Source organism: Fundulus heteroclitus, unplaced genomic scaffold, assembly GCF_011125445.2.
Source record: "Fundulus heteroclitus isolate FHET01 unplaced genomic scaffold, MU-UCD_Fhet_4.1 scaffold_539, whole genome shotgun sequence".
Classification (NCBI taxonomy): Eukaryota; Metazoa; Chordata; class Actinopteri; order Cyprinodontiformes; family Fundulidae; genus Fundulus; species Fundulus heteroclitus.
The window spans coordinates 22501-82782 of NW_023396966.1; the positions used below are offsets into that span (position 1 = coordinate 22501).

Below are 60282 nucleotides of genomic sequence, written 5' to 3' on the forward strand. Positions count from 1 at the left end.
GGATAGGAGACCCAGAGCAGGCTCATGCTGATGGGCAAAGACCCAGAGCGGGCTGCTGCTTCCTGGAGATCCATGCTGGCTGTGGAGGTTAGCAGACCCAGAGCAGGCTGCTGCTGCCTGGGACATCCATGCTGCACGTGGAGCATAGGAGAACCAGAGCAGGCTCATGCTGCTGCCTGGAGATCCATGCTGCATGTGGAGGTTAGCAGACCCAGAGCAGGCTGCTGCTGGTGCGGGGACATCCATGCTGCATGTGGAGGTTAGGAGAACCAGGGCAGGCTCATGCTGCTGGGACAAGACCCAGAGCAGGCTGCTCCTGTTGCGGGGACATCCATGCTAGATGTGGAGGTAAGGAGACCCACAGCAGGCTCATGCTGCTAGGCAAAGACCCAGAGCAGGCTCATGCTGCTGGGCAAAGACCCAGAGCAGGCTGTTGCTGGTGCGGGGAGCTCCATGCTTCATGTGGAGGATAGGAGACCCAGAGCAGGCTCATGCTGCTGGGACAAGACAAAGAGCGGGCTGCTGCTGCCTGGAGATCCATGCTGCATGTGGAGGGGAGAAGAAGCAGGGAAGGATGATGTGGAGAGCATGCCCACGATGGGGCCTCTTTCCTGGGTAAAACTGCACCCTGATGTAAAGATTCTGCACCCTAATGTCAAAAAACGGGGCCTGTCCCCTAAGATGGGTTACGATCTTTGGTCAGGCTCATCCCAGAGGGCTGATTTTCACAAATGTCATTCAGGGGGTGACAATGAGTGGATTCTGTGAGTTTGGTGTCGCTGGAGCGTTTCGTCTTGGCATGACAGGGGCAGGAAGGGGTGGAAAAATGACCAAAAATAAAACTTTGACACCTCATAACTCTGAGACATTTGGTTTAATCTGGCCCAAATTTGCTATGCAGCTTCCTGTGGTAAGGTGCTACAAACCTGGAAGAGCCCATCTCTCAAAGACCTTCCATCTGTTAGTTGTTTTTGGACCGGTTATCAGGTTTGACGGCACAGCGTGGCTTTCTCTCGGCCCCTGGGGCAGATAGGGACCCCAAATTACCAGGGCTTGCTCTACTCACACCCTAGAAACCATGCGGTTTGATATCTCTAAGTTAAGTAGAATCTTTACTGGTGTCTCTTTGGGCCTGCTGGGGCTCCATGAAGCCTAAATCCTTGAGCTAGGGTTAGGATCTTTGGTCAGGCTCATCCCAGAGGGCTGATTTTCACAAATGTCATTCAGGGGGTGACAATGAGTGGATTCTGTGAGTTTGGTGTCGCTGGAGCGTTTCGTCTTGGCATGACAGGGGCAGGAAGGGGTGGGAAAAATGACCAAAAATGAAACTTTGACACCTCATAACTCTGAGACGTTTGGTTTAATCTGGCCCAAATTTGCTATGCAGCTTCCTGTGGTAGGGTGCTACAAACCTGGAAGAGCCCATCTCTCAAAGACCTTCCATCTGTTAGTTGTTTTTGGACCGGTTATCAGGTTTGACGGCACAGGCGTGGCTTTCTCTCGGCCCCTGGGGCAGATAGGGACCCCAAATTACCAGGGCTTGCTCTACTCACACCCTAGAAACCATGCGGTTTGATATCTCTAAGTTAAGTAGAATCTTTACTGGTGTCTCTTTGGGCCTGCTGGGGCTCCATGAAGCCTAAATCCTTGAGCTAGGGTTAGGATCTTTGGTCAGGCTCATCCCAGAGGGCTGATTTTCACAAATGTCATTCAGGGGGTGACAATGAGTGGATTCTGTGAGTTTGGTGTCGCTGGAGCGTTTCGTCTTGGCATGACAGGGGCAGGAAGGGGTGGAAAAATGACCAAAAATGAAGCTTTGACACCTCATAACTCTGAGACGTTTGGTTTAATCTGGCCCAAATTTGCTATGCAGCTTCCTGTGGTAAGGTGCTACAAACCTGGAAGAGCCCATCTCTCAAAGACCTTCCATCTGTTAGTTGTTTTTGGACCGGTTATCAGGTTTGACGGCCCAGCGTGGCTTTCTCTCGGCCCCTGGGGCAGATAGGGACCCCAAATTACCAGGGCTTGCTCTACTCACACCCTAGAAACCATGCGGTTTGATATCTCTAAGTTAAGTAGAATCTTTACTGGTGTCTCTTTGGGCCTGCTGGGGCTCCATGAAGCCTAAATCCTTGAGCTAGGGTTAGGATCTTTGGTCAGGCTCATCCCAGAGGGCTGATGTTCACAAATGTCATTCAGGGGGTGACAATGAGTGGATTCTGTGAGTTTGGTGTCGCTGGAGCGTTTCGTCTTGGCATGACAGGGGCAGGAAGGGGTGGAAAAATGACCAAAAATGAAACTTTGACACCTCATAACTCTGAGACGTTTGGTTTAATCTGGCCCAAATTTGCTATGCAGCTTCCTGTGGTAGGGTGCTACAAACCTGGAAGAGCCCATCTCTCAAAGACCTTCCATCTGTTAGTTGTTTTTGGACCGGTTATCAGGTTTGACGGCCCAGCGTGGCTTTCTCTCGGCCCCTGGGGCAGATAGGGACCCCAAATTACCAGGGCTTGCTCTACTCACACCCTAGAAACCATGCGGTTTGATATCTCTAAGTTAAGTAGAATCTTTACTGGTGTCTCTTTGGGCCTGCTGGGGCTCCATGAAGCCTAAATCCTTGAGCTAGGGTTAGGATCTTTGGTCAGGCTCATCCCAGAGGGCTGATGTTCACAAATGTCATTCAGGGGGTGACAATGAGTGGATTCTGTGAGTTTGGTGTCGCTGGAGCGTTTCGTCTTGGCATGACAGGGGCAGGAAGGGGTGGAAAAATGACCAAAAATGAAACTTTGACACCTCATAACTCTGAGACGTTTGGTTTAATCTGGCCCAAATTTGCTATGCAGCTTCCTGTGGTAGGGTGCTACAAACCTGGAAGAGCCCATCTCTCAAAGACCTTCCATCTGTTAGTTGTTTTTGGACCGGTTATCAGGTTTGACGGCACGGCGTGGCTTTCTCTCGGCCCCTGGGGCAGATAGGGACCCCAAATTACCAGGGCTTGCTCTACTCACACCCTAGAAACCATGCGGTTTGATATCTCTAAGTTAAGTAGAATCTTTACTGGTGTCTCTTTGGGCCTGCTGGGGCTCCATGAAGCCTAAATCCTTGAGCTAGGGTTAGGATCTTTGGTCAGGCTCATCCCAGAGGGCTGATTTTCACAAATGTCATTCAGGGGGTGACAATGAGTGGATTCTGTGAGTTTGGTGTCGCTGGAGCGTTTCGTCTTGGCATGACAGGGGCAGGAAGGGGTGGAAAAATGACCAAAAATGAAACTTTGACACCTCATAACTCTGAGACGTTTGGTTTAATCTGGCCCAAATTTGCTATGCAGCTTCCTGTGGTAAGGGTGCTACAAACCTGGAAGAGCCCATCTCTCAAAGACCTTCCATCTGTTAGTTGTTTTTGGACCGGTTATCAGGTTTGACGGCACAGCGTGGCTTTCTCTCGGCCCCTGGGGCAGATAGGGACCCCAAATTACCAGGGCTTGCTCTACTCACACCCTAGAAACCATGCGGTTTGATATCTCTAAGTTAAGTAGAATCTTTACTGGTGTCTCTTTGGGCCTGCTGGGGCTCCATGAAGCCTAAATCCTTGAGCTAGGGTTAGGATCTTTGGTCAGGCTCATCCCAGAGGGCTGATTTTCACAAATGTCATTCAGGGGGTGACAATGAGTGGATTCTGTGAGTTTGGTGTCGCTGGAGCGTTTCGTCTTGGCATGACAGGGGCAGGAAGGGGTGGAAAAATGACCAAAAATGAAACTTTGACACCTCATAACTCTGAGACGTTTGGTTTAATCTGGCCCAAATTTGCTATGCAGCTTCCTGTGGTAAGGGTGCTACAAACCTGGAAGAGCCCATCTCTCAAAGACCTTCCATCTGTTAGTTGTTTTTGGACCGGTTATCAGGTTTGACGGCACAGCGTGGCTTTCTCTCGGCCCCTGGGGCAGATAGGGACCCCAAATTACCAGGGCTTGCTCTACTCACACCCTAGAAACCATGCGGTTTGATATCTCTAAGTTAAGTAGAATCTTTACTGGTGTCTCTTTGGGCCTGCTGGGGCTCCATGAAGCCTAAATCCTTGAGCTAGGGTTAGGATCTTTGGTCAGGCTCATCCCAGAGGGCTGATTTTCACAAATGTCATTCAGGGGGTGACAATGAGTGGATTCTGTGAGTTTGGTGTCGCTGGAGCGTTTCGTCTTGGCATGACAGGGGCAGGAAGGGGTGGAAAAATGACCAAAAATGAAACTTTGACACCTCATAACTCTGAGACGTTTGGTTTAATCTGGCCCAAATTTGCTATGCAGCTTCCTGTGGTAGGGTGCTACAAACCTGGAAGAGCCCATCTCTCAAAGACCTTCCATCTGTTAGTTGTTTTTGGACCGGTTATCAGGTTTGACGGCCCAGCGTGGCTTTCTCTCGGCCCCTGGGGCAGATAGGGACCCCAAATTACCAGGGCTTGCTCTACTCACACCCTAGAAACCATGCGGTTTGATATCTCTAAGTTAAGTAGAATCTTTACTGGTGTCTCTTTGGGCCTGCTGGGGCTCCATGAAGCCTAAATCCTTGAGCTAGGGTTAGGATCTTTGGTCAGGCTCATCCCAGAGGGCTGATTTTCACAAATGTCATTCAGGGGGTGACAATGAGTGGATTCTGTGAGTTTGGTGTCGCTGGAGCGTTTCGTCTTGGCATGACAGGGGCAGGAAGGGGTGGAAAAATGACCAAAAATGAAACTTTGACACCTCATAACTCTGAGACGTTTGGTTTAATCTGGCCCAAATTTGCTATGCAGCTTCCTGTGGTAGGGTGCTACAAACCTGGAAGAGCCCATCTCTCAAAGACCTTCCATCTGTTAGTTGTTTTTGGACCGGTTATCAGGTTTGACGGCACAGCGTGGCTTTCTCTCGGCCCCTGGGGCAGATAGGGACCCCAAATTACCAGGGCTTGCTCTACTCACACCCTAGAAACCATGCGGTTTGATATCTCTAAGTTAAGTAGAATCTTTACTGGTGTCTCTTTGGGCCTGCTGGGGCTCCATGAAGCCTAAATCCTTGAGCTAGGGTTAGGATCTTTGGTCAGGCTCATCCCAGAGGGCTGATGTTCACAAATGTCATTCAGGGGGTGACAATGAGTGGATTCTGTGAGTTTGGTGTCGCTGGAGCGTTTCGTCTTGGCATGACAGGGGCAGGAAGGGGTGGAAAAATGACCAAAAATGAAACTTTGACACCTCATAACTCTGAGACGTTTGGTTTAATCTGGCCCAAATTTGCTATGCAGCTTCCTGTGGTAGGGTGCTACAAACCTGGAAGAGCCCATCTCTCAAAGACCTTCCATCTGTTAGTTGTTTTTGGACCGGTTATCAGGTTTGACGGCCCAGCGTGGCTTTCTCTCGGCCCCTGGGGCAGATAGGGACCCCAAATTACCAGGGCTTGCTCTACTCACACCCTAGAAACCATGCGGTTTGATATCTCTAAGTTAAGTAGAATCTTTACTGGTGTCTCTTTGGGCCTGCTGGGGCTCCATGAAGCCTAAATCCTTGAGCTAGGGTTAGGATCTTTGGTCAGGCTCATCCCAGAGGGCTGATTTTCACAAATGTCATTCAGGGGGTGACAATGAGTGGATTCTGTGAGTTTGGTGTCGCTGGAGCGTTTCGTCTTGGCATGACAGGGGCAGGAAGGGGTGGAAAAATGACCAAAAATGAAACTTTGACACCTCATAACTCTGAGACGTTTGGTTTAATCTGGCCCAAATTTGCTATGCAGCTTCCTGTGGTAGGGTGCTACAAACCTGGAAGAGCCCATCTCTCAAAGACCTTCCATCTGTTAGTTGTTTTTGGACCGGTTATCAGGTTTGACGGCCCAGCGTGGCTTTCTCTCGGCCCCTGGGGCAGATAGGGACCCCAAATTACCAGGGCTTGCTCTACTCACACCCTAGAAACCATGCGGTTTGATATCTCTAAGTTAAGTAGAATCTTTACTGGTGTCTCTTTGGGCCTGCTGGGGCTCCATGAAGCCTAAATCCTTGAGCTAGGGTTAGGATCTTTGGTCAGGCTCATCCCAGAGGGCTGATTTTCACAAATGTCATTCAGGGGGTGACAATGAGTGGATTCTGTGAGTTTGGTGTCGCTGGAGCGTTTCGTCTTGGCATGACAGGGGCAGGAAGGGGTGGAAAAATGACCAAAAATGAAACTTTGACACCTCATAACTCTGAGACGTTTGGTTTAATCTGGCCCAAATTTGCTATGCAGCTTCCTGTGGTAGGGTGCTACAAACCTGGAAGAGCCCATCTCTCAAAGACCTTCCATCTGTTAGTTGTTTTTGGACCGGTTATCAGGTTTGACGGCCCAGCGTGGCTTTCTCTCGGCCCCTGGGGCAGATAGGGACCCCAAATTACCAGGGCTTGCTCTACTCACACCCTAGAAACCATGCGGTTTGATATCTCTAAGTTAAGTAGAATCTTTACTGGTGTCTCTTTGGGCCTGCTGGGGCTCCATGAAGCCTAAATCCTTGAGCTAGGGTTAGGATCTTTGGTCAGGCTCATCCCAGAGGGCTGATTTTCACAAATGTCATTCAGGGGGTGACAATGAGTGGATTCTGTGAGTTTGGTGTCGCTGGAGCGTTTCGTCTTGGCATGACAGGGGCAGGAAGGGGTGGAAAAATGACCAAAAATGAAACTTTGACACCTCATAACTCTGAGACGTTTGGTTTAATCTGGCCCAAATTTGCTATGCAGCTTCCTGTGGTAGGGTGCTACAAACCTGGAAGAGCCCATCTCTCAAAGACCTTCCATCTGTTAGTTGTTTTTGGACCGGTTATCAGGTTTGACGGCCCAGCGTGGCTTTCTCTCGGCCCCTGGGGCAGATAGGGACCCCAAATTACCAGGGCTTGCTCTACTCACACCCTAGAAACCATGCGGTTTGATATCTCTAAGTTAAGTAGAATCTTTACTGGTGTCTCTTTGGGCCTGCTGGGGCTCCATGAAGCCTAAATCCTTGAGCTAGGGTTAGGATCTTTGGTCAGGCTCATCCCAGAGGGCTGATTTTCACAAATGTCATTCAGGGGGTGACAATGAGTGGATTCTGTGAGTTTGGTGTCGCTGGAGCGTTTCGTCTTGGCATGACAGGGGCAGGAAGGGGTGGAAAAATGACCAAAAATGAAACTTTGACACCTCATAACTCTGAGACGTTTGGTTTAATCTGGCCCAAATTTGCTATGCAGCTTCCTGTGGTAGGGTGCTACAAACCTGGAAGAGCCCATCTCTCAAAGACCTTCCATCTGTTAGTTGTTTTTGGACCGGTTATCAGGTTTGACGGCCCAGCGTGGCTTTCTCTCGGCCCCTGGGGCAGATAGGGACCCCAAATTACCAGGGCTTGCTCTACTCACACCCTAGAAACCATGCGGTTTGATATCTCTAAGTTAAGTAGAATCTTTACTGGTGTCTCTTTGGGCCTGCTGGGGCTCCATGAAGCCTAAATCCTTGAGCTAGGGTTAGGATCTTTGGTCAGGCTCATCCCAGAGGGCTGATTTTCACAAATGTCATTCAGGGGGTGACAATGAGTGGATTCTGTGAGTTTGGTGTCGCTGGAGCGTTTCGTCTTGGCATGACAGGGGCAGGAAGGGGTGGAAAAATGACCAAAAATGAAACTTTGACACCTCATAACTCTGAGACGTTTGGTTTAATCTGGCCCAAATTTGCTATGCAGCTTCCTGTGGTAGGGTGCTACAAACCTGGAAGAGCCCATCTCTCAAAGACCTTCCATCTGTTAGTTGTTTTTGGACCGGTTATCAGGTTTGACGGCCCAGCGTGGCTTTCTCTCGGCCCCTGGGGCAGATAGGGACCCCAAATTACCAGGGCTTGCTCTACTCACACCCTAGAAACCATGCGGTTTGATATCTCTAAGTTAAGTAGAATCTTTACTGGTGTCTCTTTGGGCCTGCTGGGGCTCCATGAAGCCTAAATCCTTGAGCTAGGGTTAGGATCTTTGGTCAGGCTCATCCCAGAGGGCTGATTTTCACAAATGTCATTCAGGGGGTGACAATGAGTGGATTCTGTGAGTTTGGTGTCGCTGGAGCGTTTCGTCTTGGCATGACAGGGGCAGGAAGGGGTGGAAAAATGACCAAAAATGAAACTTTGACACCTCATAACTCTGAGACGTTTGGTTTAATCTGGCCCAAATTTGCTATGCAGCTTCCTGTGGTAGGGTGCTACAAACCTGGAAGAGCCCATCTCTCAAAGACCTTCCATCTGTTAGTTGTTTTTGGACCGGTTATCAGGTTTGACGGCACGGCGTGGCTTTCTCTCGGCCCCTGGGGCAGATAGGGACCCCAAATTACCAGGGCTTGCTCTACTCACACCCTAGAAACCATGCGGTTTGATATCTCTAAGTTAAGTAGAATCTTTACTGGTGTCTCTTTGGGCCTGCTGGGGCTCCATGAAGCCTAAATCCTTGAGCTAGGGTTAGGATCTTTGGTCAGGCTCATCCCAGAGGGCTGATTTTCACAAATGTCATTCAGGGGGTGACAATGAGTGGATTCTGTGAGTTTGGTGTCGCTGGAGCGTTTCGTCTTGGCATGACAGGGGCAGGAAGGGGTGGAAAAATGACCAAAAATGAAACTTTGACACCTCATAACTCTGAGACGTTTGGTTTAATCTGGCCCAAATTTGCTATGCAGCTTCCTGTGGTAAGGGTGCTACAAACCTGGAAGAGCCCATCTCTCAAAGACCTTCCATCTGTTAGTTGTTTTTGGACCGGTTATCAGGTTTGACGGCACAGGCGTGGCTTTCTCTCGGCCCCTGGGGCAGATAGGGACCCCAAATTACCAGGGCTTGCTCTACTCACACCCTAGAAACCATGCGGTTTGATATCTCTAAGTTAAGTAGAATCTTTACTGGTGTCTCTTTGGGCCTGCTGGGGCTCCATGAAGCCTAAATCCTTGAGCTAGGGTTAGGATCTTTGGTCAGGCTCATCCCAGAGGGCTGATTTTCACAAATGTCATTCAGGGGGTGACAATGAGTGGATTCTGTGAGTTTGGTGTCGCTGGAGCGTTTCGTCTTGGCATGACAGGGGCAGGAAGGGGTGGAAAAATGACCAAAAATGAAACTTTGACACCTCATAACTCTGAGACGTTTGGTTTAATCTGGCCCAAATTTGCTATGCAGCTTCCTGTGGTAAGGTGCTACAAACCTGGAAGAGCCCATCTCTCAAAGACCTTCCATCTGTTAGTTGTTTTTGGACCGGTTATCAGGTTTGACGGCACAGCGTGGCTTTCTCTCGGCCCCTGGGGCAGATAGGGACCCCAAATTACCAGGGCTTGCTCTACTCACACCCTAGAAACCATGCGGTTTGATATCTCTAAGTTAAGTAGAATCTTTACTGGTGTCTCTTTGGGCCTGCTGGGGCTCCATGAAGCCTAAATCCTTGAGCTAGGGTTAGGATCTTTGGTCAGGCTCATCCCAGAGGGCTGATTTTCACAAATGTCATTCAGGGGGTGACAATGAGTGGATTCTGTGAGTTTGGTGTCGCTGGAGCGTTTCGTCTTGGCATGACAGGGGCAGGAAGGGGTGGAAAAATGACCAAAAATGAAACTTTGACACCTCATAACTCTGAGACGTTTGGTTTAATCTGGCCCAAATTTGCTATGCAGCTTCCTGTGGTAAGGTGCTACAAACCTGGAAGAGCCCATCTCTCAAAGACCTTCCATCTGTTAGTTGTTTTTGGACCGGTTATCAGGTTTGACGGCACAGCGTGGCTTTCTCTCGGCCCCTGGGGCAGATAGGGACCCCAAATTACCAGGGCTTGCTCTACTCACACCCTAGAAACCATGCGGTTTGATATCTCTAAGTTAAGTAGAATCTTTACTGGTGTCTCTTTGGGCCTGCTGGGGCTCCATGAAGCCTAAATCCTTGAGCTAGGGTTAGGGATCTTTGGTCAGGCTCATCCCAGAGGGCTGATTTTCACAAATGTCATTCAGGGGGTGACAATGAGTGGATTCTGTGAGTTTGGTGTCGCTGGAGCGTTTCGTCTTGGCATGACAGGGGCAGGAAGGGGTGGAAAAATGACCAAAAATGAAACTTTGACACCTCATAACTCTGAGACGTTTGGTTTAATCTGGCCCAAATTTGCTATGCAGCTTCCTGTGGTAAGGTTCTACAAACCTGGAAGAGCCTATCTCTCAAAGACCTTCCATCTGTTAGTTGTTTTTGGACCGGTTATCAGGTTTGACGGCACAGCGTGGCTTTCTCTCGGCCCCTGGGGCAGATAGGGACCCCAAATTACCAGGGCCTTGCTCTACTCACACCCTAGAAACCATGCGGTTTGATATCTCTAAGTTAAGTAGAATCTTTACTGGTGTCTCTTTGGGCCTGCTGGGGCTCCATGAAGCCTAAATCCTTGAGCTAGGGTTAGGATCTTTGGTCAGGCTCATCCCAGAGGGCTGATTTTCACAAATGTCATTCAGGGGGTGACAATGAGTGGATTCTGTGAGTTTGGTGTCGCTGGAGCGTTTCGTCTTGGCATGACAGGGGCAGGAAGGGGTGGGAAAAATGAGCCAAAAATGAAACTTTGACACCTCATAACTCTGAGACGTTTGGTTTAATCTGGCCCAAATTTGCTGTGCAGCTTCCTGTGGTAAGGTGCTACAAACCTGGAAGAGCCTATCTCTCAAAGACCTTCCATCTGTTAGTTGTTTTTGGACCGGTTATTAGGTTTGACGGCACAGCACGGCTTTCTCTCGGCCCCTGGGGCAGATAGGGACCCCAAATGACCAGGGCCTGCTCTACTCACCCTAGAAACCGTGCGGTTTGATATCTCCAAGTTAAGTAGAATCTTTACTGGTGTCTCTTTGGGCCTGGTGGGGCTCCATGAAGCCTAAATCCTTGAGCTAGGGTTGGAATCTTTGGTCAGGCTCATCCCAGAGGGCTGATTTTCACAAATGTCATTCAGGGGGTGACAATGAGTGGATTCTGTGAGTTTGGTGTCGCTGGAGCGTTTCGTCTTGGCATGACAGGGGCAGGAAGGGGTGGAAAAATGAGCAAAAATGAAACTTTGACACCTCATAACTATGAGACGTTTGGTTTGATCTGGCCCAAATTTGCTGTGCAGCTTCCTGTGGTAAGGTGCTACAAACCTGGAAGAGCCTATCTCTCAAAGACCTTCCTTCTGTTAGTTGTTTTTGGACCGGTTATTAGGTTTGACGGCACAGCACGGCTTTCTCTCGGCCCCTGGGGCAGATAGGGACCCCAAATGACCAGGGCCTGCTCTACTCACCCTAGAAACCGTGCGGTTTGATATCTCCAAGTTAAGTAGAATCTTTACTGGTGTCTCTTTGGGCCTGGTGGGGCTCCATGAAGCCTAAATCCTTGAGCTAGGGTTGGAATCTTTGGTCAGGCTCATCCCAGAGGGCTGATTTTCACAAATGTCATTCAGGGGGTGACAATGAGTGGATTCTGTGAGTTTGGTGTCGCTGGAGCGTTTCGTCTTGGCATGACAGGGGCAGGAAGGGGTGGGAAAATGAGCAAAAATGAAACTTTGACACCTCATAACTCTGAGACGTTTGGTTTAATCTGGCCCAAATTTGCTGTGCAGCTTCCTGTGGTAAGGTGCTACAAACCTGGAAGAGCCTATCTCTCAAAGACCTTCCATCTGTTAGTTGTTTTTGGACCGGTTATTAGGTTTGACGGCACAGCACGGCTTTCTCTCGGCCCCTGGGGCAGATAGGGACCCCAAATGACCAGGGCCTGCTCTACTCACCCTAGAAACCGTGCGGTTTGATATCTCCAAGTTAAGTAGAATCTTTACTGGTGTCTCTTTGGGCCTGGTGGGGCTCCATGAAGCCTAAATCCTTGAGCTAGGGTTGGAATCTTTGGTCAGGCTCATCCCAGAGGGCTGATTTTCACAAATGTCATTCAGGGGGTGACAATGAGTGGATTCTGTGAGTTTGGTGTTGCTGGAGCGTTTCGTCTTGGCATGACAGGGGCAGGAAGGAGTGGTAAAATTAGCAAAAATGAAACTTTGACACCTCATAACTCTGAGACGTTTGGTTTAATCTGGCCCAAATTTGCTGTGCAGCTTCCTGTGGTAAGGTGCTACAAACCTGGAAGAGCCTATCTCTCAAAGACCTTCCATCTGTTAGTTGTTTTTGGACCGGTTATTAGGTTTGACGGCACAGCACGGCTTTCTCTCGGCCCCTGGGGCAGATAGGGACCCCAAATGACCAGGGCCTGCTCTACTCACACCCTAGAACCCGTGCGGTTTGATATCTCCAAGTTAAGTAGAATCTTTACTGGTGTCTCTTTGGGCCTGGTGGGGCTCCATGAAGCCTAAATCCTTGAGCTAGGGTTGGGATCTTTGGTCAGGCTCATCCCAGAGGGCTGATTTTCACAAATGTCATTCAGGGGGTGACAATGAGTGGATTCTGTGAGTTTGGTGTCGCTGGAGCGTTTCGTCTTGGCATGACAGGGGCAGGAAGGGGTGGGAAAATGAGCAAAAATGAAACTTTGACACCTCATAACTCTGAGACGTTTGGTTTAATCTGGCCCAAATTTGCTGTGCAGCTTCCTGTGGTAAGGTGCTACAAACCTGGAAGAGCCTATCTCTCAAAGACCTTCCATCTGTTAGTTGTTTTTGGACCGGTTATTAGGTTTGACGGCACAGCACGGCTTTCTCTCGGCCCCTGGGGCAGATAGGGACCCCAAATGACCAGGGCCTGCTCTACTCACACCCTAGAACCCGTGCGGTTTGATATCTCCAAGTTAAGTAGAATCTTTACTGGTGTCTCTTTGGGCCTGGTGGGGCTCCATGAAGCCTAAATCCTTGAGCTAGGGTTGGGATCTTTGGTCAGGCTCATCCCAGAGGGCTGATTTTCACAAATGCCATTCAGGTGGTGACAATGAGTGGATTCTGTGAGTTTGGTGTCGCTGGAGCGTTTCGTCTTGGCATGACAGGGGCAGGAAGGGGTGGAAAAATGAGCAAAAATGAAACTTTGACACCTCATAACTCTGAGACGTTTGGTTTGATCTGGCCCAAATTTGCTGTGCAGCTTCCTGTGGTAAGGTGCTACAAACCTGGAAGAGCCTATCTCTCAAAGACCTTCCATCTGTTAGTTGTTTTTGGACCGGTTATTAGGTTTGACGGCACAGCACGGCTTTCTCTCGGCCCCTGGGGCAGATAGGGACCCCAAATGACCAGGGCCTGCTCTACTCACACCCTAGAACCCGTGCGGTTTGATATCTCCAAGTTAAGTAGAATCTTTACTGGTGTCTCTTTGGGCCTGGTGGGGCTCCATGAAGCCTAAATCCTTGAGCTAGGGTTGGGATCTTTGGTCAGGCTCATCCCAGAGGGCTGATTTTCACAAATGTCATTCAGGGGTGACTATGAGTGGATTCTGTGAGTTTGGTGTCGCTGGAGCGTTTCATCTTGGCATGACAGGGGCAGGAAGGGGTGGAAAAATGAGCAAAAATGAAACTTTGACACCTCATAACTCTGAGACGTTTGGTTTAATCTGGCCCAAATTTGCTGTGCAGCTTCCTGTGGTAAGGTGCTACAAACCTGGAAGAGCCTATCTCTCAAAGACCTTCCATCTGTTAGTTGTTTTTGGACCGGTTATTAGGTTTGACGGCACAGCACGGCTTTCTCTCGGCCCCTGGGGCAGATAGGGACCCCAAATGACTAGGGCCTGCTCTACTCACACCCTAGAACCCGTGCGGTTTGATATCTCCAAGTTAAGTAGAATCTTTACTGGTGTCTCTTTGGGCCTGGTGGGGCTCCATGAAGCCTAAATCCTTGAGCTAGGGTTGGGATCTTTGGTCAGGCTCATCCCAGAGGGCTGATTTTCACAAATGTCATTCAGGGGGTGACAATGAGTGGATTCTGTGAGTTTGGTGTCGCTGGAGCGTTTCGTCTTGGCATGACAGGGGCAGGAAGGGGTGGAAAAATGAGCAAAAATGAAACTTTGACACCTCATAACTCTGAGACGTTTGGTTTAATCTGGCCCAAATTTGCTGTGCAGCTTCCTGTGGTAAGGTGCTACAAACCTGGAAGAGCCTATCTCTCAAAGACCTTCCATCTGTTAGTTGTTTTTGGACCGGTTATTAGGCTTGACGGCACAGCACGGCTTTCTCTCGGCCCCTGGGGCAGATAGGGACCCCCAAATTACCAGGGCTTGCTCTACTCACACCCTAGAAACCGTGCGGTTTGATATCTCTAAGTTAAGTAGAATCTTTACTGGTGTCTCTTTGGGCCTGGTGGGGCTCCATGAAGCCTAACTCCTTGAGCTAGGGTTAGGATCTTTGGTCAGGCTCATCCCAGAGGGCTGATTTTCACAAATGTCATTCGGGGGGTGACAACGAGTGGATTCTGTGAGTTTGGTGTCGCTGGAGTGTTTCGTCTTGGCATGACAGGGGCAGGAAGGGGTGGAAAAATGAGCAAAAATGAAACTTTGACACCTCATAACTCTGAGACGTTTGGTTTAATCTGGCCCAAATTTGCTGTGCAGCTTCCTGTGGTAAGGTGCTACAAACCTGGAAGAGCCTATCTCTCAAAGACCTTCCATCTGTTAGTTGTTTTTGGACCGGTTATTAGGCTTGACGGCACAGCACGGCTTTCTCTCGGCCCCTGGGGCAGATAGGGACCCCTGTTTCTGACTCTGTCATGAGTCAGAAACAGAGGACCCTGAATTCAGCCAGACAAGCAAAGGTTGAAATAAAAAGGTGATTTATTAACAAAGCAAAAACCAAAAGAGGGCACCAAGCCAAAAGCAAGGAGGCAGTGTCCAAAAAACTTAAACAGTCCACAGCCAACACCCTAAATAAACTGGTCAAGAGTCAGGCTGGTCTATTAACAAAAAGAGCAGAACAGGTCAAATAATCCAGGTAAAAACTAACAGAATCAGGTTGGGTACAGGCAGACAGGCAAAACAGGATCAGACTTACCCCAGGCAGGAAAAAACACAAACACAATGATCGGGCAGAGTGCAAAGGACAGAAGCAGGCATAAGTAGGGGAGTGAGCAGGTGAATGGAATCAAACTAATTAGACTAGGAGGAGCTGATCAGGGAAGTGGCTGGAGGTGGAACTGAACTACTGACATGTGAAAACAGGTTAAACTAAAAAACAGTTCAAGAACCAATCTAGAACACACAATAAATGATAAGGCCCAACCTAAGATGGAACCAAGACTGAAACAGGACACAAGCTAAAATAGAAAAGAACCCAAAAACAGAAACTAAACTAAGGCGGGAACTCAAACTATGACAGCATCGACTACTTTCAGGCTGGAAAGACAATTTTACCCGGTATAACAAAAGTGTTGCTATCCTCTCTCTGCAGGGCATTTATATGAAGAGAAAATAACACGGTTAATAACAAACATCCCTGTGGTTCACCCATATTGACAGTGATTTTATTATACACTGCGGACCTTCTGGGGTCGGGCCATCAAAAAGTCTCTGAACCAGTGGATCAACCCCCTGCAGAAAGGGTTAAGATTAAAGTCGCCACGAAATATCAACTTTATTCTCAAAATGGCGAGTTTAATCTCGTCATGGCAAAAATATTTTTTCTCTTCATGTGTGGCCCTAATACTTCATCGTAGTTTTCCTTTATAATTGCTGGAGCGTTTTATTTTTTTATTTTTTTGTTAGTCTGATGTGCTTCAGTTCTTCATAAGGCTCCATCAAAAGATGTTGCTTGTTTGGTTTAAAGATTGGCACACACATTTCATTCATTGTAGCATCAGTGAATCTGTGATCAACCTCGTGGTCTTGTGTAGACAGCCGGAGACGGCTGAATTACCTGGACTACTTACACCTGGCTTGATATAGTCGCGTTTCCTGAGCGATCGGTGGAAGCACATTGATGTGTGTGATAACAGCATTATAAAAAGACAACTGCACAGTCAAATAGCCATGGTATATATTGTATAATATGTATATACTTTATAATATGTATATAATGTAAAACAGAATCAAAATGAGGAGGTACCCCATGAGATAATGCACAAGTCTTACCTGTTTGAACAACATTTTTATATTTCATCTTCACCTGCTGAGGTGCGCTCCCCCCCGTGAGATTTCACCTAAATAAAATACATTAATACGCTACCATCCCCCGTAATGTTTCGTGGTTACAAAAGACTACATATAAATTTACCCATGAACTCGGGCAGCAAACTTCTCCCATGGTTAAATGATGCCCTCCACCACCACCCCCATCCTGATGTTGTGGTTCACCTCCCGGGTCTGGAGGCTGGATACCCCTCTGGGGTGCCGGTACCTGGACCTGGGAGTATAGGATGTGTTGGGTGAGTGCTAGTGTGTGTACCGCGTCCCTTTTTAGTGGGTAAGAGTGCATGCATGTGGGGGCACTATGGTGGTAACTTGAATAAGACTGTGTACCTGGTTATCTGTTTTTCTTTTTGCCAGGTTGGGTTTTGGACTGCCCCCTCTCCTGGGACATCTCAGGTCTCCACTAAGTGTGGAGCCCATTTACCCCGTCCTGCTCCCCTACGTTGGCTGGCGCCTGACCCGCTGGTGCGTTGGTGGTCCTCGATGTCCGGGGCTGGGTGCTCGACTCACTCCTGCCGGCTGCTATGCAGGGCCTTGGCCCCGCCGGTGGGCGGGGTGCCCCTGGGCCTTAGGTCTCTGGGCCCATGGCTGAATCTGCTCCGGCATAGCTGGCTGCAAGCGAAGCCCACGGGCTCGTCGTTGCAGCTCCCGGGGGCTTCGTCACTGTGGCTGTTGAGGCGTCTGAGGTTCTGGTTTCCCCAGTGTCTGGCTTGGGGTTCTGATGGCAGCTTTTTGGCTCCTTACAACCACTATTGAGCATTTTTCTTATGGAAAAACCTTACATACAAAAGTGCACTCTTGCAAACACTAACAGGTGCTTGGATTCAGGTGCTTACAGATTCACTTCTATACATACAGGAATCCCCCCCTATTATCATCTTCAGCTGACACTTTATACATGTCACTGTTTTTCAGTGATGGTATCGAGGCGTTGGTTGTTTGTACCTTTAATACTCTATGGGTTTGTTTTGCTGTTCTTTTTATATCTCTCTCTGTAGGTGTAGAAGGAAACTCCAAGGATGTTATCTTGTTCTCTCCTTTTCCTCTCCTCAATTTTTGTCACCTTTTCTCCCTTTAATATTTTGTCTCATCTTTTTCTTTTCGTTTTCTTCTCTTCTACCTTCCCGTTTTTATGTCCATTGAATGTGGAACAGTCCCAGAATAAAATCAAATTAAGCTAAAGAAAAATTTGTTCATACAGCGTCCCTATATACTGGTGTAAGCCTCAGGAAAGAAAAGGCTCAATTACTTTGTTGTGGTTGATCATCTTAGTGGTTCTCTGTAAGTTGAAACATTGCCTCATATAAGGCAGTTTAGCTGAAAAGCAGTTTATAATTAAACAACTTCTTATGTACATGTATTTGACAGTAGCACAAATTGATAAAAATATTCTCATCTCAGATGACATCAGACAGCTGACACTGCAGACTGCCAGCTCCTTCACGTGAAAACTGAACTATATGGTTGTCTGCAAGTTGTCTTTTTACACTTTGATAAACGTATGCCATAACAGTCCTGGGAAGTTTCACTGGTTCTAAGCTTATTTACAAAGGCATACATGTCATACAAGTCATTCATTTTTCAATTCTCCCCTCTGTCTGTCCTGAAGAGGTAGGGGTAAACATCCACAGGTCAGCAGTCCATCGCAGGGTCAAAGACCAACAACCACACACACACACACACACACACACACACACACACACACACACACACACACACACACACACACACTCATTCACACACAATTTAGAGATACCAAGTAGCTTTACATGCTGTTGGACTATGCATGAAAACCAGAGAATGCTGAGAAAATCCACACCTACGTGCGGAGAACATGCAACAGTCAGGACCTGTTGGATGTAACGTTCCATCCAACAGTGTAAACAGCTGCTAACCACTGAAACATGTGGATGCTTTATTCTATCTAAATAGAGAAATTAAATTAATCATGCCATAAAACTAATTACATCCCTTTGACTGACTGACACAGTAAAAATTAAAAAGATGCACAAAATAAAAATTCTATGAATTCAGAAAACAAATTAAATTAGGGTTAGTTTGTTATAAGCATTTAAGAATTAGAATTAACAATCTTAATACTTAATAACTGTAAATCAATATAGTTGAACCTGTGTTATGATTTGAGTAAGGATCTCTAGACAGCAAACACTTTACACAAAATAAGCACAAAACACAACATCCCCCCCCACACACACACACACAATCTTCCCGACAAACTTAATACCATGTTTATCAGGATGGCTCTTAAGACAATCTTATGAGGTATTCCTACTGTGGGTGAAGTCAGGACCAAGCCGACATCAAGCCGATATTTACCATGTTAGATTGTCTTGGCGTGTGTGGTGTTCCACCAAGGACAAATGAGTTAATGAATGTGAATACCTAGCCAGTCAGAAAGTGAGGTGACGGGAATGGACAAAAACTCCACAACGACTCATCCCTATATTATAGGGCAGCAAACAGATAGAAAAAGGGTTTCCAGAAACGCCATCCTCCCAATGAATTTGGAGCGTTTTTTTCTCAAGCAGTCAGGGTAGCGATGCTGCATTCCTTGCCTTGATTGGCCAGACCAATTATATCAGACCTGACTGTGGATTTCTGGAGGAATAACAAACTCAGAAATGAAGATAAGAACATGAACTTTCATGTGTTCGGATCTCATCCTTGCTGGTGTAGCTGTACGGAGTGTTACATGTGGGGGGCATAAAGGACAAGTAGTACAAGTCTAGATGATAAATTAGGAGTCAATCTGACATTTATCCATCCATCCATTTTCTTACTCTCTTTATCCCTCATGGGGTCGCAAGGGGTGTTGGTGCCTATCTCCAGCTGTCAATGGGCAAGAGGCAGGGTACACCCTGGACAGGTCAGCAGTCTATCGCAGGGCAATACAAAGACAAACAGGACAAACAACCATTCACTCACACCTAAGGAGAATTTAGAGAGACCAATTAACCTAACAGTCATGTTTCTGGACTGTGGGAGGAAACCAGATTACCCGGAGAGAACACACACATGCACAGGGAGAACATGCAAACTCCATGCAGAAAGACCCAGGGTTGGGGTTGAACCCAGAACCTTCTTGCTGCAAAGCAACAGGGCTACCCACTATGCAGCCCATTGGACATTTAAAATAAGTTTATTTTCTGCCATATTTAGCTTTCTTTAAAACTGACTTTAGGTTGAGGGTCAACATAACAAACAAAACAACCCTTGAACAAAATAAAACATAACTAACTTCAGGAAAACTAAATATACAGTACAAACCTAGAAATAACCTACCTAACATACGCTTAAACAGGAGAAAGCTGGAAGTCAACAAAAAGGCAGATCTCCACTACAAAGCCAATCTGACCAAGGATTTACATTGCTACAAGGGAGTTAGAAAAGGACATTTTTTTTCCTTCACAAACAGACATGGCGTTTGGCAGCGAAAAGGCCCAAAAGACCCAGAAGTGCAGCTTCAAAGTCATTCTATATGTCAGTGCTAACTTAACACCTTGGAAGCAGCACCCACAGGAGGAGGATCCAAAAGCAAAGCATAGGACGTGACTTCATACTAAAGCATCCATACTGGGGAGGTAACAAGCTTGTTTCCTTTAGACAACTCTCCCAGGTTGACACACATACCAGTCTGCCCCTGTTGCAAACATTTCCCAGACTAATAAATAAATGAACCACATTCTACACCAGGTAAATCAACCCTACTAGCACAAAAGGCACAGACACGTAAACTCCTTGTGTGCATTCCATCCTGCTGTTTGAGGTGAGCTGTGTGTCAGGTGGCCTTCAGATGCTGTTGGACAAACATCCGTTTCTCACCTCTGATTGGCCTCTTCACAGGCTCAGTGCAAAAGTATAATGGAGGTCAAATCTTCACTGAACCTTTGAAAACACATATTGATGACGTGAGGTTTCTGCAGAAAGGTTGCATTCATACAGTGCTGCTGCTGTAACCCCTCCACCACAGTCCTCTTGGAGTTTTTCTCTTTTTTTCTAACAGACAACTGGGTGCTGGGAGGTTAATCTGCTGGAGTTTGAAGTCAGGGTTTTGCCTCATCGACTCTCACCTCTCATCACTTTCTCCACCCACTATTCGTTCTCTCAGACACACACACACACACACACACGCACACACACACACACACACACACACACACACACACACACACACATATGTGCTTTGAACTGTGACTAAAGCCTCCTTGTGTCTCAGTATTTTCCTTTGATCTGTGTTAAAGGTTAGGGTAACTTCAGGGGATTTAGCAGAACATGGGAAGTTGGTGCTGGAAACTTTTAGCCAGTAGCTGGGTTTGCACTGTAAAAGCATAAGGGAACAAACATGCCTGCTGCTTCTAAACAAAGCCCCAGTAATATGAATGGAAAACCACTTTTACAGCCTTATTCTGCCCACATTAACCTCGTAAATAAACTCCTTGATTGCTTCACAGATGCCAAATATTGGTATGACTCTGTTGTTGGTTTTACTGGGTGGGACTTGGTGACTTTCATTTTCAGAAACACATCCATAATGCTGTAGATCCTAGTGTGTGTTTCATCACCTTAGAAACATATCAAAAGTCACATTATCTCTTTAATGCACTCTTTGCTGGAATATCCTCAGGGTCGTTAAATTAGCTTCAGCTGATATAACTCACTGCTGCTTGGCTTTAACCGAAACTAGAAGGTTTGAACACATTATTTATCTTAAAATCTTCACGCCAGCTTCCAGTTCAGTAGAGAATTGATTTTAAAATCCTGCTGACTTTTTCAAGGATTTAAATGATTTGGCCCCTTCATATGTTCCTGAAGTGCTTCAAGAATATTTTCCGGAAAGGCCTTTAAGATAAACGTCATGCTCAGAATCATCTCAAGATCAGCGCTTGTATCTTTTGGTCTTCTTGGTCCAGTTTTCCCACAAGACCTTGGGTCAGTTGACACACTAGGTTGCTTTTAAAGCAAATCCAGGCACAAACCTCATTTCTCCACATTTTAGACCGGCTCCTCTCCTGGTGAACTAACTGTCTTTTTTGTTCCGGGAGACAGACACCCTGTTTAGGGTTAAAACTTTCCTTTTTGACAAAGCTTCTAGTAAGGCTTATGGCCCCCTGAGCTGTCTCTGTAGTTATGTTGCTAAAGGCTTAAGCTACTCTCCATGTGGCAAAGATTTTTTTCCCCACAAACATGGAATTTAACTACAGTCCTGTCTATTAGGGTTTAATCCTGTTTCTTTCCTAGACATAGCTATTGGCTGAGCTTTCACGGCGAATAACCGTACATGCTCTTCTCTCATTCTTTTTCTAGACCTGAAAACTGGTTTGGAGTTTAGCTGTGGATCTCTCCTAAATGAACCCCCTAAAGGAGCTAGTATTGGCATTACTCTTTTAATTTTCTCTCACATAAAAAGTGCTTCTGCATCACAGCTTGTGTTCTTTTTGTGTCTCTGTTCTGTCTGCCAGTGAGTGGTGGCAGATGAGCCTGGTTCTGGTTCTGCTGGCAGTTTCTTCCTGTTAAAGGAGAAGTCCGGTCAAAATCAGAATTCAAACTGCTGAAAGTACTTTAAATATAAAACTACTACATACTGTGCAAAAAATTATACGTTTTTTTAATTATGAATAATTTTCATTTAATCATGTTTATGTGGAGGAATCCATCTTGGTCAGGAATAGTACTGTCACCTCCCATTTTTTGACGTCACTCAGCGGACCCGCAGTTGAGCAAGTTTCAACGCTCTGTTTATCACACGCACTATTTTCCAAGATGGCGACGACTGGTGTTCTGTACGAAGCAGAGAGTGATGAAGTACTTAGTGACAGTGATGAGAGTTCCGTGGAGCTTTCATCATCTGATAGCGATATGGATTTGTTTTAGAAGAGTTTCTTGACAGAAACCGGACTTTTGACGGAATCCAGCGTACCTATTTCCAGTGCAAAGTCAGTCGGGTCCTACAGTATATATGTATACACGCATGTGTGTGTGTGTGTGTGTGTGTGTGTGTGTGTGTGTGTGTGTGTGTGTGTGTGTGTGCGCGCTCCGCCGCAGCACGGCTTTTCCAGCGCTGCAGCGGAGCGCGCACACACACAGCGGAGGAGAGATCGCTGAAGTGACTTAAGTTATATATTTTCCCTCTAGTAAATAGGGCAGGTGGTCATTATTGTATTATTGTATCCCTCCGCCCCTCTGCTCGGTGACCATCCCCGCAAATTCTAAATAAAAAATTCTAAAATAAAAAATAACTTACCGAAAATCCTCGCTCTCATGTCATGTTCAAAACATTCTTCTTCAAAATGGTTGCTGCATATGACGTGTTTTCTCTCTGGCCAGAAGTTAGATGGCAAATCCGCTCTGTTCAAGTTGGCAATCCAGCACCGAGCCCGGTGGCTCATGATTTGGGAAGTTGAAATAAGCAATGTTTTTTTCTACTTTTACCAGTTGTGTTGGAACATCCGATGGCCATGCACGTGGGCATTGTTGCTTCAGCAATAGCTCTTGGGAATGTCAGCGGTGAAGTCCTCTGGAAATCCGAAAAAATTGTTGATGATCGCAGCTGTGTAGAACGGCTCCTATTGACTTTGCATGGAAAGCGGAGAGAAATGCTGTCGCCGCTTCCGCTTTTCCATGCCCCAGGATGTGATGTCAGACGGCCCTTACTGCCCAAATATGGGCAGTAATGTCAGCCCCCATACACAGTGATTCAGACCACAATTTATGTTTTTATTTTCTTATTGATTAAAGATAAGTTCATTAAATAACCACAAACGTATTAGTTTTAGTTATAGCTAATGATACCCTGATTTTTCCTTGTTGACCGGACTTCCCCTTTAAAGGGGAGCTTTCCTCTCCACTTGTGCTAAATGCATGCTCAGCATGAGGTATAGCGGCAACATTAACACCACAATGCCAGCGATTGTCTGCCTGCCGCTCATCCAAGAGGAGAGATTAATGTAAGTCAGTGACTCAATGCAATCTGCTGAGTTTCCAGAGTTAGAAAACCTTTTAACCATTTCAATATCAAACTGAACTTGACTGCATTGGTTTATAACCAGGATCAGTTTGAAATGTATGGAACCGACTTGAATCAGTCTGTATGATTCAACTTAATTGACTTTATTTTGTAAAGTGCCTCAAGACGTCATGTAATGAGAGCTGGCGCTGTATAGATAAACTGAATTGAATTTAAATAAGGAAATGAAGAAGTAGAGAAGCTGTTGGACCAACCTTAGGCCAACCCATCTGTTAAATGTAGTGTCTTCATATGTAATGGAGAGGACTTCTTTTACTTCTCTGTCAAACCACATGGCTTCCATGTTCAAAATTTCAACATTACTGTCCAGAAATAGGTTCTCCTTGTCACTGAGCCTGAACTGACTCACTGACTGGTTTGTGTTTTGCATGCCTTTGTATAGTTATAGACCCAAAATCAACTGCATACAGCACATCACCCAGCTTTTGTTTGGCTGTTGTTTCCTCTGGATAAAGTATCTGTGTAACAGCGTTATAAGCCTTGAAAGGCATTGGAATGTGCTAGAGCTGGACGATAATTCAATAACAATATATATCTATCGACAGTGTCCGAAATTAACTTCCCGATTCACCGGCCAAGTGGCCGGTAGATGTAAAAATCAACCGGCCAGGAATATTTTCTACCGGCCAAAATATTAATACTGACCAGACCTTAGCTTTTATAAAATTAAGTGTGAGAATATGTTAATTTTCGGGGGCATGGCTGACTGGACCCTGGAAGAGAAATCTTTGTTTCCTGACTTTGATAAGAAAATATTGTAGTTGACTATAAAAGACACAATCTGAATTATCAGATTCACGTCCAGGCAATAAAAACACTACAGATTATCATTATTCTATCTGTGTTGGTCTAATTTGAGAATGAGGTGGAGTTTCATTAAGCCTATACATCCAAACATTTTGCCTCAGCTGCAACACTTAAAGCACGCAGGGGTTCATGCTGCGTTTTTATGCATGATCCAGCTGCTGGATTTTACCCTGGTGCGCTGCACGCGAGGGATAAACAGTGGGGAAAATGCATGAATGAAGACCCTAAAGGGCTCCTTTAGGGAGGAGAGAAGGAATAATGGGTCTGAGCTGAAGCCCCTGATGTTACAAGTTCCTTAAAATGACCCTTAAAAGTGCTTACCTAAATTACATGTAATGTAATTTTGTGCACCTGAATTCAAGTGCAAGGCACCATGCCCACCAAAGCATCGCTGGTTCTGTGTAGTTAAAAATAAAACAGCATGAAAAACAGTTACTGACTCTCCTATTGACTTTAACTGGGACATTTTGGTACGGGTGGAAGGACATTAAACGTAGTGATTCACGTTTTGAAGGCTGGCCGCTGATAAAAAGCACCTGTCTCCAAGAGGGCGGGGGAGAGGGGCGCAGTAAGAGCGGCAAAGAACAGAAACACAGCGCACGTAAAAAAACATGCAGAAAAAGTAAGAACGAAACCTATAAACAGACTAATTGGCGTTTTAGACTGCATCTGTTTAGCAGATCTGTTTTCTGATCCAGCGTGCAGCCATGACTGGTTCTGAATGTGAAAGAAGCTGAACCAGCTCCGTAGAAGGCGGGTCTAGACTAAGCTCTGGATGGACAGAGCTGTGAACGGATCATCCGCAGCCCAGATGGGTTTTGTTATTTTTATGTTATTTGGTACAAACATTTATTCGCCATGTGGCAGCTAGCCCTCTGAAATTCACTCGCCAAACAGGAAATTTACTCGCATTTGGCGACTGGCGAGTGTTAATTTCGGACCCTGTCTATCGATTCGATGTATATCGCTGATAGAAAAAAAAGGATCAATAAAAAGTTCTCCTTCCTTCTGCATTCTAGACATGTAGGTTAATATTACAGTCATTACATCCTCTCAACCAATCAAACACAGACCCAGGTGCGCTCTGTCACCAAGCTCCGCCCCCTTCAACAAGTTCAGAGAGACGTTGTGTTCTTTTTTATAAACTTATAGTTTTGATAAAAAAGTTGGTTGAATAAAGGGTTGAGTTTGAATTTAGTGTTTGTGAGTTCGCTAAGGTCGCTAAGTAACAGCATAAAATTACCAGGGCTGCACTTAAAATGTTTGTTTTGAATTTATTTTTATAACAACAAAGCGGTGTGACAGCTCACCTTTGGAAGCGTGTCACTCACACACAAAATAGCACCACATCTCTCCTTCTCCAGCGACACATGAATTTCAGCCATGTTCACTTAGAATTTTTTTTTCATCTTTTGCTTTGTGCACTGCTGTGCATCTTAACACCATGTGGGGACAGGCACTTTGAAAAAATAAGAGGCAAAAAATACGTTCACATTTGGCCCGTCTTCTTGGAAAGGCTGCCAGGATCTGGCGCAGAAGCTATTTTCTGACCGTTATTTGTAATCCTTCGATTAAAAGCTTATCTCGTAGAAACAGACATCCAAAGCCAGCCACTGACTCCCTCCAGTCTTCAAATAAATAAATAAATAAATGCAAAAACTGTGACATCTGTGAGCTGAATGCAATGTTCTATTGAAGGACCCGCCTCGAGTCAGTTTCCCAGACCTCTGGGCTTTCAGAGTCAATATTTTTCCCCAGTGATCAACCTTAGGTCACACTGAGGACATGCCATCAAATCATCCTGCCATGGCTTCATTTTCCCATTTCCGTTTAGTCAGTCCAGCTGAGTCACAGGTCCCTCCTGAGGAGCAGCCGCTTGTCCCTAATGTGCTGGAGGAGATAGTGCCCCCTTTTCTCCACCAAGTGGACAAGAGGCCTGAGACCGGTGTGTCCTCCATAGCTATCCCAGAATTCTTTGTCTGTGTAGAGGGAGCGCAGGAGAAGATGTTCCAGACAGCCAGACTGGAGCACTGAGATAGCTTTCTCTGGAAACCTGGACAGAGACAACAGACAGTGAATGTAATGTGTTGTAGTGCTTTCACTGCAGCTCCATACTAGGATTAATGTGGATTCCTCACAGGGAGCAGTTTCTATTTGTACCTGAGTTTGTTTTAGGCTCTCCTGTCTGGGTCTCACTGAACTGTGAGGAGGTTCTCATGAACTTTGTTTGTGTTTATCAGAAATAATTAAAAGTATAATTTTGACCGATATATTAAATTGCTTTATGGAGTTGTTGAGTAAAAGACATGTAAACTCCCGGGGTACACACACACACACACACACATATATATATATATATATATATATATATATATATATATATATATATATATATAACTAATGGGCCATAACTTTGTTTTTCTATTTTAAACTTGTAAACCCCCTCTGGAACTGTTTTATATAACTGCTTATTCCACCTATTAAACCATTTGCTTTTGCGGCTTGTATAAAACCTTTAAGAAAAGCTAAGTATGGGTCACTGAAGAATTAAAATGATAATATAAAAGAAATTGGATGCAAACTCACAAATAAAAGCAAAACAAAAACAGAAAAGATCGTATTAGATCATTTTCCCTTTGTGGACAATTTTTGGTGTTATATTCCCCTTATTTTGGGTTCCACCTGGGTCCTTTGGAAATAAAAATAATCTTGTAAAATTGCCATAGAAATATTTTGTGGGAACATGGCTTTTTAAATAAATGCCTATTATTTTTTTTAACAGTCTTTAGTTTTCTGTTAAAAGCTTGCACCCATATTCACAAAAAATCCTCAGACTAAAAGTACTTTTTAATGACATAATTAGGACAAATCTTAGAATTCTAATATTTTTCTTGTAATTCTACCTCTGTAGGACAAAACTGATTCACAAAGGACCTTAGACCTTAAGAGAGCACCTAGAGTGATACACTTTTAGGAGTAATGAGGACTTTAAATGAGCCTAAGAGTGTTTATGCATAGAAGGTGGTGGAAACAGAGGGAGCTGATTGGCTGATTCACCACCTGTGTGATGGAAATTAGCACATTAACTTTATTTAATTATCAATATGTGGAGAAGATAAAATGTATCATTCCCATAGAGGGAATTTCATTCTCCAGTAACGTAAATCTATTGTGGATAAATGAGAAAAATAATCAAGAATGATAAGTGGAGAAATGTCTAAACAATCTGGTACAGTGGAATTTTTAGATTGTTATTGCTCTCAATAATAAAAATTTTAGAAGAATTGGAAAAAGTTGCAGAAATGTATTCACAAACACACTCTAGAAGTACAATAATGTAAAGGCCATATACACAGAGGAACATTGTAAAAGAGGTGAGAAAGTATTTTCTGTGTTGTACATGATGATGCCAGTGGCCTAAATGGTTATTGAGAAGTTGCTTGTATGATGCCATCTCCTTGCTATTGATTGCTGCATGGGGCACTTCTCACTTTCCAGGCTGGTGTGTAAAAGCAGAGAAAAATACACTGATCCGTGGCAATGTGCTTCAAAGTCTGTGGACCAATTTACCTTTCAACAGTCCTCTATTCTCCTCCCAGACAGAGGCACTGCTCCTCTGTTCAGTTTGATTTTTATTCCACCTTTTTCTGCATTTTATGTTGGTTGTTTTGCCAAATTCAACAGCTTTACACAAGCAGGCAATCCCAGTAATCTCAGTTATTTAGTATTACTGTAGGTTTTTGGCTTTGTCCTTTTATACATTTGAGCCAATCTTTAGATTACAGACAGATTAAAATTACTTATTCTATGCTTCTGGGGGAAAAAAACATGGAGAGGAATTAGCATGAGGCTTTGAAGGAATTCAGTGTATAAGGTAATGTAGTTCAGCCTATGTGACCAATGGCGTGGGATATGGTTTGGCGTTTTTAATATCAGGATTTGTCACCATTTTCTTTCCATGATCGCCTCAATCTTTAGTTTTTCAATGCATTGTGCTGTTGTTTTGTGATAGTATTTCATATTTATTCATATTCTCTTTCCTTTGTTCCCTTTGTCTTATTTATTTTATTTTCTCAGTTCAACTTCAGTTAAGCTGTGGACACATTGCATGACTTTTACATTCATCACAGATTTTAAAAGACTCCGTTTTCACACTAATGGACTGATTTCATTTTACAACTGAAAGACTGAGGATCAAAGTCTACAACATTCATCAGGCCAAGTGAAGGCGTCAACGCTCATGGAAACTCTGGTGAGGGCGACCATTCAATGGACCAAACAAACCAATAGGTGGCAGTAATGGAAGATATTCTCAGATGTTAGACGGGTCATTTCTGTTACCCTCTCCCATGAAAACAAAGAGACGCAATTTAAAATATGTTGCCTTTAATGGAGAAGTGAATATGATTTGGATATTGCTGACTGTATTCTTTATTATACTCATTTTGGGAGTTTGTAACATTTAATTGAGGCTGTGAGTTTGTAGAGTTTGCAACTGCTTTAAATGTTTGTTGTAATCGATGGTAAAATCAGGCAGAAAAACACGTGGTCTTCTCTCACAGCTCCACCCAGTTTCTAATCAACCACCAATTCTTGTTCAGTGATCAACTCTCCTGCTTGAAGTCAGTCAGCTCCTGTTTTTCCCACCTGCTTGTTTCCCTGTGTACCTCTGATGATTAGTTAATTTGGATTTCCTCGGGACTTGTGTTTTTGTAATTTCTGGATTTCATTAACGTAAAACTATTTGTTTTTTCAATCCTTCAGTTGTTTGTGTCCTGCTCCTCTCCATTTCATGAGTACAAGATGACTAGTTCCTTTTAGAACTGATTTTAAAACCCAAACAACAGTAAGAACAAACACAAACTCAGACCTCAGTGGGCATTTTGGTGGTGTTGATTCTAAAGCTGCTCAACAAAAAGATGAATGGTTAAATGGTTTTTTTTAATATATTAGTTCCCATCAGCGTTGCAGCTAGTATGAAGAGAATATCAAGATAAAAGTTATAACAGCAAATAATGCAAAATCGGAGAGCAGTAGGAAAATGTAGATTGTACCTAGATAGCTCAGGATAGCCTAAGCCACTCTAACTATAAGTTTGTCTAAAAGGAAAGTTTTATGCCTCGTTTTAAAAGTATACAGGGTGTCTGCCTCACAGACTACAACGGAGTTGGTTCCACAGGAACCTGATAAGTAAAATATCTGCCTCCCATTCTACTTTTAGAGACTCTAGGAACCACCAGTAGACCTGCAGTCTGAGAATGAAGTGCTCTGTTAGGAACATATGTATGTCCAAGTCTAAAAAGGATATCGGAGGTGTGTTCGATGTGTTTTGTTGGATTACTGATCTGAACTAGAGATTTCTACATAAGAATTCCTTTATTGTCCCGCAGTAGGGAAATTCAGCCGTGACAGTGTCAAACACAGACAGTTATGAGAATTATTAGAAATGAGAGAAGAAAAAAAGAACAATATTCAGCAGCTGCACTGTGCACTCACTCATCGATGCCTTCAAGCAGCCTGAAGTTGAGGTTGTCACTGGATTGCTGTGGTCTGCCCGAGTTATCTATGAACACAAGTCTGGAAGGATTGGTCTTCCGCACCTGAGCATACAGACACAGTAAAACATCAGTTAAACAGCTGACAGTGTTCACTGTGCAAAGATGTAGAATTGGGATGTTATATAAATATATAACATAGGTACCAATTGCACAAAGGCAGCAGCTGGTTCCCAACTTTTAGATCAAAAAACCTCCCTGCAGTCAGCCAAATGTACAAAATATTTAATTTTTTTTCTATACCTTTTTAAACCACCAGGCGTAACATAGAAATTTGAAAGCAAAAATCTTGTCCCACCCACCTTCATCGTGGAGGCAACTAAGCTTGTCACACAAAAATCTATTTGTGTAATTGTGATCTCTTTAGTTCTACAGTTAACATCAAAAGATAGGAAAGTTAAAATGAACAGTATCACAATCAGCTTTTTAAGTGTTATAAGATTGGTGGATATCTCTCTCAAATTAGATACATTAGAAAACCTTTTATGACATTGCAGCTGCACACTGCAGGTACGTGGCTCAGACCTGTAACCAATCTTCAACAGAGTTGTTTTCCAGCAACATGCCAACAGGTGATTCTCATGACTTGTAGAAATACCATGGTAGGTTTTTGAACTAATCCAGCTGTTAAGTCTTTCAGTGGGCTCATCAATCAACATATGACCAACAAAGGGGGAAAAAAGTTTTGAAGCTGAGATCTCTCTAAAAAAAATTGTATCTTTGATCTTGACACCACCAGTACCATAGTAGTGTATCAATTGTCAGGGCTATGCTGGTAGTATACTCCTTCCATACATACTGGCGTAGCTTTTGAGCAATTCTGGACATCATTCCTAAGTGCTTTAATAGAAGGCAACTGGGCTTTAGAACCAGGGCATCCTCAGTTGCACCCTTTATATGGAGCTATCTGAAGCCAGAGCACTGAGCATCACCTGGCCACTGGTACAGATTTGTGGAAGACATACTGGTCAGAATCCAAGCCAAATAAGTGGAAGCCTTTACTGACAGATCAACTCAGTGGACAACAACTACTTCAGGAGGAGGATGGCAAAAACTAACCTTGGCTTGTGTGTTCACAAACACATGAGAATCCATCTTGTACCGCTCCGGCTTAGCCCGTTTGTGTCAGAACCAAACACAGTTCGGTCAAATCACGTTGCAGTACTGAGGTTTGAGGCGGGACATCCGGTGTGACGAAAGCAAGAGCTGCTGAGCCCACAGTCAAACCAAAATAAACATGGCAGTGCAGGAGGACCCACACATAGCTCACCCTGTGCTGTGAAACCTCTGCAGATGGTCCGATCAAAAAAAAGTTACACATCACCTCTCTGCTGCGTGAGCTCCATTGGCTACCCCCTAGCCACGCGCATCAAATTCAAATCACTGATGACAATCAACAAAGTTTGATAGAATGGCTCCCATCCACTCTTATGTTATGCCCAGTCACTGCAGTCATCAAGGGGTTGTCAGCCAGCAGTGTATACAACATGCTCAAGACATTCCGTACTCTTTTCATCCGTATTTTTGGTAATGATGAAGGGACCTATCAAGTGCTACCAGAACAGGGCTCTTTAAGATTGAAAAACTTCTGAGAGCAGCTTCTACCTGAGCACCTGCACTGTACTTTCATACCCCCTCTACAACAGTATTGCTTTCTGCACTTCCCTTTTTTCCTACATAGAATTTCTAAACCGTCACCTTTGACAGAACCTAACTAATGGTCTTCCTTCTGCTTAATTCATTGAAGGATTTGATATTTACTGTATCATTGCATCATCATTTGTAAGCCATTTTATATATAAAAAACATCTGCCAATTGCAAAAAGATAAACCTTATTGCCAGTCTATCTAAAATCCTTGAAGATGTCACCCAGGAGGCCAGAGAAAAACCCAGAGTTCTGCAGGCCTCACTGCCTCAGTTAAAGTCCGACTTCATGACTGAGCAATAAGAAAAAGAGACCGGCGGTGGCTTTGCGGGGCCTGGCCCCCCGGGGGGCGGCCGGGGCCCCTGCCGCGAGGGCGGGGCGCCCCTGGGGCCTCTGGCCCCCAGGGCCCATGGCCAGGACCACTTCAGCGCGGCCGGCTGCCGGCGGAGCCCACGGGGTCGTCTCTCCTCTTTCCTCGGGGGAGGGGGGGGGGGGGGGAAGGCTATAATTTATTTATTTACTTTCTTTTACTTTCTTTTTTAGGTATCACATTACACATGTCAGCTTAAATAATAATACATATGATTTAGCAATGGTATCAAGGTGTTACACGATTGTATCTGTTGCTTTATGTCTGTTGGTTGTGCTGTTCTTTTTGTGTCTCTTTCCAGGTGATGGAGCAGACAGAGGACGTTTTATTATTCTCTTCCTTTTATCTCTTCTTTCTTTCACCTCTTCTTTCTCTTCTTGTTTTTCTTTTACTCTCCCACTAAAAAAAAAAAAAAAAAAAAAAAAAAGAACAAGTCGCTTTGAAGCCACCAGCCGCCATATTGGTACTCCCTATTCCCCCCCAGTAACTAGGGAATATGTGCGGTACAGCATCAAACAACGATGATTTTCACATGTTCGGGTGGGTTGGGGGGTTTAAGTCTTTTAAAATGTCAAATGCCATATACTTTTATGCTGTGTCTGTTTATTAGCCTTTAAATCGGACATAGATTTACAATAGAGTTACATTAATTAACCAATTTAAGCACTCCAAAGAGCTTCAGTTTCTAAACTAGAAAAATCACATACATTTGCAAAATACACACTCAAGTGTACATGTATACATTACATATACAGCGTGTGTATGCACACACATTTCTGCATAATAATAATACTAATAGTATAATATACAAATGTGTATTTATATATATATATATATATATATATATATATATATATATATATATATATATATATATATATATATATATGTGTGTGTGTGTGTGTAAATAACGTGCAAAATATTTCAGCACATAACTTCCTAGTAGTTGATAGTGTTAGTACATCCACTGATGTACTAGAATTACCTGTGAAACGTTTTCACACAGCCAGAAAACTGCTTGTTGTTGCAACCAAATCCTATGGGGTTCTGTGAGAGTAGGGAGCAGCAAGATGGCCAGTGACTTCAGTTTTTCGGGCAAATCAGCAATCCAGTAAATAAATAGAGATCAGTGACATAAACATATAAAGTAGACTAGACTCCGCATATGCTGCCGAGTTGCAGGAATTGTGGCCCCCATTTGTGCAGGAAATTATTGTTCAAATCGACGGATTGTTGATGTCAAGGATCGGGGATAACTTTTCACAGAATAACTAAGATTTTTTTATTTATGTAAAATTTCAGTTATCCCCTAATATTTTTTAAATGAACTGATAAAAATAATGCTACTGTGGAGGTAAACGAAATATTGCTGTTATAACATTTACTATCAAATTATTTTCAGATACTGTTTTTTTCGCCATAACAAATACACAATACCTCTGATGTTGCATAACCAAATAATGGTTAAATACAAACGAGTATATGTATAAGAAAATAAGATTCCTTTGAATATTTTTTTTGTGTATACAATCCCAAATCTCCTATTTTTGTTTTGAAGGTTTCCCAAAGATGAAAATGTGGGGAAGAAATGGGAAGTCTCTTTAAGGAGAGTGGGTTTCACTTAGAGTGATTCATCGATGCTCTGGAGTGAGTATTTTAAAGAGGATGATTTTAATAGGAGAGGTCAGATTGTCCAACTGAAAGATGGAGTAATTCCATCGTCTTTATAATGTCTATGGCTACATATGGACATATAAGAGTAGACCCCACATTGACTGTTTGGGTGCATAAACTATGGCCTCTCTCTTGGAGCAGTCATCCTGCAAAAAGCCCAAGGATGCCAGAGAGGCGAATCCTACTGTCTTCTCAGGATTTCTTATTGATTTGTTGGTAAAATGACACATAATCGTGTCATGTTGTCACTTTGCTTTATTTTTAATCCTTTACTTAAAAAAAAACAATAAAATGAAAAGGTAAAAAAAAAAAGAAAAAGAGACTGGGCAAAACTGGTCTACATGGAAAACTTCCAAGATCAGAACCACAGATCCCTCTCATATTTACCAGAGATTTTGATGACCCCTAACTCTTCTTTGAAGAATCTTCTGTAGAATGATGAGAAAATCCTTTACTTTTCTGTGTCCCGTGGTGAAGAATAAACACAGCATTCAGGAACCAGAATATCTTGCCAACAATATGACATGGTGGCATGATTGTTTAGCACTGCTTTAGGACATGGACAACTTGAAGTAATTAATAGATCCACTCTAGCACTAAATCTTGAAAAATATCTGGCCATGGATTTTTGACCTTCGGCATTAGTCTGAGGCTTATACTGAAATCTTGTAAATATGAATAAAACTGAAAGTATAGGCAGCCATTGCAGCGGTACAACTGACAAGAGTAGCGCTTTTACTTTTACTTTTTGTCCCCTTATACCAGGACAAAAAGAATACAAAATATTTAAATCTAGGGTGTTTTTTAATTCTACACAGGCTACATACTGGTTAAATCCATTTTAACATTTTAAATTTCAACATTCCCATTTCCATTGATGATCTGACCAGAGCAGGAAAAATCATTTCACTTTCAAACTGTACGAGTGAAACACAGACGTATTAATGCTGTACTCACCAGAATATGAACCAGTTGCAGGTCCTTGCTGTTGCCACATTTGCTGTGCAGCTGGTTCTCCACACAGAGTTCTGTTGGATCAGGTGTAAACCCACAGCAGTTCCTGTCCAGACGGTCGTTCACCTGCAAACAAGGTAAATGACCACAAGACAGATCTATAGTGTGGCCAAAATGAAAGAAAATTGTTTTTAAACACATTGGGGGCAGAAACACAGATCAATTTTCTACTGGCAAGGCAAGTTATATAGCACTTTTCAGTAAGAGAAAGTGCTGAGCTGCTCAACTTCTTCACCTTAGCTTGAACAGGCATGCCTTAAAAATTACAATGACAAAGTGAGTAAAGATCACACACAGAGAATACCACATACACACCAGTCAGCAATGTTGGTGAATAGTGCTTAAAAATTAACATGTAGCCATTCTAAAGATGCCGACAAACATGTTTTAACGTAATAGTTGGCTCAAAGCATAAATAAACAAGTTCAGTTTGGCCTTTACTGACACTAAACATTACTGCACTTGAAACAGATTAACTCAAACCCCAGCAGCTACACTTTTTCCCTCAATTTAAAACCGGGGTGTAAACTCCAGTTCTCAAGGTCCAACAACTTTTAGATGTGTCCCTGGTCCAACACACCTAAATTACATGGGTGAATTAGCTCCTCAGCATTCAGTCAAGTGCTAATGACCTGGTTGTTTGACTCAGAGCCATGTGGTTTCATCAATTCAATTCAATTCAATTCAATTTTATTTATATAGCGCCAAATCATGAACCATGTCATCTCAAGGCACTTTACAAAGTCAAGTTCAATCATATTATACAGATTGGGTCAGATTATACAGATTGGTCAAAAATTTCCTATATAAGGAAACCAGTTGATTGCATCAAAGTCCCGACAAGCAGCATTCACTCCTGGGGAACCGTAGAGCCACAGGAAGAGTCATCTGCATTGTACATGGCTTTGCTGCAATCCCTCATACTGAGCAAGCATGAAGCGACAGTGGGAAGAAAAACCACCCATTAACGGGAAAAAAAACCTCCGGCAGAACCGGGCTCAGTATGAACAGTCATCTGCCTCGACCGACTGGGGTTACAGAAGACAGAACAGAGACACAACAAGAGAAACAAAAAAGCACAGAAGCACACATTGATCTAGTAATCTGTTCTACATTAGATGGTAGTAGCAGGTGAGCCGTCTTCTCTGGATGATGTCACAGTTAACAGAACGCCAGACCAGGTGTACCTACTATGAAGAGAAAAGAGAGAGAACAGAAAGTTAAAGCAGAAATGACAACACATAATGCATAATTGAAGAACAGTAGAACTCAATATAGTGAGAAAATTAGATCCTGATATGCTCCAGTAACCTAAGCCTATAGCAGTAAAACTATAAAGGTAGCTGAGAGTAACATGAGTCACTAGTTATAATTTTTGTCAAAAAGAAAAGTTTTAAGCCTAGTCTTAAAAGTAGACAGGGTGTCTGCCTCACGGACCAAAACTGGGAGTTGGTTCCACAGGAGAGGAGCCTGATAGCTAAAGGATCTGCCTCCCATTCTACTTTTAGAGACTCTAGGAACCACCAGCAGACCTGCAGTCTGAGAGCGAAGTGCTCTGTTAGGAACATACGGGGTAATCAGAGCTCTGATATATGATGGAGCTTGATTATTAAGGGCTTTATACGTTAGAAGAAGAATTTTAAATTCTATTCTTGATTTAACAGGAAGCCAATGAAGGGAAGCTAAAATTGGAGAAATATGATCCCTCTTGTTGATTTTCATCAGAACTCTTGCTGCAGCATTTTGGATCAGCTGAAGGCTTTGAACTGCATTTTGTGGACTTCCTGATAGTAAAGAATTACAATAGTCCAGCCTTGAAGTAACAAATGCATGGACCAGTTTTTCAGCATCACTCCTGGACAGAATGTTTCTAATTTTGGCGATATTCCGGAGGTGAAAAAAGGAAACTCTGGAAACCTGTTTAATATGGGATTTAAATGACATGTCTTGGTCAAAAATAACACCAAGATTTTTTACTTTATTACCAGAGGCCAGGTTAATGCCACCCAGATTAAGTGATTGATTAAGAACTTTATTTTTTGAGGACTCTGGCCCAAAGATTAAAACTTCGGTCTTGTCAGAATTTAGATGCAGGAAATTTAAAGTCATCCAGCTTTTGATGTCATCAAGACATGACTGCAGTCGAAGTAACTGATTGGATTCATCAGGATTTATGGATAAATATAGCTGAGTATCATCAGCATAACAGTGGAAATTAATCCCATGCTGTCTGATAATTTTGCCTATCGGAAGCATATATATAGTAAAGAGAATTGGTCCAAGGACTGAACCCTGTGGTACTCCACAGGTGACCCTAGAGTTTGAGGAAGATTTATTATTAACATGAACAAATTGGAATCTGTCTGACAGATAAGATTTAAACCAGCCTAATGCTTTCCCCTTAATCCCTACAGTATGTTCAAGTCTTTGTAGGAGAATATTGTGATCAACTGTATCAAACGCAGCACTGAGATCTAACAGGACAAGTATAGACACAAGTCCATTATCTGAGGCCATGAGAATATCATTAGTGACCTTCACCAGAGCTGTTTCAGTGCTATGATGAGCTCTGAAGCCTGACTGAAACTCCTCAAGTAGGTCATTACTTTGTAAATGTTCACAAAGTTGATTAGCAACTACTTTCTCAAGAATTTTAGATAAGAAAAGAAGATTAGATATAGGTCTGTAATTTACTAACTCATCTTGATCAAGAGAAGGTTTCTTAAGTAAAGGTTTAATAACAGCTACTTTCAAAACCTGTGGTACATATCCATTTACTAAGGATAGATTAATCATGTCTAAAATAGTGCCACTGATCAAAGGGAATATGTCCTTAAACAACTTGGTTGGGATTGGGTCTAACATACAGGTAGAAGGTTTAGATGAAGCTAAAATTTTAGATAGCTCAGAAAGCTCTACTGCTTCTAAACAGTTCAAACACTGCGCAGATTCTAAAGATTCCTCCAATGCTGCCTCACTTACTGAGGACGAGGTAATCATGTTTGGGAGGATGCCAATTATTTTATTTTTAATGGCATCAATTTTATTTATGAAGAATCCCATAAAATCATTACTACTAAGAGCTAAGGGAATGGATGGATCAACAGAGCTGTGGCTCTGGGTAAGTTTGGCAACTGTACTAAAGAGAAATCTAGGATTATTTTTATTCTCTTCAATTAATGATGAAAAATATGCTACTCTAACTCTGCGGAGGGTCTTGTTATACAACAATAGTCTGTCCCTCCAGATTAAGTAGGATTCCTCTTGGTGTGTAGAGCGCCATTTTCTCTCCAATTTCCTAACATTGTGCTTCAAGGAACGCAGCTCTGAATTAAACCAAGGAGCCAGCTTCCTGTGAATAATCACCTTCTTTTTCAAGGGAGCTACATTGTCTAATGCAGAACGCAATGAGGAAGTCACATTGTTAGCAAAGGTATCGATTTGTGAATGGGAAGAAACAGCAATGCTGCCATCTACAGGGCATTTCTGCAATACTGAGGATATTAAGAAGGGGACAGACTCTTTAAGTTTTGATACAGCATTATCCGATAAAAATCTACTATAATGGAACCCTCTTTTGGGGGTGGAGAATTCAGTTAGATTAAACTCAAATGTTATTAAAAAATGATCAGACAGGACAGGGTTGTGAGAGAATACTGTTAATTCTTCACAATCAATGCCATATGTCAGAACAAGGTCTAAAGTATGGAGCCGAGAGTGCGTCGGTTTATGCACATTTTGAACAAAACCAATTGAATCTAGGATAGTTTTAAAGGCTACACTAAGGTTATCACATTCAGTGTCAACATGGATGTTAAAATCACCCACTATAATAACCTTATCAGTATTTAACACCAAATCAGATAAGAAATCTGACAACTCATCCAAAAACTGAGTGTAAGGGCCTGGTGGACGATACAAAACAACAAACAGAAGAGGTTTTATTGCTTTGCAGTTTGGATGAGGGAAACTGAGGGTTAAATGTTCAAAAGAACTGTAGTTATTAATTGGCCTGGGACTAATTAATAAATCAGACTGAAAGATGGTTGCCACTCCTCCTCCTCTTCCCACAGATCTGGGAATGTGGAAATTTGAATAACTGGAGGGGGTTGACTCATTTATACTAACGTAGTCCTCTTGTAGCCAGGTTTCTGTGAGACAAAACAAATCAATCTGATTATCAGAAATCAATTCATTAACTAACAGAGTCTTTGGAGGAAGAGACCTTATATTTAATAGACCACATTTTATTATTTTATTTTTAGGTTCAAGGTGAACCATATTGATTTTTATTAGGTTTTTATGATTTGTTCCTTTTAGATCAGTTTTTGATCTGTTAAGTTTTGGCCGTGGGAAAGACACCGTCTCAATAGGATAATGGGTGGGTAACAGTACAGAAGCTGCAGAGAGGTGTGTTAAACTACGGCTCTGCTTCCTGGTCTGGACCCTGGGTTGTCAGCATTTAGGAGGACTAATAAATCCGGCCAGATTCCTAGAAAGAAGAGCTGCACCATCCAAAGTAGGATGGATGCCGTCTCTCCGGATCAGACCAGGTTTTCCCCAGAAAGTTCTCCAGTTATCAATGTAGCCCACGTCGTTTTCTGGACACCACCTAGACAACCAGCGGTTGAATGATGACATGCGGCTAAACATGTCATCACTGGTCAGATCAGGCAGGGGACCAGAGAAAATTACAGAGTCCGACATAGTTTTAGCAAACTCACAAACCGAAGCAACACCAACTTTGGTGACCTCTGATCGGCGTGACCGGGTGTCATTACCGCCAGCGTGAATAACAATTTTGCGGTATTTACGCTTATCCTTAGCCAGTAGTTTTAGGTAGGATTCTATGTCGCCTGTTCTGGCCCCTGGTAGGCATTTAACTATGGTCCCTGGTTTCTTTAGTGCCACATTTCTCATTATGGAGCTGCCAATAATTAAGGTCGGCTCCTCGGCGAGATTGTCGCTCAGAGGGGAAAATTTATTAGAAACGCAGATGGGTTGGTGGTGATCTGGGGTCTGTAATCTAGAGCTATGCTTCCTACGAACTGTCACCCAGCCAGCCTGGTTACCAGGCTGCTCGGGTGCTACTGCTTTAGGTTCGCTACGTGAAGTTACTCTATGCGGCTCCGCGCTAGCAAAAGAGCGGCTATCAGCTGGTTTTTCAACAGCACGGAGCCGGGTCTCCAATTCTGACACCCTCGCCTCCAAAGCTACAAAAACACTACATTTATTACATGTACCATCATCACTAAAGGAGGCAGAGGAATAACTGAACATCTGACACAGAGAGCAGCAGATAGGAGACTTAGTCAGAGCCGGAGAAGCCATTATGAGGCTAAGGCTTGGCTAGCGCTAGGCTAACGCTAGGCTAAAGCTAGGCTAACGCCCTATTACCACGCCAAAGAACAAACCGTGTGAAACACGAGGAGTTCCCAAACGTGATGAGCAGCCACAGACAATGTTTTAAAAGTGCTTATGTTTGGAAACAGATGTTACAGCAAAGAGGTTTAAAGATAAAAAGCGAGAGAGCCTGGAGCAAAGCTCCGTCGTTCACACAGCAACAACAGGAAGTGACGCAATACGCCTTACCGCAAACAGGAAGTCCGCCAAGAACATCAGTGGTGTTAAAGAGTGAGAATGATGGAGTGAGACGTAGAGGCAACCCTGATTAGAAGTACTTTCAGCTGGGACTGCACTGATTAACTCTTTCTAAAGATTCTTGTCAATATTTAATATGAGAGTTTTGTGTGCATCAGCAGATTTGTGCAAGGCATGGGTCACACTACTATGGTGCACATGAGTAAAGGAAGGCAGATCTCTATGTGGTAAAGCCCCTCTGCTGTTTCTTCTGACTTTGCTGCCAGTTTTCACTCCCACACTGCACCCCAATCATCCTGAATTTACTCCAGCAGACTTGTGAAGACGGTACTAATATTGACTTACAGAGCCACTCAACCCCAGCGAGCATCATGGGGAGACATTATGTGGGGCAGTCAGAGTCAGTACAACAGCATAGAACAGACTGTAAATTGAATCCACAGAGGCTACTCCAGTCACAATATTAATTCAAGTAATTTAAACTTTTTTACCTTCATTTTCACTTCTGATCTTCATCCTTTATCCTAGAAGTTGGCAATTTTTTAGGTATCTGTGGATGGAATTCTAAACAATAATAACTGAGTTCTCAGAGTTACTGAATAAGGAGACGGCGGTGATGAAGTTCCAGCATTTTTATTGAGAAACAGAGCGGAGATCACATAGATGGAAAGTAATCGCACCCCACGGTCCCGCTGCAATCTGCGTCTGCCCTGTCTCTGCCTGTCTTCATTCTAGCTTCCCTTCTAAATACCTCACAGCAGTTAGGCAAAACAGAGCCAGTCTGTCCTAGACCATCAGTATTCTGCATAGTAACACACAAGCATTGACCTTGCAATCAGCAAACAGTGGATCTCATACACAGACATCATGTCTCCTGGCCCTCTATGTCCGACTACGCGAGGCCATGGTGAATTCAGAATAATACTGCATTAACACTCCACCCTTTTGATCACAGAGAGATCTGTGTGATCACACAAAACAAGTTGACCCATCAGATGACTATGTGAACAAAACACAAAGGAACCATTTCAGTAAACTCATAATGTGGGACCCCAAAAGGTTCCGTTGTTGGAACCGGGCGGTGCTGGAACTTTTAGTAATGATCAACATGAATGCTTTATAGAGTTTGAACACACAAGATCAAAGGTTTAGCGTTTATCTACAATTTGGATTAAATAATTGAGCTAGGCCTGGTTTAGGTTCCTACGCGCACATTATTTTAATTTATTAGACTAGGTAAGCTAAACCTGTATACTAATTAAGGCCAAATCCGTCTACTCTCTCCCCACCCTGACAACCCTCATACTCGTTCCTCCACTCACCACTTCAATGGATAACCATCCACCACCCTCAAACTTACAAAACCTGTAGCCGAAGCAAGAGAGGTTCAGTGTGGGCGGGAAAACCCCAGAAAACGTTACCCACAGGGGTAGTAAAAACTGGTGAGACCCCCAGAGAGATCTGCTCTCGGCCAATCTGAGCCAGAAAACCCCATATTGAATCTAAAATGTATTATTACCCAGTATTTAAGGATCTGTGATAACAATCAGATCCTGGTTCTCTCTGTATCTACATCAAAACATTGCATAAACCGTTTGTCTTGGTGTGTGTCCGAAGCTGACAGTTTCCATTCCTTATCATAAAACTACATTGATCAACATAATGCAACTTCAATCTGAAAAACTCACATGGATAGAAAAGGCAATTAGAATAATTTTATTGATACAATACTTTAAGACTTTGGTGCTCAGACCTTGGCAGGAAACATTCACGCTGAATTTTACTTTAATATGCATAAGCAGGTGTATGAGAATAGGGATGTTTTCCCCCAGGCCTGAAACTGGTGGTGGAGTGGAGATAGACGAAGTTTGTTCAGTCCATTTGATGATCTATTTGAGCTAGATGTCATGAACTGTTCATGATGAGCAAGCATGAAGCGACTATAGAGAGGAAAATCTCCCCTTTGGGAAGAAACCTCTGGCAGAACCAGGCTCAACATGGCAGTCCTCTGCCGGACCGTTCAAAGGAGTGACTGGGAAATACGTAAGAGTCCGGAGGAATTACACTCTGATAGGGACGAGGTTGAAGGAGGACCGTAGGAAAGACAGGCGGAGCTTGCTACGATGGTGAAGAAGGGGATGGAGGTGGGTTGAAACCAGTCATCAGAGTCCAAACCAGACACGGCGCAGCCACCGCTTGCCCGCTGTGCAGAAGGCCGAGACGAGGATGTGGAGTTCTTTTAAGATGAACCCAGGATGCTGATTGGCTTTGAGGAGAACCAGTTCAAAGCTGATAGGCTTGCGACGAAGGCGGGTGAGTCTCTGATTGGATGGGAGGTAGGCAATAGAGTTTCTTCAGACTGAAATCCCGCTTAAGCTCCACATTACAGTGTAGATGTCATAACATAAAGCTTCAACAATTTCCCTCAATGTGGCAATTTATTGTTTTGATATATTTTAAGTTTATGAAATGAAATGGTGGTTTTGAAAACATACACCTCTTTTTTTTTACTATCCAGCCACAGAAATCCACTGAAAAAGTTACTCCACTCTGCATATTCTCAGGAGTAGGGGTCTTCAACACCAGTCCGTTGTCCCGGAACATTTAGACGTGTCCCCCGGTCCAACACACCTGAATCAAGTGGCAGAATTACCTCCTGAGTATGCAATCAAGTTAATCAGAGTCCTGCCAATGACTTGATTATATGACTCAGGTTTGTTGAAACACAGACACATATAAAAGTTGCAGAACACCTGACCTCAAGGACTGGAATTGAAGTCCCTGTTCTACGGCATGCATAACATAAAGAGAACATACAGTTGTAGAAGACGTACTCAGGTGCCAGAATGAAGTTTACACTATCCAGCTGTTGATACATTGGAGGTAAATATTATTCACCAGTTCCACTGGCATCAAAACAACCACACACCAAAATCCTACAATCACCATGTTCTATGGTTTTTACAGTGTTCTTAACAAATATCTAAATTTCTCTGTGTTGTAAGCAAGACAGAGACCCCCCCCCACACACACACACACTTTTAAAGGTGCTCTATTCATCCCAATGACCACAAGTCATTGCAGAAAGTTGTCCAAATATTTCTGAATGAGTCATATTAATTAATTAATTATCCAGCTTTGATCTAAGTCATAAGCATGTGTGTATTGATAGCAGTTACAGCTTTTGCTAGGGGGTACATGCTATGTGAACTCAGTGACACCCTTTCCTATGCCTTGCCATTGCTCTCATGTTGCTAGGCAACCAACTGCATTCAGAGAGTCCCTTGCAGTGTTGGAGACATGTTATAACATTTATCTATGGTATCTGTTCTTGCTCGACATTTTTTTCGTCTCACAGCAAAGTAAACATATTTTCAAATTAACTTCAAAGAGTTCAGAATCAGTTCCTTTGGGGTTGATAAAGCATTTTTCTTTTTGGGCACAATATTTTCTTCTCTGCCTTTCTGATAAGTTCAGTCTTCTTTGATTCAGAACTTAATTTTAAATTAGCTTGTTTTTTGTTGCTAATCTAGTGTAAAACACTGTCTATGTGTTCTTGCCGCTGTCATGCCCAAATTTCCCCATTGTAGTACAGTAAAGGTATTTCTTATCTTATCTTGAAATGACCCATTATTGCAGAAGATCAATTGAAGGATCTGCAAAGTACTAAAAAAATAATGCTAAGTCAGAACCAGTGGTGGGCACAGTGCTATTTTGCAAACAGTTAATTGCAGAGCTAACTCTTTGTTCATCGCATTATCGTTATTGCGAAATTCAGAAACTGTTTGCAGAATGCTTAGCATCTACTTTATTGGGTTTTGATACCCTTAAGTACGATAACAATATTCAAGATATTCATTCGCTGTTTACGTCACTTTCCTTGCTCTCACCACACAATACACATCCACAGAGATTTCTCCACACAACAGTAGCAGTCCTGCTTCAACAACAAAATAAAATAAATTAATTAATAGCTGTGCTGTTTTCTTCTTACCTTCCTTCTTCTTGTTATAATGTGGTCTTTATGTGGTCACCTCCCATCGCTCAAAAACAGAGATGCTAGTATCTGTGTTTTTCATTTTTCTTTTCTGTAAACAGTGCGCTGCTATGTGACCCTAACCCTGTAAGTTGTAGTGTAACTGAGCTTTCTGGGTGTGCTACTGGCACCACGCCGGAAGGAGACTGGGGTCAGAGCTGGGCTTTTCGGTTGCCGTGTGGCTCTGTGAGACTCTTTTGTTTTTCAAACCCTTCTATACAAAATACCGGCCTGGCACTTGTTTACTGCCTACACTATGGCAGTCCTTGAGGGACATTCAACGAGCATGTTATGGGTAGGAAAACATTTTTCTACACAGCAATGATGAAACCGATTTTTTTTCATGTTTTTCGTTTCATAAATAGCGCACATTAAACATAATGTTGATATAACTTATGTTAAAACAACAAGTAGCCCAGAAGGTCATCATTTTTTAATGCATGTTTTTTAAAAGAAGAGTCTGATTGCAGAAGGGAAAAGGAACCTCCACAAACGCTCACACTGTGTTTCATGCTTCCATTAGTGTTGCCATATCCGCCTATTATAAGTAACTTTGGGCTTTTTCATTTATACTGTTTACAAGGTAGATTGTCTGTTGGGCTTGTTTGTTTTCATAGAGCTGGTGGCTTGTTTTTCTCGCAAGAGCTTTAAGACACACCGATTTTTTTAGATGCATCTGCCTGAGCACAGAGGGATAGAGTATTCATGTCAACTGCCGGTATAAAAGTTAAAATCTAAAAGTCTTTTATTCTTTTTCAGCTACCCTCTTACATGCAGCCCTGTGCACGTTCGTCATGCACCATATGCATGCAGCAACATTTGTCTAAAAAACATTGACTGAATGACAGCCATTGGTTATCGATTAACGGCTAGCATTAGCTTCTTCAAATTTCCTTGTTCATGTTTAATGGCAGTGAAGCTAATATTTTTGTTTGCGGAATATTGGTTTGCAAAGCTAACTTTTTGTGGCCCACCATTGGCCAGAACAAAAAAGAACAGAGCATTTTACTTTTTACCTATAAAGTCTCTTTAGACTACATTTGTTGTGAACTGGGGCTATATACATAAACTGAATTGAACTGAACACAAGAAAAAATTGTGAACCATACATGTAACTCATTGAGGGACATAAACCAAAAAATAATTCCCCTTTCATCAGAGCATAGGAGGTGCTGAGGGAGCAGGTAGGAACAAGTGTTCAGAAGAACAGGGCAGATCAGTTGGAGGCTAGTAGAGTTTGGCCGGTTTACAGGGATTGACTTCTGGCAGCAAGGGGGAGAATCTGCCTCATGGGTTTTTCATATTCAGCCCCACACACACTGTAGATGAGTGTTAGTTACACAGTCGATCTTAGAACAAAGCAGCTCCAAATTACTGCTGCAGGCTGTGAAAGCAGAGGCTCCATCATGCCTCTGCAGATCAACATGTCAGGGGGAGCTGAAGAAAACTTTCAAAACAAAGTGAGACACCAGACAGCATACCTGCATCAAAACTGAATAAAAAGGAATCTATTCTCAGTGTATGATAACTTCTACTAAGCATTTCAACTTTATTCCAATATGATAACCCTGGCAGAGACCAGTGGCCTACTTTCAAAATGTGGCACACAAACATGTTCTCTGTGTTAGCCCCCAAACTGGAATAATCTACTAATACATATAAGAGCTGCTCATTACCTCAAGACTTTTGAGTTGCATTTAAAGACCCATCTCTACTTCTAGGCTTTTGAACTAAATAGAGCTTAACTATTTTAATGTTAACATTCATTTTATTTTTAAACCAATGAAATATTGTATTAATGTCTTGTCTATGTGTTTGTCTTTTTCTTTTGAACTACTATCACTTTGGTGCAACTTGTTTCCTGTAAAGTGCTGTACAATGACAAAAAATAATCAAAAAGGGCCACAAAGACAATTTTATCAATTTCTGACAACCGTGGGCTGCATGATGGTGCAGTCAGTAGTATTGTTAAATTGCAACAAAAAGGTCCTCGGTTCAACTCCCTGCAAAGGCCTATCTGGATAGAGTTGGCCTGTTCCCCCTCTGCAAGGGTGGGTTCGCTTCAAATGCTTTCTCCCACAGTCCTATACAGGCATGTTAGGTTGTTTGGTCTGTCTAAATCACCCTTAGGTATGACTTTGTGTGTGCATGGTTGTTTGTTGTGTTTTGCCCTGCAGTGAACCAGCAATCTCTCTCCCTCCTAACTGGACAAATTATCAGATAAGTATTCACTTATCAATTAAAATGGGAGATGTAGACTTTGGTATCTCAACTTTTGACCTGTTTACCTTATGTTGTACTATGTACTTATGCCTGAGTTCAGAAATATGCACCGGACACAGTCTACTTTTATCTACATTCTAAGCTTCCAGGTACCTGCTTTTTTCATTCAAGCTTTTCTCTTTATTTAGGACATAGAAATGCATAAAAATCCATCCATCCATCCATTGTCTATACCTACTTATCCTTGCTGGGTCACGGGGCGCTGGTACCTATCTCTAATGGTCAATGGGCAAGAGGCTGGGTAGACCTTGAATAGGCTGTGTATTTACAGACATTTACTTCCCCATCCCCGCTTAATGTTCCTCATTAAGGGATTGCCAATGGTTCAGGGTATGTTAAATGTTTAGTTTCCTTTTCAGGTTATTTGTATGTTTCTGTCTTGAATTACTGGTGTTCTGGGAACATGGTGTGCAAACTGTGGAAAGCTTTGTTAAAGTTTCAACAGAAAAACACAAATAAACATAGGTTAGTTACTGTTAAGGCATTAAAGCTGGGAGAAAGGGGTAATTTCTTGTGAGATTTATGTAAATGACAGAATAGATATACACACAGCACAATGACCTAACAAACTTGAGGCTCCAACACACACACACACACACACACACACACACACACACACACACACACACACACACACACACACACAGATTCGTTATAACTTGGGCTGCATCACAGCAGGCAAAACCATGTTCTTTTAGCCAAAGTTAAACACCCTTATTTAGCATAATTACATTAACCTTAATGATGACATAAAATGTGTATTGTGTCATGGCATGGGGGTGTGCACAGAATAACTATCTAGAGCTGTTTGTTGAATGAACAACTCTGGTGCAGGGAACAGTTACGTACACAGAATAACAGTTTAACAGGTTTATTGAGAGACAATTGAGATAATGTAGGTCTTCTGGTCTCCTGGTTTGGATCTAACTGAACACATAAGAGGAGAGGTTAGTGGTCATTGTCTAAACTGTAGATGATGAAGCAATGATGCTAAAAACAGAATGTGGTCTTTCTGTTGTCAGAGGAAGAGTGCCTAGGAGTGGGTGTAGGGTATAGGATCAGCATCGGAGGGTAAACAGGCAGGAAAACGTGAGGTAAAAGGCTGAGTGCAAGACGCGATTGTTTTCCAAAGGTTGGTCCAACGAGCAGAATCTAACAGTGGTGAACACACTGAACTAATAATAAACTACTACAAACACAAATCGTGTTTGTATGAGAGTTCCTCCCTCATTTCAAACCTGCAACACGTTCCAACAAACAAAGTAGCAAAGTGACTACTTTGCTTCTCACAGTAACTAGGGTACAACAGTAGTTAACATTTTAGGTTTCATTTTGACCCATCTTTCTTATAACTATGTCTGAAGGCGTGCAACCGTAAAGAACTCCATGCAAAGCAGGCCAGGTCAGTCACACCTTGTGTGTGGAATCTGGTTCTACTTTGTTCTGTTGAAAATGCATGGACATCGATGGAAATCGGGAGAGGCAGAGAGAACTGCCTGGCAGAGTGATCTTTTTTTTCATCAGTGAATGCATCATCCCTGAACGCTACCAGGTAATGGTGACAACAGTTAAAGGTAGCAGAGAGGTGAAATAGCCTGTTTTAACGTAAACTTTATTTCCTGCGACATGTTTAGACACGTCCTATTCATTCATCCAAAACAGAGAGTAACATTTAGCAGATAACAGTGAAGTGGAACATATTCCAGCTAAGTCGCTCTGTTATATGCTGAGGAGCTTTCAGCCTCTGTCTGTCACGGGAACATACTGGACTGGAAAAATATGGTAAAAATCTTGGTTCTGTAGGAAATACATGTGGTAAAGCTGTAAACGTCAACTCCGTGATCACTTTGCCAGAACTGATCTGCCATAACATAATGACACAACCCATTACCGTGATAGAAACCCTGCATCCTAGTATTCATTTCTGCAGGACCAATGAGTTTATAGGCATGTTTCAGGATCATGTTTTGAACTGTCCAGGGTGTTGTCTGTGTTCCCACTGTAAGAGCAATTTACATAAAACATGCTGACTGACGCTGAGCAGTTCCTCCTTCTTTTTATTACTTTTATTAAGAAATGCATCTCAAGGCTGATCATGGGACTGAAAGGGACTTTAGAAATACCATCAGGTTTGACTCGCTGTCCTATGCAAATGTGCTGATCACTGCAATTCTATTAAGTGTTGGTTACACAAGCACACGACTGTCACACCAGGTTGCATAAAACTAGACTTGTCAGCATATGACCCGGACATAATAATCCATGCTATAATCATAACTCGACTAGACTTTTGCAACACACTTTCTGTTGGAATCAGTCAGGCCTCTCTTTCACGCCTTCAACGTGTTTAGAGTGCTGCTGCTCAGTGTTTAACCCGTACACACAAACACAAGCATATCTCACCTGTTTAGTCTTCTCTCCAATGGCTTCCTGTGTGCCAAAGAATTGTTTTTCTGTAAATTTGATCAAGGTACAGAAAAACATATAACTAGCAAAAAAAAGATATACTGCAGCTTCTTAGCTAATTTCCATCTGCAGTCCCTGTGGCACATAATAAGGAAAATTCAAGCTAAACAATATGCTCGTGCTGAGAGAATGAGAATAGTTCATTTAAGATTATTTTGATGAAATACCATCTATAATCCACAGTTAAAAACATACATACAGTGGTAATCATAAAACACATAATCATTAATCTAGATGAAAAAACATCTTAAGAAGAGTTAATCATATTGTAGTTGGTTTCTTAAAATACATTATTTTGTTTCCTTGTATAATCCTATTTATTTTTTTTATTCAGTACCGAGTTGGTTCCAGTCTTTTATGGACTTTTAAGAACAAGCAGATTCTCCAAAGGCCGTTTGCTTTCCCATCTGGTGTTGGACCTTCAGATCTTTCCCTCAGCTGAAAGATGCACAATCCAAGAACCCTAAAAACTACTAAATGACCAAACATCTTAGGATTGTGACACCTTGGTTCCAAAATGATGAACAAGTTGGCCTTAAACATCACACTTGCTTTTTCTGTTGCTGTTTTTAAAAACTCACTTATTTTCTGTGGGTTTATACACAACATGAGTTGGTTTCTTGTGGTTTCATTTTTTTTACAACTTTGTAGAACATTTTATTCAGCTTTTACTGTTTTTTGGTCTGTTTTTTATGTGTGCCATTGTTGCTCTGACCTAGTACTGCACAGCAGATGTTAAAAACATTTTTAATATAAAATTTATTTAGAGCTTCTGCGGGAGACATAAAATTTAAAACAAGGACGGTAAACTATGAAGTATCTGGTTTCAAGAGGGACTCCAGCCTATCACCAAGTTTGGGTTAACCCTTCAATAAGCTGAAAACACTTCAATTTAATGAGGTGTTTTCAGGTTTTTTCAAAGATAACAATGTATTTGTGCATGTGGTGAATTACAGCGCTTTGCAAAACTGCTGAGACACCATGAACTTCTCACATTTTTAATGCTCCAAACAAGAACTGAGTTTCTTCCTGCCACTCTTCCGTAAAGGTCAGAGGTGTGCAGTGCATGTCTAATAGTTGCCCTGTGGACAGATTGTTCCACCTGACCTGTGGATCTCTGCAGCTCCTCCAGAGTTATCACAACCTCCTTGACTGCTTCTCTGATCAATCCTCCCCTTTCCCAGCCTGTCAGTTCAGGTGCACTGCCATGTCTTGGTAAGTCTGCAGATGGCCTATCCTCTCCCTATGTTCAGATGATTGATTGAACAGAACTCTGGGAGTTGTTCAAAGGTTGAGAAATTGTTTTAGAACCCCACCCTGCTTTAAACTGCACCAGAACGTTCTCCCTGGCCTGTCCGCAGGGTTCCTTGATCTTCATGACACTGGCTGTTCTCTAATGTTCTGTAACAAACCCCTGAGACCCGAAACAGAACAGCACACAACTGGACTCCATTAAAGAGGTGACTTCTGAAGGGGGCTGAATGTAAACATAGGCCACATTTAGCAGATTATTAACTAAAAGATTTAAGAACCATGTGCTGTTTATGTTCCCCATCACAGTGATGCACTGATTTGGGTTGGTCTGTCACACAAAATCCCAATACAACACGTTAAAGTTAGTGGTTGTGACACGACCAAATGTGCAAAAGTTTAGCAGGTATGAATACTCTTACAAAGCGCTGTAACTAGCAGAAGAAGAAAAAGAATACTAAAAAAAGAAGACTCTTCTCTTACTTGTAATAGGAAGTCAAACAGAGCCAGTCGCCCCCACTCTGCGTGCAGAACTCCCACACACGGCTCTGTACTCAGGCCTGTTTGGTTCCCACACCTGGCCCGTAACAGCTTCTGGTACTGGACCCAGCCTAGAGGCACGGAGTTCTGGTCACTGTCTCTGTCATCAAGATGCTGAATGTCAGGATCCCACCAAACCACAGGTCTCGGGTTGCCGTCAATGTATCTATAGGGCAGAATGTTATTGTGGAACGTTCTGAGAACCGCTGGCAGGCTTCTGTTGAGTCCGAGGACTCTGTCCAGGTGGAACGCAAACACTTCAAACCAGTCTTCAGGGCGTTTGATCAAGGAGCAGAGCCCACGCTGGCAGCGCTCGCTGTGAGTAGTGTTATGTCCGGCTCCATGCTGCTGTGAATCCTTCAGCTGTGGGATGTTCTGTGACAGACCAACACATAAATTCACACTTTAGTTGGGTTTCTACTGAGAACATAGACATACACTCATATAATGACGTCATATGTCGTAGTCAATCAAAACTGTAATCTATTTATTCCAGGTTGGCATATTTTCTCCTAGGGCTGGACGATATAGAAAAGAAGCATATCGATAAAATAGATATATTGATTGATATAGATAATTATCAACAAATTCTCACGTTTTTCTAAAGCATAACACCGGGACACAGTTGGCCCATGGTGGAAGAGGGGGGTCCCAGAACTGTTCTCTTCAAATATCAAATTATGGGCCAGAATTTTATTTTATCTTTTCAAAATAGGCATATTTGTGAAGAAAAACGTTGGCCTAAAACTCAAGTTATTTCCTTATTTTCCTGCCTATCTGTCCTGAGTTCAGTCAGTGAGTTTATGTCATCATATCTGTTCATTCCGCATGTTTCCTGCTAGGCTAGGTTCCGCTCTCCTCCTGGCTCTCCCTGTCAGGTCCTTGCTCTCTCTCCCTCAGCTTAATTACCATTACACCTTTCACATACACTAATTGTTCCATCTGCCTTTCCCTCGGTCTCCTCCTCTATTTATTCAGCCAGCTCATCCACAGTCATTCTGTTCTGGTCTCCACCTTATTGTGTTTCTGATCCTTGTTTCACCTGCCTGCTTCTACGTTCTGCTGTTTCATTATTAATAAACCACTTCTCACCTCAACATGCAGCTCCCTAACCTCTTGTCTGCACTTCGATTCATTTCCAATGCTCAACATTATGACAGGTTTTTTAATGGCATCTGGACACTGTTCTAACCAGGGGAATTTTAAAAAGTCCAAAATATGGAAAAGAGGCCTTCAAGCTAAACAGTAGTTAATCTACTAGCGACAGATTACCACGCATGGGGCCCTTCCTTGATTATTTTTGGCCCAGGAAAGGCTGTCAGTTGCCGTGACTTTGGGTAAAACTATATTTTTTATTTTGGATAAACTTATTTCTGGATCCAAACACACACTTTTCGTCTCCTTCTCACACTCTTTCCAAACGTGTTGCATCTTTTGCCAAAGAAGGAAAGCCTGGGATCACAGCAGAAAACAACTTTTGTTAAGGCTTCTCACTGAAGGGTGGGGTGTGGAATATTATTATTATATGGACTGCTTGGACGCAATATTTGGATTTGCTTATATCCCAAGTGCCATGTGTTGATACTATGCCTGCCAGTAATATTTCTGGCCGGCAGGACAGACACACTGTGATATGAAAGCTCCTAACAAGTGATTAAAAAAAGGGTAGAGAAAATATGGGTGAGCCACAAATGATGGCGTCATCACAATATTTAACATTATTATAGCAATTCCAGGTTTTTCCAACGTGTTGCAGGCCTGGAGACAGGCTGTAACCACAGACTGGGCTGACTAACCATCACAAAAGCTAGCTGAAAGACTTTTCAGCCACATTGGAGGTTTACTGAACACAAAGGCCTATTCAAATGAGATCTGAATCGAATGAAGTCCAACTGGATTTCTTTTGTTTTCTCATGGCTGTAAAAAGCCCCAAGAACAATATGCAGTTAGGGGTTCTCAAGCACTGCGTACAGTATACTAATGATCTTATCAGATTGTGCTGCTTCCAAACATGGAAGATGTCTTTTCATCTGCCTTTAAAGCACCTCTGTTTCATCAAGCGCTCGTAAAAGAAGTAAGCAGCGGGAGAGCACAGCTCAAGCTGTTGGAGAATACACAATCTCTCTCCATCATCCAGAGTCCTGGGTCTTCTCTGATGCTTTCTTAAGCTCAGCCCTCAGAGTTTCTACATGATTAAAGTCTGATGAAAACAACAGGCCAGGCTGTGTTAAAAAGGGCGTGTTCTGTTGTTCCAGCTGCTCCTGCACACACAAGCTCATCACATGCAGCGCCAAACAGGACGAGGGACAGCGCGCTGTCTGCAGACACGTTCCATTTTACATGTTTAGATATCAGCTCAAACATCCCGTTTAGTACATCATAACTCGCTTTTTCAGAACTGCAAAAAAGCCAAACGTATAGTGAACAAACCATGTAGAGTGCAATATAACAGTATTTCCCCACTCACACATTTCTTCTGTGCTTTTCTCTACGGGAATAACGTTTCATATCAAACACATGTTAATATCAAACAAAGATAACGTGAATAAATACTAATTCACTTTTTCACACAGGGTATCTGTAAGATAGATTTTTTTACCCCCCCCCCCCCAAACGCAGGACTATTGTGATGAAAGCATGTTTCATTTGAACCAAAAACCAAAATTGCTATAGCCGCCGTTCAACCCAAAGAGGGCAGCACTAAGACGGTTTTGAGACAAATATGGCAGAACTAAACAAGTTCACATGCAAATGCACGGCAACATCAAAGTACGCCCGGTTTATACAGTTTATCTGCAAAAAAAAAAGTAGATTTTGGGGTGAGCTACACTCTGTTCCCCTCAATGTGATACCAAAAAGATTGAGAAATACCTGGTGGTGTGAAGGAAGATCTAATGCCACCTGGAGGACCTGTCCATGTGCAGGCACCCTGGTCTTACTGACAACTTCCCCACCAGTCAGGAGCTGCATCTTCTCTATGTCATCCCTGCTGAGCCAGGGAAGATGCTGCAGGTCTCCGCCTACCCTGACCCTTCTTTGGTCATCGTCTGAAAAGTCGTGCTCTCCAAAGCTCTGACACCAGTTCCTGTCATCATCCTTACGAGAGGTGGCTTCGAGTTGGGACGGCGCCTTTCTGCCGTCCGGTGACACAGGATGCTCCTTGACTTCAGGAGCATCTTTGGAAAAATGATGGTCCTTTGTCAGATCACTTGAGGCTTTTTCCTCCTTCCCCACACTGACAGCTTTCCCAGGAGGCTTTGGGCTTTTGTGTCGTCCCAAAGTCCTGTGATGTTGGTTTTGCTTTGCACTTGTTTGGCTGCCTTTCATTTGTCTGTCTGCAGCCTGGTTCAAGTTCTGCCTGCCTCTGTGCGTGCAGATCTCCTCCCTTTTTTTATGGCGTGTGCTGGAGAAGGCTTGCGTTCTCCTGTGGGAACAGCTCCTTTGTCACGCTCGTGTTTCTGTACAGTGTGCTTCACCCCAGCAGCGTGGCTGCTTGGCTCACTTCTCTGCTGCAGCTCTGTGTTGTTCCCTGTAAGGTCAGAAAGGGGAGAGCGCTGATGACTTGCTTCCAGGAATATGTCAGCCGTCCCTCTTCTTCTGGAAGCGATGCCTTGGCTTCTTTGTTTCTTTTTGTGAATGTCAGCATCACCTCTGGCTTTTACTCTGTTTTTAACATCTCTACCAGCACGCTGACGTAGCGCTGAGCGTGTGGACGTCTCTTTCCCAGAGCCGTGTCTCCATGTCCTGCTGCGGATGTGAGGATTCGGCTGCTGGAAGCCGCCAACCGCAGCGGGCTCTACAACCCTGGACCTGGGTTTGAATTCCTCTGCAGAGCTCAGGCCCCGGGATGACCGCCGGTCAATGTGAGCAGGCGGCAGAGGGAGAGGCAGAGTGACCGCCATCAAAATAACCATGAGGAAGAGGAGGAAGAGGGGAGAAAGGAGAAGAATCCATCTTGGGCCACAGCAGAGTTTTGACCACATTCTCCAGCTCTGACCAAAGGAAGCACACAAAAGGAAAGAGGAATGCCAGTTAGAGACCAGCAGAACCATAATTATAATGGAGTAGGATCATAAATCTCAAGGTTAGCAATTTTCTCTAAACAGAAAACAGTACTTATGCTTAGGAAGGGTTTTCTCTGCACACGGCTCACAGAGCCATGCTGCAGGCAACTATATCTGTATATATTCTCCACTTAAAATAAATAAATAAATCCAAAATAATCTGTCGGCATATCAGACCTGTCAGAAAGAGCTGGAAAATAAAAAGAAGATGCAATGTGCAAACAAGATAAAGAAGCCGACTGGAACAGCTGCTTTGACTAAAGTCTCACTTGATTCAGACTCTTTTACGCCATCTGCCATTAAAGCTCATTCTGCATTAACCAGAGGGCCATCTAAGACACACAGTACAGCCACAGCCTCCTCCTCTGCAACCAAAACCTCCTCTTCTTCAGGAGCAGGAAAGCTTTTATCCAGTACATGTATCCACAATGCTTCTTCAACAAAATCAACCAAAACAAACTAGAATTGTTAGAACTGTGTTCAGCAAATAGACTATTTGCCTTCTCCTCTGCACCAGCCCAGCCCCTTGAACAAGATAGAACATCGTCTGGGACATTTAGCATATTTCACTCATCTGGACCACACACTTTCTATAAACCGTGCAAAACTAATGGATCCAACAGACCTTCCCCTGCTACACCCACAGCCTCCAATATAACAGCTAAAGAAGGTTTTGCTTCTTCCAAACCGAGTCACAATTGGTTCTGTAAAAGAAATGAGAAGATGTGCTCTGGATCTCTTGAGGGACTTTGTTTCTAATCCAGAACATTCAAAGAGACAGAAATAACAGTAGAGGTCTTTAAACTCCTAATCTTTGGTTTATTATACTATTTCTGCAATTATTGCATGTTAATTTACTAAAATGCTTGTGTCCAGTGTGTGCTTCTTTTAGTCTAAATACATGGGAACCTCAGGTCATTGTTACCTAAAGCTGACTTTTTTTGTTAACTCGTGTGTATAAATAGCTGTTTGCTCATTCAGAGAACATTTTCAATAAACATTGACAAAAGCAACAATGTGTTAAGATTTCATTCCTAGAACCACCACAAAAAAAAGTTTTAGGCTGGGGATTTTTTTGTTTACTCTAAGCCCTGAAAATGACTCCCTGAGTCTGCTCATAGCACCACACTCATTCTGCTCTTTTCTTTTCAACTTGCTTCCCTTTAAATTAGTTTCAGTAAATTATATGCCATCTTGAAATAATTCAGGCCCGTAACTTTGCCCACAGCTATTCCTTATGCATCACGGGAAGCTTCAAAACTTTCTCAACATTCTGTCAGCACTGCAATCGAATTGTTTTACTGAATAACAGATGGGATTATTTTTGGTTTTAAAAAGCTCTAAAAAGGTTTTTTTTTGTTTTGTTTCTTTCTGTTGTTAGATGTGCGACCCTGACACCAGATACCAGGCCTGAATGTAATTATTCTTTGGCATAGGAGTCTTCCTCTCCATATGGCTGCGACTGGATTGCATACGTGGTCAAATCTGTTTTCCCAGTTCACATTCCATTCTCCTGAGAGGAAGGGTGCAGCATGAGAATGACTGTTTGCTGAAGGAAGCAACAGTCGAAAGATAACCAAGGTTGGCATTTCAAAGTAAGTGTAGGGTACAAAAGAAATAAACTATATTTAGTCTGTTTCTCTCTCTCTCTGAGGTCTACAGCCAGCATAAAATAATACACCTCATTTGTCTTTTTTGGTGTGCCACTACATTCCTGACAAATGACAGATAGTTATATTCATAATGTTTCTCCTTTCTTTTCTGTTTTCATTGTGTTTATTGTTATTAGTGTTGCAGTGATAAAGGAAGGAGGCCCTTGAATTGCAGGAGGCTCCGCTGGAGTTGCAACAGAAAGACAGCCTTCACTGTCAGTTTAACACATTTCAGGTAAAGACAAATAAACTGCACAGTTTATGTCTTTGTCTGGTGGAGCTGAGTGTTTGGGCTGTCTTTAGTTAAGGGGTGTATTGGGATTTTTTGCGGTCTTATGACGTGTGGAATGAAGCTGATGTGGAATCTGGTGGTTCTGCTGAAGCTGCTGAACCCAGTGACGGAGCTAGACTTTTTATATGGGTGGGGCAGAAGGTAATATGTTGGTTGTCGAGTAGAGCTGTGCTTTTACTAGCAGACATCTGGTCAGTGATTGGTCATTGGTGTGGCCAGCCAGCAACTGGTGATTAGCCGTGGATGTGACCAGCCAGCCAATAGTGGAGCGAGGGGAATCAACTGTGATTTGCAGACTCAATCCTATGGAGAGGGAAACACTAGATTCACTATACTGAACTAACCATTGTTCAGTGTGTGTGGTAGAGGGCAGAGCCACCGCGTCTGCAGTCTTCTGCGGTAGAGAGAAGGCTTGAGAGAGGCAGCGTGGAGCGAAGCCCAGACACCGCCAGTGTGGGGACTGGTGGGGAGCCCACTTTGCTCCTTGTCCCCAGCGGCTGCAAAAACAAGAAGGTGTCGCTCTCAGCTTCTGGAGCTTTGCTCCGTCACCGTTGATAGTGGATCTAACCCAAAGAACACTCCACATAATAGGTGCAGCGTGAATACCCAATATCCAGCCTATAAAAAGCCCTAAATTTTAACAAAATTTGAACAGTTTGGAAGAGATTTTTATTTCTTAAAGGTACATGGCCACGTTTTTTTATTTATTTAAAAGTCGGTATCTCGCTCTGGTTGCAGACAAAGTCTTTATGAAAGATTATCAAGTCCTGCTGCCGTATTAGTTGTTATTTTTGGCGTTTTACGCTTTGTTTTTCTTCCCATTCGTTATTAAATAAAGCCCTTTGTGTATATGTAATAATACAACGGAAGTACAACATTGCGCATGTGCAGCAGAGGATAAACAAGGAAGCGGCTAACAGCTATTAGCATCTCCCAGCGAATTGTGGAAATAATTAAGAAAGGCCTGAGATCCAGTGTAAAAAAAAACGCAAAAAATGTGATTCCAAGAGGGAAAAAACTGGAATAGTGCTGGGAATACGGTATGAACGTTGGTGTTCAGTGAAGTAGAAGCTAGACCTGCCAATCGCTCAGATGTGAACTCAGAGTTGATTGGTGTGAGTTAACGTCCTTATTAATACTGTGATGATAGTAATAGCGATGCGCTTCTTAGCCTCTACAGTCTTAAGTGCAAACAACATTATAAATAGATTGATTGATTAATATTGGTTCTTACCTTGATGCTGAGTCCCTGTTTAAGTTTGTGAACAGGACTTTTCTTTCTCTGTGATGTTCTGACATGAGGCTCTAAGAGTTGCTGTAGATCAGTTTATTTAATTAATAACGGTTGGTCTTCTATCAAGCTGAGCTGCCGTTATACCACAAGGCATTGCAGAGGATTACGCTCAGTCCGGGATTATTTACTAGTGATTTATTAGTCGCCATCTGTTTTTCTGATAGTTCTGCAGTACTGCCGGAAGATGGTGCAACATCTGTTTATATCTGCTCATCGCGCCCAGTGCTGGGTTCTATTTAGGCTCAAAAAGGACTATGAAAACACTATCAGGATGGACGCTTGGTGTATATAACCTTTTTTTGTCATGATTAAAATGGTTAAGCATAAGCATATAACGTGGCTGTTTACTTTTAAACGTTTTTTTTACTCTACCATTCCTCATGTTTCTCAGAGTTAATGTCTCAGAGTAATGATTAATGGCAGGCAGGGCACAAAACAAAAGTGGGGCTTAAAACCACCGCCTTACCGGGTCTGTTCTAAGGTCCCATTAGAAGAGTACCAAAATAAAACAAGTATCCCTTTAAAACAAAGTACTACACCTGCTGAAATTATTTCTTAATTGTACCCCTCTTTACCTTTAGCAGGAGGACAAAAATAAATAAAAATTATCTTAGCCTAGACCATTAATTCACATCACTGCACAATAGAGAAGAAAACATAGCGTCACACTCTTCAATAAATGGGTCTCTGCTTAAACTGCAGAAAGCCAACAGGCACACAGTTTCACTCAGTCAACTTTGGTACTAACAAGACATTGAAGGGGGGAATGCCTGTTTGGAAAAAATAGTACTATTTCCATTTTCAGTCCAAGCTTCAACTATTACATATTCCAAGTCATTAAATGTATTTAAACTGCATTACAGTCCTTCTTTAATAATGTTCATCCCCGTCCATTTCCCTCCGCTCTTTCCGTAAACTAACTTAACTTTTAATAATTAAATTCAGTCTGTGTTTCAGCCAAGTTTCCTGAAAACGAATAATGTCTGGTTTCTTTTTATGATTTTTAACACATCATTTAAACTCCTTTCAGTTTGCTACAAGACTTCTTGCATTCCAATGTAAAATAATCAGTTCATCCTATCACTTGGTTCACTGGGCTTTCCATCTGCTTCAGGTTTTTTAGCTGCATGTTCCTATGAAAGAACTTTCATCCCCAAGAACGTCTCTTCTCTTCTTATGTTAATTTTTATTTTCTCGGTCTAATGTTTAACCTGATCAGGGCAATTGATCACACTGGCAATAAACAAAATGAGCGTGTTAGTTCTGTTTTATTTCCTTTCTCTGGCTCCTCTCAATTAGGGTTTCTCAAATTCTGCATAGCTGACCTTATTGATTGTTTTAATGAATGGAAGGGGGTGACTGGCTGATTTTATCTAAAGTCAACAGCGATCTGTTTTGTTTTGTTGACATTCAGGGTCAGATTGTGTTAGTCGCACTGGTCCACCAGGTATTTCACATCCTCTCTATAGGCAGTTTGTTTTGTCCCTGATGAGATCCACCACTGTCTTGTTATCTGCATACTTGATGATGTGATTCGTACTGAACCTGGCACGGCGGTCCTGGATCATCAGGGTGAAAAGTAATGGGCTTAGTACGCAGCCCTGGGGGGAGCCGCGCTAGGGAGATGACGCTGGTGGTGGCATTTCTTGTCAATCTTGGTTGCAGAGACACCCTCCATGCTCTTCTGGATGTATGAAAACATGACTCCAGCATAGTCCTCTACATTGGTGTGTTGGTTTTTAGTTGCAGCCAGTCTGAACATGTCCCAGTCTGTGCACTCAAAACAGTCTTGTAATGCTGACACGGATCCTGCAGGCCAGACCTTCCCCTGCTTTGCGGTGGCTTTTCCTCTGATAACTAGGGGCTTGCATGCAGGAATTAGCATAACAGAGAGATGGCCCGATGAGCCAAGTGGGGACGGGGAGCTTTCTTGAATACTGCCTTAATATTACTAACTAAATATTTAGCTTAAAATAAAATTTTTAGTTTACAAACAAAATTTCTATTTTCCAAACTAAATAATTAGTTTGCAAACTAAATATTGAACTTATATTTTTAGCTCGGAGCTAAATATTTACCTAATTATTTAATTAGCAGATTAAATATATATTTAGGAAATGCAACATTTATAAATCTATGAATAACATGGTGAAATGTCTTTGAAAAATGAGCCCCCATTTCTCTTATGACCCAAAATATTGCTGTTAATCTTTGTGTGACTTTACAACGGGACCCATAAGAAGAAAGCTTGCTTTAGCTTTAGCGCAAGTTTGCGGTTTGAATTGCTCCCATCTGAGACGGTTGTGCTACAGTACACACAGACCTCACCTGCCATTTTCAGAAGTTACGGAGGTGTATGAAGACATAGAGGAGCATGTCTACCTACTCATTTTCTGTCTTGTTTCACCCCCAGACTGACCAGTGAACCTGAGGACTTCACTCCTGAAGACACAATCCCTGCAGTCCCTGGTGTTTAAACACCAAATACCTACTATACTGGGGTTCTGACAGGATTTAGAAACAGGTTCTGCCCAGGAAGCAGATTCTAAACACGCATCTCATTCACTGTTAGTGTAAAAGTCTGTCCCTCTTCTTGGTTATATGATTTCTGTTACCACAACAAAACCAAACCAAATGG

At 43.0% G+C, this 60282-nt stretch overlaps 1 protein-coding gene across 2 annotated transcripts; it reads right to left on the minus strand.

Moving 5' to 3' along the window:
- Positions 1-25495: 25495 nt before the first annotated feature.
- On the minus strand, positions 25496-53688 carry LOC105918855 (golgi associated kinase 1A). Of its 2 annotated transcripts, XM_021311424.2 has the most exons (6): positions 53214-53688; positions 50286-50717; positions 48489-48515; positions 34109-34231; positions 29403-29506; positions 25496-25959 (listed from the first exon to the last, which is right to left on the minus strand). In XM_021311424.2, the coding sequence occupies exons 1-6, from the start codon at positions 53667-53669 to the stop codon at positions 25755-25757; spliced, it is 1347 nt and encodes a 448-aa protein (XP_021167099.2). In that variant the 5' UTR covers positions 53670-53688; the 3' UTR covers positions 25496-25754. The 2 variants fall into 2 exon arrangements, with proteins under 2 accessions (XP_021167099.2, XP_012709469.3); XM_012854015.3 differs by lacking the exon at positions 48489-48515.
- Between the last annotated feature and the right edge of the window lie 6594 nt (positions 53689-60282).

What these genes read in the sequence shown, in the direction of transcription:
- LOC105918855 (XM_021311424.2), bottom strand. Translation starts at nt 53,669, where the DNA reads ATGAAAGGCAGCCAAACAAGTGCAAAGCAAAACCAACATCACAGGACT. An exon ending in TGCAACTGGTTCATATTCTG is followed by an intron (nt 29,507 to 34,108) that starts GTGAGTACAGCA and finishes CTGTATGCTCAG; the next exon opens with GTGCGGAAGACCAATCCTTC. An exon ending in CTGCTTGAAGGCATCGATGA is followed by an intron (nt 25,960 to 29,402) that starts GTGAGTGCACAG and finishes GTCTCTGTCCAG; the next exon opens with GTTTCCAGAGAAAGCTATCT.